Source organism: Leuciscus leuciscus (assembly GCF_965113295.1).
Source record: "Leuciscus leuciscus genome assembly, chromosome: 17".
Lineage (NCBI taxonomy): Eukaryota > Metazoa > Chordata > Actinopteri > Cypriniformes > Leuciscidae > Leuciscus > Leuciscus leuciscus.
The window spans coordinates 15,155,850-15,227,938 of record NC_138741.1 but is presented as its reverse complement, the minus strand read 5'-3'; the positions used below and the strand labels follow the sequence as shown (position 1 = coordinate 15,227,938).

The window sequence follows — 72,089 nt, the reverse complement described above, 5'->3', positions numbered from 1 at the left end:
CAATTCCCCATCGTCCAAATTAAACAATTCCCCATCGTAAGTACACATTGATGGCCCAAGACACGAAACGAGCGGTTTGTGTGAGAAAACAAACAGTATTTATATCGTTTTTACCTCTTGTACACAGCCACGTCCAAGTGATCTGAGAGTGCGGGCGGGTATAGATATATACACTAGATGTCGCATTGGCTACGGTTTCGTTCCAATGAACTGCAGTAGCCAAGGCGACTTCTAGTGTATATATCTATACCCGCCCGCGCTCTCAGATCACTTGGACGTGGCTGTGTACAAGAGGTAAAAACGATATAAATACTGTTCGTTTTCTCACACAAACCGCTCGTTTCGTGTCTTGTAGGGATGGGCATGATTAATCGACGATCGATAATTGATCGTTAAGAATTTCGTCGATCACGTTAATTTGTTATCGATTAATCTAATGCATTTTTTTAAATCTAATGCAGGTTGCGTTGCGTAGTGTGAGTCTTGAAGCAATTAAATGAATTTCACTGTGTGGCAGCAATTAAACATTTTACCACCCGGGGGCAATATTTGACACCATACTCGGTTATCTGTGATCTTCCGTTTTGATTTCAAAATAATCATGAAGAGGTCACGGCGAAGTGTGGCGTGGGACCATTTTGATTTAAAAGGCGAAATAGTTCACTGCAAACATTGCGATGCAATGTATAAGTACAACACGGCCACGACTCAGATGACGTACCACTTAAATAAAGAGCATCCGTCCCTGGTCGGTGGCGGTGCATCCTGCTCTCAGTCTCACTCTCAACCTAGCATCAAGTCGGCGTTTGCACGGACTCGGAGCTGTGATGCACAACGAGCAGAGAAAATTACCCAAGGGATCTGCAAGTTCATTGAGATGGATATTCTGCCCTTAAGTATTGTTGAGGGCAATGGTATTCGAGAACTGATACATTTATTGGAACCAGCATATCAAATTCCATCACGACGTACCATCACTAGACTGGTAGAAACTCACTACGAAGAACGAAAGCAGCAGCTGTTAAAAGAATTGAGCAAAGCTGAGAGAGTTGCTCTAACTACAGACTGCTGGACCGCTTTAACAGCTGAGAGCTACATCACCATAACCTGCCACTACATCAGTGATGACTGGCAAATGAACTCAGCGGTCCTGCTCACAGAAAGCCTGCCAGGCCGGCATACAGCTGACCACCTCGCTGAGAAAATGAATGGAGCTGTAGAGCAGTGGGGACTTGAAGGCCGAGTTATTGCATGCGTTCATGACAACGCGGCCAATATTGTAGCTGCCAACAGTCCCACCAGAGTGCCCTGGATTTCCTTTGCCTGCTTTGCACACACCCTCCAGTTGGCCATAAATGACGGATTTGCACTGTATCTTTATCGGGTAATATCAGCGGCTAGTAAACTCGTTAGCCACTTTAATCACAGCACTACAGCAACCAAAGCGCTGCAAAAGAAACAGGAGCAAATGGGCCTCGCAACTCACCGGCTTACCCAGTTGTGTAAAACACGGTGGAACTCCGTGTGCGAGATGTTTGATCGGCTGGTGGAGCAGCGGTGGGCTGTTGTTGCTGTGCTGTCGGACCGAACCATGACCAAGCTTCAAGATGCCAGGATCCTGGAGTTGAAGGATGAGTACTGACAGCTGATGGAGGACACACAGCCCGTGTGCCACCACGGTTATGTCTGCAGAGAAAGACGTCTCCATCTCGAACACTTATCCCGTCACCTTCGGCCTCATCAATATCCACCTCATGCGCAGTGAAGGAGACGGGCCCAGACTCATCGAATTCAAGACAAAAGTGCGTTCCTCTCTCATCCAACGAATGAATGTAAGCTAAACTTTTTATCTTAGTTTACATATACATAATTACATGAATACTTACCTGTTATCTGCGTGTTACCTTTTTAGATTTAAGCAATAAGCCCCTCGAAGAATAAAACTGTTACTCCATAAAAATATTTATTTTAATATTTATTTTATTCATAAAATAAATAATAAAAATATAACGTTATTGTACATTTATTCGTTAGTTCGTTACCTATTTAGATTTAAGCAATAAGCCCCGCGAAGAATAAAACTGTTACTCCATAAAAATATTCATTTTAATATTTATTTTATTCATAAAATAAATAATAAAAATATAACGTTATTGTACATTTATTCGTTAGTTCGTTACCTATTTAGATTTAAGCAATAAGCCCCGCGAAGAATAAAACTGTTACTCTTACTCCATAAAAATATTAATTTTAATATTTATTTTATGAATAAAATAAAATAAACAACAAAAAAATACAACGTTTTCTGATTATTGATTCCCCATCATGTATTTATACAGATTGAGGCTGGTGAGTTTGTGTCATTCGCCCCCATGATCTCATCAATGCTGGACCCTCGTCACAAACACCTGGGCTTTCTTACACCAACACAGAGACTGGCTGCTAATGCGAAACTGGTTGAACTGGGAGAGGCGGTGGGGACCGATAGGGCGGCTATCCAACAGGCTGGGGGAGTCGAGGCTGCGTTGTCTGACACGGGCGAGGGGAGCGCAAACACTGAAGTCGCGACCTCCCAGTCATCTGCTATGGCACAACTCCTTGGGGATCACTATACCACTCAATGTGAGGCTGGTATTGAAGCAGAACTTCAGAACTTTCTGAGGGAGACTCCCCCACCCCTGAATTGCACACCTACAGACTGGTGGAAAGTGAACGGAATAAGGTTCCCCGCGCTGGCCCAGTTAGCGCGGAGGTACCTGTGTATCCCGGCAACGTTGGGTCGCGTCTGACCCCAGATCATGTCAACATGCTCTTGTTTCTCAACAAAAATCAGTAGACTGATGCAGAAGTTGTATGCGATTGCGAGTTACTAAAGTTAGTTATTTTTCACTAGCCTAACGTTAATTTGTTAAGTTAGCCTAATTGTTCTCTCACCCTCTTTCTTCTGGCGTGGATAGTTTTTAGTTACATTTTGACAAAATCTGTCAAGTATTATTATGTTTTTTTGTTTAAGTTATTGTTTAACATGATTCTTTTTTTATTATTATTATTTTGGAACAAATTAGGTCTCTGTTTAAGAACGCCGGCTCGCAGCTCCAGGTTCCGCTGCTTTAGAGCACCGCATATATGTTCGGTTTGCCTAACTGAACGTAGTTTAACTGTCTGCCACAAGTTAATCTTGTAATAAAGGTCTCTGAGGAAAAACACGCTGTATTTTTGTATTCATTGCATTTTTGAATTATAGAAGTTAAATAATTAATTTTATTATAAAAAATATTAATGATTAATCGATAGTCGATCGTTAATTCTCCCGACGATCGACTAAGAAAATTTAATCGAATGCCCATCCCTAGTGTCTTGGGCCATCAATGTGTACTTACGATGGGGAATTGTTTCATTTGGACGATGGGGAATTGTTTTAATTTGGACTCTGTGCAAGCTCTTTGAGACAGTGACCATCGACCTGCATTATATGACTGACAGACAAGAACGGTTTGACCTAAAATATCAAAATTGAAACTACTGCGGAAAAAAAGACACCTATATCTTGGATGCCCTTGAGGTAAGCTAAAACATACCAAAATTTAATTTCAAAGTGAACTATCCCTTTAACAAACAAGATGTGAATGATTCAGCAGATGCAACCCCACTCTTCATGATGCATCAACGCAAAACATGTTAGTTCTGTTAAAGTCCCCCTGCAGTGAAAATCAAGTTTTTAATGTTGTTTTGTCTATGTGTTCTATGTTTATATATAAAGTAAACAAAGAGACAGTATCAAAAAAGCATTTTGTAATCGTTGGCATTTCTGACGTCACAAACTACCTTGTAACCAATCAAGTCAATGTGCGGGCCGGCTTTAGCATTTCATTAACAGTGAACTAGCAGGGGAATCAGGAGAGATGCCAGGTTATCCCGGTATATTTTTCTGTTGATATGAAAAATCGGGTAGATTTAGCATATAGCGGGTGTATGATGTATATTTCGATGTTATGATGACTATATGTCTTTCTCCACTGGTGTTATGAGTTGTTCAAAGCGTTTCTGATGATTGTTAGAAGGCAGACTGAGATGGTGAACAGTAACATAGTTTGTGTAATATTAGCAACACATTATTAGCTGTTTGATAGTCAAGCAAAAGGCTAATCATATTAATTACCTTTGTGTGTCCGACCGACATTGTAAAGTGTGATACAATTGTGCAGTGTTTACCTTTGTAAGTTGGCTGAGTGAATCTGTGAGCTGGCGTAAATGAGTGGAGGCGAGGCTAATTAGCATATTCTTGGATCCTCGTATACTAAATTAAGCAAGGGTTGTAGAGTTACTTTCAAGCTATTTTAAGGCATTAAGATTTTTTTCCTCAGAAAAAAATGTTTAAATATGTCATTTTAGTGATCAAAGATGAGTTTTAAGGGATAAAATGATTGACTACAGGGGGACTTTAAGTGCAGATTTGCTCTGTTCCCATAAATGGCTATAATAAAGCGGATTTGAAGTATCATAGGCACACTCCTGACATGAAGGCTGATCCAAAAGTACTTTTAGATCATGCCGACATCCTGCTGAACAAAAATGTTTTATCAAATCTCCGATCCATTCTTTTTACCAGAAGCATCTCATGCTTCCTTTCAAGAGAAGGCAATCCCATAATGCACTGGAAGGAGGTAGATAAATGTACCACCAATATATAAATATATATATATATATATATATATATATATATATATATATATATATATATATATATATTAAACTAACCTTTTCTCCTTTAAACTGTGTGTGCTATGTTGAAATATGACATTGTTCCTCTCACCTGTATTGAATTCAGCTGTGAGCTGAGTCTCTCCTTCACTTCCTGTGAGGAGCGTGTTTTTTGTATTTACATTTACATTTATGCATTTGGCAGACACTTTTATCCAAAGCAACTTACATTGCATTATCCTATACATTTATACATAGGTATGTGCAATCCCCTGGGATCAAACCCACAACCTTGCATTGTTAACACAATGCTCTTACCACTGAGCTACAGGAAAGCCAATGTAAGCCAGTGTATTGCGCACTGAGTTCATGATTATGTAGAGCGTTTCAAATCAACTAATGGGATCCATTTCAGTTAAGATTGTTTCATAGAAGACAGCTGCCTATGTAGGCAGTGAAGCAGCTTTTGAAACAGAGCTAATCTTTCAGTAAATTCATTAGTGAGATTTATTTTTATAGTTATGAACTCAATGTACCCCAAAATAATCCATATGTATAAAAAAGAAAACAACTTTACATTGAGGTTTAGTTCAAGATTATTCAGAAACTTGTTCACAGTCTGCAATGCATTGTTTGTTCAATAGCTTTTTATTGAGTACTGACAAATAAAAGAAAAACATGAATTTATTCACACTGTTTACGCAGTCACACGGTTGATGCTTAAAATCACAGGCCCTGGGGCTCACAGCAAACATGTGAAATGTGAGAAAAAATGCATTTGTGCTCTTTTTCAGTTAGTAGTATTACATTTGGGTAGCCTGCTTATCAATTTAGTTGTCTCAGGTAAGCATTACAAATGAATAAAAACATGCACAAAGACATGAATGTGAGCTATAGATACAGAAATCAAATGCTTAATGTGGAAAAGTATATTTCTGCTTTCTTGGTGTCATGGCAATAGAAGCATAATGGTTATTATTATGCAGTTCAGGTGAGTTATGTTGATTCAGTAGCTGCTATGATGATGGATTTGGCGAGTTTATTTATTGGAGGATTTGTGATGAACTTGTTCAAACTGGTAAATCCTTTTGAACGATGTCTTGTTAGCCTTTTTTTGGCCTATGCAGGTCGCTCTGTTTAGGTTTGTTTTTGTGTTCAGCTCATGAGTGGCTCTGGTGCTGGAAATATGTAAGTAATTCCCACCTAAAATTTGTTAAGAAATTAAGCATAGCGTCAGTTCTGGCAGGTCACGTTAGTCAAGCTCGCATCAGCTTACTCTCAGCTGATCCACGTCTACCTATAGGAATACGACGCCTATCACTGTATGCATATATAAGCTCCTTCAGTATTATCAGCAGCTATCTCCCTGGTCCCTATATTGCTGCCCTCCCTGGTCTTATCCATGCTAGGCTGCATGGATGCGCAGGGAGTTCTTTCCCAGAACAGAACCATACTGCCAATCCTAACTGTATGCTAATTGTCAATTGTATTTGACGAAAGTGGTCCTGACAGAACTTATACTTCTTAATGTTTCTGACATGAACCTGGACTCGCCACCATTACAGATACAATTCCCAGTTGCTCCCCATGGTGAATGAGTCATGTCATTATATGTATGACTTGTCACAGTTTGGCATTTCGACAAAGATTTATCATGATATGAAAGAACATTGAGTTCAAGTGCAGCTTCAGAGAGGATTTAGCTTTTGTCTGAAGTAATATGGACAAAAAGGAGCACATATATCTCCAATCAGCCCAACATCAAGCCAAGTTTGACAACAGATGGCTGCAATTTGTTTATTATAGAGACTGGGTTTTGACAAAGGTCGTAACAGACATTGCCTTATCCCTCCACTTGTTTTATATAATACAGAGCAGACCTCATCTCAGATGGATGGCAGGCCAATACAAAAACATTCATATGTAATACGAATGCTCCCTAGACTATCATCCATTTCCAAACTGAGTTCAGATGAATTAACCTAAGCTCTGGGCCATTTGTTTCACATCAAGGTCTATTATACAGTTATCACTTTTTGTATTCTCTCTCTCTCTCTCTCTCTCTCTCTCTCTCTCTCTCTCTAGCTGTCTCTGTCTATCTTGCTCTTCAATTCTCCATCTCCATTCAGTTGCTGAATAATTTATTTTTTCTTCATTATAACTATGTTCCTGCAGGGTTAAGCATTAAATCAGTTTTGCAAGCGAAAGAGAGATTGTGAACAATACGTGTGGTCTCAGCCCAATTGCTAATCAAACCTGTACCAATCACGTCCCAGTAAAAAAACGTGTTTGGAGGGAAGAAACAGCAACAGTGTAAAAGTAGCCCAATCCCACAAGAAAACCGTGGACTTGGCAAAACTGGAGACTGCAAATGCATTTCTTTTTTCTTCAAATAAATAACTATTTAAATATTATGAAATACTTGCTGTTTATACTGTATTTATATATCTGACAGGCATCGGACAGATAGATAGAGAAACAGACAAAAGCTTTGACCATCTGTTTAATCAAATTCAGACCCTTGGCTTGACCATCACTGATTGGTCAGTGTTAGCAACTCTGTGTGGCTTGTGCAAAGCTCTTTGGCTGGAGGACTTGGAATGGAAAAGAGAACTTAGACTATGGAATCAATATAGCATAAAGCCTGTAATTACAAATGTGAGCTCAGTAATGCCTGCGGTCTCCCACACTCTGTTTCTCTCCTAATTCTCTTTCGTCTACGCCTCACGTCTTTCCGCACAGCAGATAAGAGCAGAACGACTCTCCACTGCTCTCCATGCATACCAATGTTTAAACCTACCCACAGGCAGAGAGTGAGACACACACACACAGACACACAGAGAGAGAGATGATCACTGACATGCTAGAGAAAACTGGGAATTTTACAGCCTGACAGCCGCCTAATGATGGAACCTCTTTTCAAGTGATTAATGAGTTTCATGTGCAGAGATGCACTGTATAACAGCCAATACAATAATCTTGCCTGAGATTTCTATGCTGAAGTGGGAAAAACTCAAAATTGATGATCCTGTTATTTTGCAGTGTGTGTGTTTGTTTGCTCTGTGCTTCATTAATTGTTTCAAGTGTGTATTTTCCACTGTGTGTGGCGGTAAGATTCATTGTTATTTATTTTTTACATTCTGGTATGACTGAAGAAGAGAATTTATTCTAATAGCCCCATTTAGAATAATAATCATTTGTGTCAAAACATAGTTAACCATGAATTCTTGTGGCTTTAGATCCTTGTAATCACCCATTTGTAATCACCTTACAATAAATTTAAGGCTTTGTACTTTTCCTTTTGACTTGAATTAATTCTGACTTTTACTGATTACACTAGGTTTGTCTCTAATGGTGCCACTGAAATACCATCTAGGCTCCAATAACTTTAAAAAAATATTGTATACTATACATTTACATTTTTGACTTTGGCAGATCAGTTCATGCATTCCCTAGGAATCGAACCCATGACCTTATCATATATGTAATAACATATATACTAGTGCTTGGGGAATTGTGCAGATGCCTGTGTGCAGTCTGTGCAAGCATGTGAAAAACAGTATTAAAATACCAATACAACTTGAATGTACAACAAGACAATTCAAATACAAACTCAATTTGCACTTGAGTTTGTGCATGACTATATCTCCGCAAGACTCTCTCACACCACATACTGTTGTTTTGCATTACATATGAAATTGGATCATTTTATGTGCTCACTGTTTTTTCTCCATGACAATGACTCTAATATTGGATGTCAAAGTAATGGGTTCAGCTTACCTCTTAAACATTTCTGGTAATTTTTCTTCCATTTGAACTGTGAAAATGGCATTTTGTGGTATTTTTTGGTTGAACATTTTCAGTGGCAGAGATTTTGCATTTAAGTGATCAAATTAAATGACTAAACCTGAGCTTTGTAGTCCTTCAAAATCTTATTCATCAACCTTTAACTTTCATTTACTTCAAAATATGTTTTGTTACAAGCATTAATAAGGAGACAATGTTCTTATCTATATTCTCTTCAGTTTTGACAGCAGAGGAAATACAGCACTGATGTTATAATATGCTCAACAAAAGCTCTTCTTTTGCTTAAAAAACATTGCACTTTTAGCTCCTCCTGCTTTCATGAGCTTAAATCAATACGGCACACTATTTTTCCATTTCACTCGCTGTTGCGGTTTAATATAAGCTACTTCAAACACAATGGAATTCACACACCATCAAAACCAGTGCAGCAGGAGTCCTCGAGCATGCATTCAACTTGTTTGTGTTTCAAATCAGCATTTTAGGCAGTGTGGTGTGCCCTGGGATATATACTAAAACATGACCATGATATGGGGGTGTTGCACCACAGTGCAGAAATACCCAGGATGATTAATTCATGAGAGGCTGAATCTAAAGTGATTTGGTACAGGTGTGTCTGTTATGAAAAATTACACATTCTGTAAAGGTCTAAGCACATCATGGTTTATTTATGAACAGTTGGATCTAAAGCCATTTGGATTCTAGTTTTTAGGAAACTTAACATCATGCAGGAGACCATTTTAAAATGTGAATATGTTTAAATGGCACTTAACAGAATTGAATACAGTTATTGGGGGGTCTCGCAAAGGTTTCTGCAATCTGCAAAGTTGTCACCCATCTTCGTCACAAGAGAGACGAAGAATTTAAGTGTTCAGTTCAGGAGAGGCTCTGCTAAATGGAAAGGTGTTGAGTCCAGGTGAGACAGCGGTCAGGGTTCAGGAGAGAAATGTGTGCCGCTGTGGGTTTTTGAGCACCTTTTATGGCTGTTGTGGTCCTCTCCTGCAAACTGAAAGCATCAGAATTATAGAACTGCATATTGCATGACCTACTTTATTTTACATATTCTTATGTATGTTATTTTCTACTTGTTGTGAGGTGTATATGCATGTACAAATCTTTGTATAAGGTTTTAGTGAAGTGCTGCAGAGCTTCTGGCCCGACAGTGGAAACGCAGCAGATTTTGGACTCGGTGCTACAGGCCCGAGGCTTTTAGCCCGGCACTGCCCGTTTAAAGCCCTGGCTCGCACTGGCCTGACAGTGGAAACGTGGCTATTGTCTTCATGATAAATTTGAATACATCCATTGCCTGCACATTTATTATGTATCTCAGAGAGTGTGTGTGGGAGAGTGAATGTATGCGTATTATATTTTCAATAAGAATATTTCCCTCTGTTCTTTCCTGTCAGGATTATCACACACACACTCTGCGATATATGCATAACAGTGAGATTTCAGCTAAATGTCAAGTTAATTCAAGTTGTTGTTAAGCCCTCTTCAAAGTGACTGTGATGTCAAGTGACGCTGGACATTTGCTGTGGTATTCAAATGTGGCAAATTACTTTCTGTGCTTCCATTGGTGGACATCAACATTTAAAGTCTTGTCGCATTAAGTCAATATCGGCTTGACAAGAAAAAGAGGGGACAGTTAGATTATTATTTATTTATTTTTATAAATTAAGATCTAGTTCATTCATGAAACTCCAGGGTGCAGGCTGATAGGTCCTTTACATGCAATCTGCAAGCAATCACATAATTATTGCCTGGCACAAGCTGATTGGCCTCTGCCGATCCTGCAGTCAATTATATTGCTTGCTCAACATTTAAATAATCTGGTTCATTGTTTCCCCATCTCCACCTGCCTAGATCTGATATGGGATTTATGTATGTCTATTTTGCAGCAGCATATCTTACATGCTCACAGCAGTATATCTATTAGTCTGTATATCTATTAGCAGTAGAAAGTCCTAAAGAGCAACTGCAGCAGCGTCGCAGATCTAGTCCACCAAGACCAAATACATTAACATTGAAGTTTTAGCATGTTATTGAATATGGCAGAGTTTATTGAATGATTGAAATACTTTCAGCAAGGACACATAAATTAGGGTGTCCATTTCCATAACACCAAAAAGGAGGACACTTTGCGGCATTTAGTGAGGCAAGAATAATTGCATAGGACTCTGGTGTAATCGCAACTACAATACAATTTTGTCCATCATATTGATGGTATCATGATACAGTGATTCTGAAATAGTCTATTCATTGCCAGACAATTTGATCTATGATATATTTTGATGTAGACCTATGTGTAACAGAAGAGGCAAAAAAGTGTTTGTTCACAATATTTGTATTTATTCAAGACATTGTGATGTCTGTTTCAAAAACTGACCATTGAGATGAACCTGTGCACAGTGCCAGAAAACATAACATTTCTGGACTTCTGGAAATAACAGAAATACATAAATAAACAAATAATGAATGCGAAAAATAAATAAATACACATTTCAGTTCTTAACAAAGAAGTTCACCCTCTGCAGCAGTTCAGGCGACAACAGCACCTCTAGAGTCATCATGGCCAAATTCGTGCTCTTTTGTCCATTCTGGATTAAATTAAGTCTGATGTTTTGGCATGTTAACGTTATGATATGACGTAGCCAGCACGTGGACTCTACGACGTGGAGGCTTGTTTACGTTTTTAACCAATGATATATCAGATATTTATTCGACACCGCTTTCAGCCAATCATTTGTTTGACCAGAGATCTTACAGCATTAGACGCTTTGCTGTTGCGTCCCAATAAAGATTCTAGAGTGGTTTTTTTTAGGCCGATTCAGCACAACTCCAAAAAGGAGGACAAATGAGTGTCAGGCTTGAGGCTGCGCCGAACACCGGACAGGGGAGTTCAAATCCGGACTGTCCGGCCAAAATCCGGACGTATGGCCACCCTACATTAAATTGGTCATCAAAAAAAATAAAAAAGCCTGAAAATGAATAATATTACAGTTTTTCTCGATTGCTTAAACACATTTCTTGAAACTATGCCTCGTATTCTCAAAACTGTAAACACAAATCCATAACGTCTCACCCAGTTCCCCAAACATCCTATTTTCAGGTCAAAATGAAGCTCTACACTCAATACCATTCACTCTTGCTGAAAAAACAAACTTTGCCCTCAGACTGGACACACAAGCCCTCAAAATCACACACACTACAACATAGTCTAACACACTGGTGCAATAAATTCAAAACAACATTTCCAAAACTGGTAAGTTATGTTGCTTGTGCCCCCCACCCCACACACACAAACCTTTTCACATGATGAACACAAAAGACACAACCAATGGATACATTGGCACATTTTTATTCATTCCACACCAGCAGCCATATCACCCTGTAGCCCAAGACTGGTTGCCCACTGAAGCTAAGCAGGGCTGAGCCTGGTTAGTACCTGGATGGGAGACCTCCTGGGAAAAAACAGGTTGCTGCTGGAAGAGGTGTTAGTGAGGCCAGCAGGGGGTGCTCACCCTGTGGTCTGTGTGGGTCCTAACACCCCAGTGTAGTGATGGGGACACTATCCTGCCAAAAAGAGCACCGTCCTTCGGATGAGACGTTAAACCGAGGTCCTGACTCTCTGTGGTCATTAAAAATCCCAGGATGTCCTTCGAAAAAGAGTAGGGGTGTAACCCCGGCATCCTGGCCAAATTTGCCCCTTGGCCTCAGTCGATCATGGCCTCCTAATCATCCCTATATAATGATTGGCTTCATCACTGTCTCCTCTCCACCAGTAAGCTGGTGTGTGGTGAGCGTTCTGGCGCAATATGGCTGCCGTCGCATCATCCAAGTGGATGCTGCACATTGGTGGTGGTTGAGGAGATTCCCCACTTCTATGTAAAGCGCTTTGAGGTCTCAGAAAAAGCGCTATATAAATGTAACAAATTATTATTATTATTATTCATGTACTACACATTACAACACACACACGTTTTTTTTTTTCCTGTTTTAATTTTTTTTTTTTACTCTCTCCTCTATTTAAAAAAAAATATATTTATAGTACTTACAGTAAGATGTGTGTGACCATCATATGACAGTAAAAGAGCACACCCAAACCTTATTCTAATATGGAATTGTATTGGAATGGTAAAGAATGTTGGTACGTGACAGGTGCTCGAGCACCTGCCCTTTTGCCCCTTGGTGCTCAAAGTGCCCTTTTGTCAAGGCAAAATTTCCTCTCCTTTTTTTAAAATTAAAGGCCCTTTTGTGGATGCCTGCCCAATCTAACTATTAGTAAAATTAATGAATAATAATTTAGCCGTAAATAAAATGACCCACATGATGACCTTTCACCTGACGAACTCATACGGGACGATTCCTCACGCTGCACGCGCATTTTTTAATTTCGCGCGGCTACGCGCACTACCAGAGGATATCTTCAACTCTGCGGCTGCTGGTAAGTGGTGTTTCATTCTCAGCGAAGTGCTTTTGATGTTTGTTTACTTATTATTATTATTATTTTACAAGAACGACGTGAAGAGAGCATGCAGACAGAGATGTTGTTTATTGCTATGTGTAGGCTGTAGAAGTAACGTTAGCTTGCTGTTTGAGAGAGACAAGTTTCAGAGGGTCTGGTCTTTTTATGTTATTTGACTAAAAACTATTATTTATACTTTAAACTATTGTTATTATTTCTACAGTATTAATAAAAAAAACAAAAAAAACGTAGAGTGCCTTAAAAATTATTATCACAACACTGGTAAGGCTTACCAGTATCTTATGTTTTGTGTGCAGCAGCCTCTGTGAACATCTCCCCTAGCAGCCTGGGCAGAATCTGCAGCTTTACAGCAGGTCAGTGAGCTAGTGAGCCAGTTCTATACACTGTCAGTAATCTTTACATCTTGTCATGGTCACATAAAAATAGTTTAATCAGCTAATATATCTCCTATATGTTTGTTTTAATGTCTACAGTCTCAGATCAACTCAAGCAGTATCATCATCATCATCATCATCAGCAGCAGCAGTAACAACAACAACAGCAAAGGCAGCAAACTCACGTAAGGACTTTAGTAAGAATTTACCAGAACAGGTATCACGTTAATGTTAAAAATCTTGTAAAGTATTAATTGCTGTATTTTTTCTGTTTGCTTTGTTTTTATTTTCATTGTATAAATGTAACTCTTGTATTTTTGTAAATCAGTTTATGCCATGAAAGTAGCCACAGATGCTGACATGGCATTAAATAAAACTATACTGTACATGGGCCACATTGATTTTGTCCTACACAGTTTACTATAACAGCTGTTCTTTATTATTCTGTTTAACAGAGAAGAAAAATCCATCAGGTTGGGACAACTTAAGATACTTCAGTTTCTAATCCCAGAGTTATTAATAGGTGCACATATTTTTAAATTTTTAAAAAATTTTTTTTTACTTAAAATTAGTCTTTTCTGTTCTGTTTCTTTTTCAAAACTGCATAAATGCATTTGCTGCCGTATCGATACAGAATCATCCATATTGATATATTGCTGTATTGATATTTTGAGCACAGCCCTATTTAAAGCCTTGTTCCATGTGCCCCCTTTTATAATTTGAGCACCTGCCCCTCCAGAGGTCTCTGCACGGCCCTGCTGACTTGAGTGAACAATATTGAATACTAGAGCTTTCTAAACGACAACATAGTGTAGGCAATGAGAAATGAAGGGATTTGTGTGTAGAGTTTTGCAGTGACAGTTCAACAAATCTGACTCATGTGTCAAAACAGGGAATAGTGTTTATAGTTTAGGGAAATGGGTGTGCTTTTTGATAAATGGCATTATGGTTTTGAAATTTTAGTTCAAAAGCCTGGTTATAGTGTTTAAGCAATCGAGAAAAACTGTAATAATAAGAAGAAATGTTTCTTGAGCACCAAATCCACGTATTAGATTGATTTCTGAAGGATCATGTGACACTGAAGACTGCAGTAATGGCTACTTAAAATGCAACATTGCCATCTTATTAGGGGCCAAGCCCCGAAGGGGATAGCCCCTATTGTATCTGTTAGTTTTCTTAATATTATTTTTCCTGAATGGGAGTCAATGGCAGCCCTATCAACGGAACATAGGAAAATGATGGAATTTGGCACACTTGTAGGGATGGTAATGAACAGTAATTGGACCAAATTTTGAGTCTCTAGGACCAACTCTATAGCGCCACCACCAGTTAAAAAATTCAACATTGAAATGGTTATAACTTTTGAACAATTTGATCTATAAAAATGAAACTTAGTACACCTGATTCCACTCATTATGGTGATCATAGTCAATGTCTTATATTAAGACTCCCCCCATTACAGTAGTGGCCATTTTGAAAAGTACAGTTTTTTTTATTCATCTTTGTTCAAAAGTTGTGTTGCAAACAAGGTCGACCCAAAATTGGTTCAGAGGCTGTATCTCGGCCAAAGTTTGATCAATCGAAACAAAAATTGGTACGCTTTATCGGAACCATGATCTGAGTGGCCATGACAAATTTGGGAACAGCGCCACCTACAGGTCATGAGATCTGGAAAATGGCTATTTTGGCCAATAACTTTTGAACAGTTTGTCAGAAAATTATAAATGTGGTATCTATTCCTTGTGTCATGCCGAAAATGTACATATTCAGCTACATCCCAAAGATGCAAAAGATGTAAAAAAAAAACCCTGATGAAATGCACAGAATTTATGGTCATATTTGCATTATACTGCTGGAATAGCCATTAGTGGATATAAAGGGATTCAAATGGTCAGCATTCCAGCAGGCAGTGGTTTTTAAATACTGCTCAATAGCTATTAAGGAGCCTAACATATGCCAAAAAATGATTTACGCCGCTGCCAGACTGAGCTACTGACAGTGCAGACTTCATGCTTTATGTCAAGCAGTATTAAGACCAGTTTGGTTGGGTTTCTAACCTCTATAGCCTCAGGTGGTTTTCTGCTGCAGTAGCTCATACACATTAAGGCTTGATGTGTTCAGAGATGTTCATCTACATAGCTATGTTGTAACGTGCAGTTAACCGAGTCGTCTTCTGGTTAGCTTGAACCAGTTTGCCATTTTCTATGTATTTGTATATGTTCATCTGTATAAAGACCACCAGCAATGTGTTCAGCTCCCAGCCTGTTTGGGTCAAGCCCCCTTGATCCTGCCCAGTGGCAGTGACGCCAATGTGCATCACTATCACACCAGCAGCCTCTGAAAATGTCAGAATTTCCACACTTTACCTGCTAATCCAGCACCCATAGCCTTCTCTCACAGGGTGCCTTTGATTTAAAGGGTATATTTCTCCACAGAATTACATTATTTTAGAATGTGCAGTAAAATTCATTGCAGGTTACTATATAACTCACCAATGCAACTTTTTATATATATATTTAGGACACAGTACAGCTGATCAGCTAAGCCTGTTGAAACACATCAACCTCCCAAAGGACCATAATGAAACACCAATTCAGATCAAAATTAACGAAGGCTTTGTTGAGTTTTCTTGCAGTACATGGCCACTCTGATGTGGCAATGCCCAGTGATTATTTCTCTATGTGGATTTGGCCATTATTGTGTAAGAGTTGTTTAATTATCTGTTCTGCAAACATTTAACATTCACTTGACTTTAACCATGTTACTAAATAAAATAGGTGTCGTGTCGAATATTTCAGCTGAAGTAAATGTTGGGTGTCAGTGAGTATGCATGTACGAAGTAGGCTATTTTGATTTACAGCAAACGCTTGCTGTGACAAATGGTGGTTTCACTTTATTTTAATGGTTGCTTTAACACATTCTGTTGACTATAATTAACGTTGCACCTATACTAACATTAGAGTGTTAGTAGAGTATTAGTAGACTGGTAGGTTTAGGGTTAGAATAAGTTAAAGTTGCAAAGTTTCTTATAGTCAGTGGAGTGTCTGTCGGAGGACCATCACAATAAAGAGTTAGCAGATATTAAGCAGACAGTGTACTAATGCTCTAATGAAAGTTAGTTGACATTGAGTTGTAAAGTTAATTATAGTCAACAGAATGTTCAAAAGGGACCATCAAAATAAAGTGTTACCCAAATGGCTTGTTTTATATTGTACTGGCAAACTTACTCAAGGTTTCGAGTATAGGGCTGGGTAATGATTCAGATGTCCCGATTCGATTACGATTCACAAGATTTCGATTCGATTCTCGATATTTGATTCGATTCAATTAATTAAATGATAAAATTTTCACTGGTCTTACTACAAAACACAAACAAATAATAATAAATGAATAAAATAGTTCTTGTTTTTGTTGCTTTTGACCCAAATATCCTCGTATTGTAATAAATTATGACACCCAAAATTGTAGATACCAGCTAAATTGGTTAACCACAAATTTTCCGCTAATTTCTAAACCACAGCTAAAACTACTAACTAATATAAACTTCAAAGATTATTAGTAAATAGTCATCAATAAAAAAGAACAAATAATAAAACTACAAGCAATAGCACACATAAATAAATACAAAAGAACAAAGATACAAAGGAAATAATCAGTGCCTTTAAGGTTTTTCAGGTAGGTCTAACAGTAGTTTTCAGGTACAGACACTGAATAAAGTAATCAAATGTAAAATAACTGCATTTAATCTTCACTCTACAAATTCAATTAAATAACGTTATTCGGTGAAGAGAAGGGAGTGATTGTCTTTTGTAGTTTGATTAACATTAAAATACAGACAGCATAGGAATGTTAGGCTGCTGTCACTTTAAGACTAATGCACAGACCCAATAAAATGATGCACATGAGTTCTTTCTCTACTGTTCACTTAAGCCATAACCGACTATGTTTACTTGGATACTCGCCAAGGTGGGAATCTTGAGATAAATCTGTGTGAATTTGTCCGTTTAAGTCAGTGGTTCTCAACCTCTCCTGCAGGGACCCCCTGACAGGCCATGTTTCTGTTTTAACCCTGAAATGGCACACCTGATTCAAATAATTAAAGGCTTAATGAGTAGTTGACTAATTGATTAATTGACTAATTCCTACTCTTCCTACTCTAATAACTACTCATTAATTGAATCAGGTGTGCCATTTCAGGGTTAAAACAGAAACATGGCCTGTCAGGGGGTCCCTGCAGGAGAGGTTGAGAACCACTGGTTTAAGTGCAAGGAGATGTGAAAGAGAAGTAATTGTATTATTTGCACGTAGGTGCTTCGGGTGTGTGCACACACAAAACTTCTCTCATAGCGCGTGCGTTCTCTTTCAGTATAGCACTGAATGAACGACAGGATCCCCGCTGTCGCGCTCGCACAAGGCAAATAAGAGGATGACATCTAGTGGAAAAGACTAGTGATAAGATTTACGTCAATCAGATATTATTGAATGTACATGAAAAAATAAATTCGCGACTTTTGAGAATCGATATCGAATCGACCACATTTTAAAAATGCCCAGCCCTAGTTTCGAGAACTGAGTTGATAAAATTCTGCAGTTGTTTCAGTAAAAAAACTACTGTATGGAGCTATTATGAGTTTTAAGATGGCAAATAAAAACTGTGTGAGAGGTTTGCCATCTGCTATAAGCTTGCTTGATGCAGATGTTCATGAGCTCTGGAACTGCAGGGCTGAATTTTCAGTTAAAGGGATAGTTCACTTTGAAATTAATTTTTGGTATGTTTTAGCTTACCTCAAGGGCATCCAAGATGTAGGTGTCTTTTTTTCCGCAGTAGTTTCAATTTTGATATTTTTAGGTCAAACCGTTCTTGTCTGTCAGTCATATAATGCAGGTCTATGGTCATTATCTCAAAGAGCATGCACAGAGTCCAAATTAAAACAATTCCCCGTCGTCCAAATGAAACAATTCCCCATCGTAAGTACACATTGATGGCCTAAGACACGAAACGAGCGGTTTGTGTGAGAAAACGAACAGTATTTATATCGTTTTTACCACTTATACACAGCCACGTCCAAGTGATCTGATCTGACGTGTACGCAGACTGGTGCATAGATATATACACTAGATGTCGCCTTAAAGACATTCGTTCCAATGAACTGCCGTAGACAAGGCGACATCTAGTGTGTATATATCTATGCACCAGTCTGCGCACACGTCAGATCAGATCACTCGGACATGGCTGTGTATAAGAGGTAAAAACGATATAAATACTGTTCGTTTTCTCACACAAACCGCTCGTTTCGTGTCTTAGGCCATCAATGTGTACTTACGATGGGGAATTGTTTAATTTGGACGACGGGGAATTGTTTTAATTTGGACTCTGTGCATGCTCTTTGAGACAGTGACCATCGACCTGCATTATATGACTGACAGACAAGAACGGTTTGACCTAAAAATATCAAAATTGAAACTACTGCGGAAAAAAAGACACCAACATCTTGGATGCCCTTGAGGTAAGCTAAAACATACCAAAAATGTATTTCAAAGTGAACTATCCCTTTAATGATGTGATTGTGTGCAAGCGCAATAGAATAGTAATCACTAAAAGACTGGGCCCAGATATCAATGAAGAAATCAATGAAGAACATCTGGGGAATTAAAAGTGCAAGAAAAGGGAATGTGACGTTTGCATTGACTAAGTATAAATCAAGACATTGCAGTAATCTCAATGTCCAACATCTTACACTATAGCCTGATAATCCCAGTGATCCTCTCAAACCCATCCAGTGTGCAAAATAAGGATATTATTCAATGGTCAACTGGTATTGTGAGAAGGTATGCAAGAAGTAAAAAAAAAGTGAATGTAGTTTTCGTACAACAGCACATGTTCAACTTCCGAACATCTGATGCAATTTCTTGAATATGGTAACTACAAAATGTTCATTTGACTCCTAAATGTTTCCTTCTAGGAGTCACTAACTCTCATTTTATCAATTTTGTTTTATTGGTTTATTCGTACATTGTGTCCCAATATCAATATTTCTACTACATGCTAAAAAAATGTTAAGTATGTTTAATTAAGTTTAGTATGTATAGGTTAAAACTTAGGATAAAGGTCTAAATTCACATCTTGTCTATTTCAGTTATTTCTTCTGACAGTAATTTAATGGTGTTGGTGCCAATAGCCTCTTGGGCAGCACGCCAAGTCCCGAGTTCGAATTCCAGCTCATGGACCTTTCCCGATCCCATTCCCCCTCTCTCTCCAACTTTGCTTCCAACTAAGTGTCCTGTCATAATAAAGGCAAAAAAAACGGCAAAAAAAAATCCCCTTAAAAATAACGCCAATTGTGGACTTTTCACAAATAATGAAATATGCTAAGTGTGATTTAATTAATCAATATATGCTTAATTCAAAGTTTGACAGCCCATATTTATTTGTTGTTATATAAAGGGTTCATGTAAACTCAATCTGAGGTGTCTCAGTACTTCAGTCATTTTCAGTGATTCATTCACATGAATGCAGGTCTGACAGTAAGTGTCAATATATCAATATTTGATTGACCCACTGAGGCAGGTCATGGCAGAAAGGAAAATCCTGTTATCTCAGAATGACTGTATGGATTACAGGTCTAATGTTATAAAAGAGGTCAGCAAAAGTTTACAGCAAAGATCATTTAACTCAAATAAAATATCACTTATACCTTAGAGACAGCATAGATCTGGGTGAATGGTGGGCTGGCTTCCCAGACGGCATGTTCCTGTATAGAAAGTGTTGTCATGGCAACCCAGATGACATTTCGTTTCCATCATTTTACAAACTCGCATCACTCATCACTTCATAACATTGTTTTCGCAGTTTTAACACGCTGTACATGCCCCAGAGATCATTCACTTGGGCATTTTGTTCTACACAAGCAAATTAAGTAAAGCAGTTATGTAATTAATCTTTACATTCAGAATCAGCAGGAAAGCTGCTTGTTGTACTTCTATGAAAAGGAACATCAAACACTCTCTGAACCTTAACATTCCTTAACAGGCCTATGTTTTATTTGTGTGTTCTATTTTGAGTGAACTATCCTTTTAAGACTTGTAAGGTCACCCAAAAATTTATCCAACCTCATTTTGTTTGAAACCTGTCTGACTTTGTTTTTCTGTTAGTCACAGACTTTCAGTCTTAAAAAGGACCATAAAACTAATTTATGGTGCAGAATGCTATTGGTTCTCATGTGTCACATGACCAATCATGACACCGGTAATTAGAATATGTGGAAATGCAAAAGTGAATATACATTTCAGTGAATAATGGCTTAAATCTAAGCCTTTTTTTATCACACAAAGTATTCTTCAGAGGTCATATGGGTCAATTTTATGGTGCCTTTTGAGCTTGACAACCCATAGCTTTTATTGCATGGAAAAGAGCAGCTGCATTTTTTTTCCCTCTACACTTTTATGGAAAAAAAGTCATACAGGTTTGAAAAGCCATGGGTGAATTATTCATTTAAAGAACGACAATTCTCACAATAGATGTTCTTAGTAAAAGCAAAGCTAATGAAGAATATTGCACACCTCTCTAAGATAAGCACCAGCTGAAACCATTAGCATGGATCATGTCAAACTTTTTTTTTTCCTCATGGTAATAACTAATAACCTCCTCTTCCCAAGAGTGAAATACCCTTTTCATGATGCAACAATGTGATAGTGAATGACAGAAGCTCTTTTTAATGTCAGACCCCTTTGTTCTATAATTATCATTATCTCTGAATTGGTGGCTACTGATCTTTCAATTCTGTGTTCTCGTGCAATATTTCTGCTTTCTTTCGAAACTCCCCTTTCATCTGTTGCAGATTTGCTTTCTAGTCAAGTCATTTGTCAAGACAACGCCACCAGGCTCATGTGGTGTCCCTTGATTGTTTGTAATAACTGGGAATGAGAGGGAGTCTTATTAGAAGCAGCCACAACTGAGCACATCCCGTCTGTTAGCAAACCTTCCTCAGCCAGATCAATCTGTGCTGATGGATCTCAGACAATACCATCAACACTGATCATCACTGCTGTCATGCTTCATAATTAGCTGTTGTTTTTTAGAGATGCTTCATGGAAAATGCTTCTCTTGTCACTCAAAATCTTTTCCCACTTTGAGTCACGTTACGTTAATAAAAGAACGATGAAACATCATTACTCCAGTCTTCAGTGTCACATGATCCTTCAGAAATCATGATGATTTAGCTCAAATCATCATGTTTTCAAAACAACGTTGAAAACTAATATTTTTGTGTAACTGTGATACTGTAACGGTATGGTGGTAGTTAAAGGCACAAGACAAAGATCTGGGTTAAACACAAATTTTACTTGATGAGTTTAGGCAGGACATACACAACCACATTTAACATAAACGAGAACCGATAAGGGACTGAACAGAACAGGGAGTATAAATACACAGGATGAAATGAGGGAACTAACTAGACACAGGTGGAGGAAGATAACTAATCAGGGACTAACGAGAACGGGTGCAGACAGGACAGAACATAATTGTGACAGATACACTACCAATCAAATGTTTGAGATAATTAAGATTAAGAAAAAACAAAACAATGACATTAATATTTTATTTAGCAAGGATGCATTAAGTTGACCAAAAGTGACAGTAAAGACATTTATAATGTGATTTCTATTTTAATCAAATGCTGTTCTTTTCAACTTTCTATTCATCAAAGATTGTTTTAAAGAAAAATATCACGGTTTCAATAAGGAGCAGAAACTGTTTTCAATATTGATAATAATAATAACTATTATTAATAATCAAAATTAGCATATTAGATTGATTTCTGACACCGAAGACTGGATTAATGATGCTGAAAATTCAGCTTTGCATCACAGAAATAAATAACCCTTTAAATATATAAAAAGAGGAAACTGTTATTTTAAAGTGTAATAATATTTCACAATATTAATATTTTTACTGTATAAAATAAATGAATATTTATCAAAAACGTGAATATTTTATTGAATTTTTAAAATGCGTTTTTGCCAGGATAAACCTGACTCCAAGCAGAAGCAACTTCAGTCTGTTAAATGGGAAACTTTTTAAAATAATTTGAAGGGTAAATAAAAGGATTATTGTTATGGAATTCATTGGGGTATTGGACCCCAAACAAAAACAATAAAGTCAGTCTGACCAGGTAATGAGGGTTCTCTTCTTGATTCATGTTCACGTGGTTCTTCAGCTTTAGTGTTTGTGACTCTCCCAGCAGCAGACTGCAGTTCTTGAGGCTGTAGTTATGTCTCTCAGAGGGAGATGTCTCATCGATGTGCACTCAAAGGGCAAACTCAGATTGTTTTCTTGGCTGTCCTTTTCCCTCCTGTCTGTGTTTTTTGCTGCTCTCTATGGATGCGAGTGTTTGTTAATATTCAGGGTTGTCCTCATTTAAACCCTGCATCTCTTCTCTGTGGGAGTGTGCGTTTCGTTTGTCCCTTGTCTCCTTCTTTCTCCATATCTCTGTTTCACCTAAGTGCGAACAGACAGACACCACCCAGCAAGGTTAAATGCATGCTGACCCTCTCCGTCCTGTTTCACTGCAAACTTAACGTTATCTGAAGCTCCTTGCTTATTTTCCTGTAAAGTGAGGTCACAGGCCATCTCTCCTCCCGAACCCCCTCAATTGTAATGCCTGTTTGCATTTCACATTTCCATTTGTTTTAAATTGATTCAGCGATGCTGTCGATTTAAACACTTCCTGAGGCTGAAATCAGGAGATATCTAGCTAATTGCGTCTCTGTGTCACCTGTGATTACCTTTCCCTCATCGAGTGCTCTCTCACGACACCCTGCTTCAGCTGAAAGAGAAAAGAGAGACCTGTTGAAAGCGTGAAATGAATAAAAACAGGAGCCTTACACGTGGTTTTTCATCTGTTCACACTACTAAATATCTTTTTGCAAATCAATAAACTCATTTTGTTGCTGTGTTTACTTAGACTGTTTTAAAACGCATGTGTCTTAATTTATGAGACTTAATTAATTAGCAAATTTGTCTTGTGAGCAACGAATCGAATATGAATAATGCATCGAGTGAAACTTCAAACATGAGAACATTAGGGAGCAAGAACGGATGAATATCTGGGAGGAAATACTAGTTAGAAAGCTGGGGGTAACAGAAATGTGTGTGCGGATTGTACAGAACTGAATAGAGAATACCAGTTCAATTAAATTCAGAAACATCTTATTGCAAATCAAATTTGAAATTATGGAATTAGGATTAAAAAAAGAAATGTAAAGAAATCCATATAATAGAAAAGATATTCACAAGACACACTTAGTAAATATTGGGTTTATCAAACTATCTCAGATAGATTTACACATTTGTGACAATGGACCACAAAACCAGTTACATGGGTCCATTTTTTGAAATTGAGATGTATACATCATCTGAAGGCTGAATAAATACGCTTTCCAGTGATGTATGGTTTGTTAGGATAGGACAATATTTGGCCGAGAAACAACTGTTTGAAAATCTGGAATCTGGGTGCAAAAAAATCGAAACTTTGAGAAAATCACCTTCTGCAGATCTTTTGCTTTGAAACTGCCTCTGGTGTCTCCTAAACAACCATGACACCCTTGACATGTATAAAATTTGAAATCTAGTCAAGTATTAAACAAAACAATATTGAGAACTTTATTGAAGTTATTGAAGTTTATTGAGTTCCCACAAAAATGTAAATTCTGTCATAACACACTCATGCTGCTCTAAACCTGTGTGATGTTGTTTCTTATGCAAAACACAAAAGAAGATATTATGTGAAAAATAATGTCTCTGTTTACACAATAAAAAATAGGTCATACCCCATGAAATAGATCTTTAGGCTCACATTCACAACCCAAACATATTCTGCCGTGAGTTTTGTACATGAAGGCTGGTGTGATGTTTATATCAGCATTTTCATTTTGGGTGAAGTAACCTTTTAAGAGGTTGTGTAGGTTTAGGGAATATAAAATGGCATAAATACAATAGATGTCAATGGAAAGTCCCCGTCGTGTTCATGTTTTACCTCCTCTACATCACAAATGTATCCATTTGATCTTCTAATCTAGTCCATCTCAAGACGGCCACACACTGATATACATCACACCAGCCTTCATGTACAAAATTCACGGCAGAACACTGGCGAACGAATATTCCTGTTTGGATTTACTGGTGGTTGTGAATGATAATGAGCCTAAAGATCTATTTTATGGCGTGTGACCTAATCTTTGCTGTGTGGATGAATGAGAGGGAGCTCTATCTCTTGATATACAGACTGTGAATATACAGACAATCTATCTCAACCAAATAGGCCAGCACAGCTTTACCCCGCACTCTCAAATGCTGTTAGAGAGCCTGCAGGCAGCACGTTCCAGGGATATGCCTCATTATTCCTGTCTGACTCAGGTCTAAAGTCTCTTATTGCCATGTTTTCTTATCAAAAAAACCTTTTGAACCAAACATAGCTGACCTTCATCATAAGAAAGAGTGATGGAGGGCAAAGTTTGCCAATTTCCTGGATGCCATTATTCATATATACCACTGCAGTCAGAGGTGCTTCACTTTCCACAAGTTGCATTATTGGGATATTTGACGAGATAAGGACCTTCACACCAAATAAATAAATAAAATAAGTGATGCTGTGATAATGACAGCATGGCGAATTTAGTACGTCCACATTCACATTCATTCTATGGAATATCCTTTTTTTTTAGCGGTCGTGAAGTAATTACTTATTCAAAATAAGTACTTACTCAAGAGAGTATGCGATTTCGGACGCAGCCAAAGACATTGTTCATCCTTTGCTGATGTTGGCAAGGAAGGCCATTATGAACAAATGAGTTGGAGATAGCCCTCCATTATATACGGGATTGGCTAGCTATGAGTATCTTATATCTTTAGAAAAAAATTGGATTCTATTTTATGGGCAAACAATGTAATTTAATAAAATGTGGAAAGAACTATTGAAGTCTCTTGGGATAACTGAAGATTCCAGCACGTACCCATAATGGGACAATTGTAGTATAAATGTATATACCCCTGTTCACTTGGTTATAAATACAGTACATATATGATGTATATTGGATATTTGTGTGTTCCTCATTGTTTTCCTCCATTGTGTTATAATAAACATACTGCACATGTATCTCCTTTTTTATAATCATTATTATCACTATTATTATTTGGGTTGATTTTGTTTTAAGGCTTGTGTTAAACACACTGTTTTTTTTTTATGTGGACATTGTTAAAATATCAATAAAAACTACCTTTAGTGTCACTTTTGCTGCAAAAGTTGCACCTTGTGTCAAAACACATCAGGTATATCCAGAATTTGAACGTTTGATCATTATATGGTTTTCTTCTGCTGCATCATGTCCTGAAATGAGCCATGCAGTCTGAAGCCTGTTTTTCATCTTCATGATCATAAAACCCCTCAAACTCTGACATCAAAATGGAGGGAAGGAGAGAACTGAAAACAAACTTCTTTCAGACAAAAATACAAAACCACAAAATTTAAAGCTTTTTTTTAATCTTATATAATGAACATTTTTATTTAGGGAGTCTATGCTAATGTTCATATACTTCTGCACGGTCCTCAGGGGGCCCATATATGCGTTCCTATGGGAACAGCAACCATCATTTGTTTGTATTCTTTTTAAATAGTCTTTCATATTAATTTCTGTTTCTGTTAAATAAGGCAGTTTATAGACAGTTATTGGTTACAGAGACAGTAGAACGTTGCTCTTTAGCGAAGGATTTGTAATCTTAGCATGCATTCATAAACTACGAGGAAGCATCAACAATATGGCAAGATATTTTACAAGCTGTCTCATGAGAATAGTAATCTACATCGACCAGACACTGTATGCGCGTTTAGGAGCTCACAGAAAAACAAACGGCAGGGTACGTAGGGGTCCTCAACAGCATATGAACAATGAAAGCTCACAGGATTCAGATATTTTCTGCAGAAATCCTCTAATTAAGTCATGAATGTGACAAAACAGGACAGGGGTGTAACATCAATAGCATCTTTTAAACTTAATGAGCTTGTGGAAGGCTTGCTTGAAGTCATCATTGAAGACAGTGTAGATGACTGGATTAATGAGCGAGTTGAGGTACCCTAGCCAGGTGAACACATCAAAGAGCAGAGAATCAAACCAGCAGTCTTTACAGACCCCTATCACCAGCGTAAACACGAAGAACGGGAGCCAGCACACTATAAACGCACCCAGGATAATCCCAAGAGTTTTGGTGGCCTTCTTCTCCCGAGCGGCACAAAGACGCTTTCTTTCCAGTACGCTGTCAGCCAGCTTCACTTTCACACTGTTCGTGAAAAGAGGAGACCCCCCGCCCCCTCCCCCACCTCCTCCACCTCCTCCAGGATGAAGATGTCCCTCCTGATTTGAGGTGGAATTCAGCGAGCAGAGCGAAGAGCCCGCTGAGTTCTGGATGAGCTGAGCAGCGGTGAACCGTTTTCCGCTGGTCGCTGGTGTTTTAAAGATCCTGGAGCGAGCCGCCACATAGATACGCCCATAGAGAATCATCAAGAGGATTGTGGGCACATAAAAGGCGCCAAATGTGGAATAAAGCGTGTAGGAGATCTGGTCAGTGTTGACCATGCACTCTGTCAGCTCCTCGTGTGCCTTAGCCTGCCGCCAGAATAGAGGAGGCAAGGAGATCGAGACGGAGATCACCCACACTACGCCGATCATCAGCGCCGCTCGTCGCATGGTGCGCCGTTTCGAGTATTCCAGGGCGTCAGTGATGGCCCAGTATCGATCCAACGCGATCACACACAGGTGCAAGATGGAAGCCGTGCAGAACGTTATGTCAGATGATAGCCAGATATCGCACACGATCTGACCCAGAGTCCAAGTCTTACTGACCGTGTACAAAATGCTGATCGGCATGACTAAAATGGACACCAGGAGGTCAGTCACTGCGAGAGAGCCGATCAGGAAGTTGGCAGGGGTGTGAAGCTTGCGTGTGAGGAAAATGGTTGCGATCACAAAAGCGTTGGACAGAGCAGTGGCCAAAGTGACGATTGCTAGCATGGCAGAAATGGAGATCTGAAGGCCGAGGAGCGTAGCGCCGTCCCTTGACTCCAGGGTTGTGGGACTGACCGTAGCATTGATGAGGAAGAACTCATCTGAGCTGTTGAACAGATCCATATTGCATGGTTCACCAGCGCTTCATATCATCTATGCATGATTCTTACCATAAATGATCAATTATTCCATGAAAACCTCTTGTGATGAAAGAGTAATTTAGTTTGCTGGTTTGAGATATTGGTGATGCTTTGCCTTTGTGAAGGTCATGGCTGATAAATGTGAGCAGTAATTCATGGTTGAAGGTACTGTGACTGTGTCTGTTTCTTTTTTTGTAGAATATGTTGACACACACAGAAAGTTAAATGCCACAGAACAAACAAGAAACCGGCATTACCCTTTGTGCTCAAACTTGAGTTATAAAAAATATTCCTTTAGCCCTTAAATCACTGCTCATTATTTTCTTTATTGTCCCTTATCCTACCATAAAAACTGGAGATCCCACAATTTTAGCTCTTATGAACTGCTGGAAGACTTTTTTAATTTATTCTCCTGTTGGTCTGCAAAAGCTCTGTTGTTTCAGACATACAGATCAGAATATTCCTTCATTCCCTGTATATCCAGTGATGGCTGCAAATGGTTTAGAGAGAGGTGATTTTGCAGTTTCCCAGAACACCAAAATCTGTAAAAGGTTCTAATTTTAAATATTGGCCACGTGAAGGTGCCAGTCCAGAAGAAAGGACTTAATCCAGGTGAAGATCTGGAATAGAGAAAAAGAAAAGAGAATTAAGAGTGAGAACTTTAGAAAACTGTTCATGATTTTAGTCTCTACACACGCAATAGTTGAATGTTTAAGATGCACCAATGGAAATATACTGAGAAGATTCATTTTAATAATGCAAATTAGGCTCTCATTACTTAAATTAGCAGGTAAAACAAAACTAATGTTTTGTCTTGAACACCAACATTTTCCTGGAAACGTGAATTTATTGTCTTAGAGTTTCATGTATAATTAAAATAACTGTATAATTCCCAGCTATTATTGCAAAAATGTATTTGTAAAACCGTTGTATTTATATGTGTGAAAATGCATAATGAATAATATTTTAAAATAATGTAAAAATATAATGTAATTAAAGCTGCAAGCAGCGATGAAAGGGCCCTCGCACCCGTGCCATCAACACTCGGTGGCTTTAGGAAGACAGAGCATGGTTGGGAAATGTACATTTAAGGAGGTATATATAGTAAGAGTATGTCAAAGTCAGTTACAACATTTTTTGTTTAATGGTGATAATAGCATGCTTCATGACTCAGCTAAGTGTTGCTAGCATGTTTAGTCTGTTTCTAGCATGCTTAGTACACAATAATTATGTGGTTAGTACTGCATTACTGTGTTAACCATGTCAGTTTCTGTTGCCAGTAGGTGGCGTTATGACTATAACTGAATATGAGCATGGATGTGTGTTCAGGACAGAACTCTTATCAAACGTGTGAAGTTTGGTGCAAATTGGACATTGCCTTCTTGAGTAACAACAAAGTCATGTTTCATTGAATTAGCATTCTTTAGCACTTAGCTAAGCATTGTTAGCATGTTTTAACATGTTTCTAGCATGTTTAGAACTCAATGGCATTTTTAACATGTTGCTAGAACGGCATCAACGTGTTAAACATGTCACTTCCTGTTTCCAGTAGGTGGCGCTATTACTATAACTGAACATTCTCATGTAGATGTGTTCAGGCCATGACTCTTATCAAAAGTGTGAAGTTTGGGGCAGATTGGACATTCCATGCCTGAGTTACAGCAAATTCCTATTTAATTGCAATAATAGCATGCTTTAGCACTTAGCTAAGAGTTTGCTAGCATGTTTTAGCATGCTTTTAGTATGTTGTTAGCATGTTTAGCACTTGCTGGCACTTTTTTATATGTTATTAGGAGTCCATAACAGTGTTAAACATGTCACTTCCTGTTGCCAGCAGGTGGCGCTATGACTATAACTGAATATGAGCATGGTCATGTGTTCAGGACAGAACGCTTATCAAACGTGTGAAGTTCGGGGCAGATTGGACATTCCATGCCTGAGTTACAGCAACTTCCTGTTTCATGGCGAAACATCGAAATTTGTCAGGCCGCCGAGGACCCGCCCTTCGACGAAAACTCAAGATCTTCGCAATTTAACGTCGCAAAGGCCTTAAGATTACACTCACCAAATTTGAAGATGATCAGATTAAAACTGTAGGAGGAGTTCGTTAAAGTACGAGGCCTGAAAATGGCAAAAACTGCACAAAAATCTGAGAGGAAGTTCAAAATGGCTGACTTCCTGTTGTGTTTAGGGCTATGCTCCAAGAGACTTTTTTTTAGGTATTAGGTCATTACATGTATGTACCGAATTTCGTGCACGTACGTGGAACGATGCGGGAGGCGCACTCCGTTGAACTTTTATAGGTGGCGCTATCGAGCCATTTTGCCCCGTCCAATTCTGAAACCTATATCAGATGTAAATTTTCGCCAGTTCTGACGCGTGTGCAAAGTTTTGTGAGTTTTCGAGCATGTTTAGGCCCTCAAAAATGCAATTAAATGCGGAGAAGAATAATAATAATAATAATAATAATAATTAAAGCTGCAAGCAGCGATGAAAGGGCCCTCGCACCCGTGCCATCGTCACTCGTTGGCTTTAGGAAGACAGAGCATGGTTGGGCAATGTGCATTTAAGGAGGTATACAGTATATAGTAGTTGCTAGCATGTTTAGTATGTTTTTAGCATGCTTAGTACACAATAGGTATGTGGTTAGTACTGCATTACTGTGTTAACCAGTTCAGTTTCTGTTGGCAGTAGGTGGGGTTATATATCTGAATATTGCTTTGTAGATGTGTTCAGTGCAGGACTTTTATCAAGTATGTGAAGTTTGGGGCAGATTGGATATTGTATGTTTGAGTTACAACAACTTCCTTTAGCATTTCTATTATGTTTTATGATGTTTCTAGCATATTACATATTAATTTTGGGGTAGATTGGACATTGCATGCCTGAGTTACAGCAAATTCCTATTTAATTGCAGTAATAGCATGCTTTAGCACTTAGCTAAGTGTTTGCTAGCATGTTTTAGCATGTTTCTAGTATGTTGTTAGCATGTTTAGCACTTGCTGGCACTTTTTTATATGTTATCAGGAGTTCACAACAGTGTTAAACATGTCACTTCCTGTTGCCAGTAGGCGGCGCTATGACTGTAACTGAATATGAGCATGGTCATGTGTTCAGGACAGAACGCTTATCAAACGTGTGAAGTTTGGGGTAGATTGGACATTGTATGCTTAAGTTACAACAACTTCCTTTAGCATTTCTAACATGCTTTAGAACTTAGCTATGTGTTGCTAGCATGTTTCTTGCATGTTACATATTAAGTTTGGGGCAGATTGGACATTCCATGCCTGTGTTACAGCAAATTCCTATTTAATTGCAGCAATAGCATGCTTTAGCACTTAGCTAAGTGTTTGCAAGCATGTTTTAGCATTTTTCTAGAATGTTGTTAGCATGTTTAACACTTGCTGGCACTTTTTTATATGTTATCAGGAGTCCACAACAGTGTTTAACATGTCACTTCCTGTTGCCAGCAGGTGGCGCTTTGATTGTAACTGAATATGAGCATTGTCATGTGTTCAAGACAGAACGCTTATCAAAAGTGTGAAGTTTGGCGCAGATTGGACATTGCCTTCTTGAGTAACAACAACATCCTGTTTCATTATATTAGCATGCTTTAACACTTAGCTTAGTATTGCTAGCATGTTTTAACATGTTTCTAGCATGTTTAGAAGTCAATGGTATATTTTTAACATGTTGCTAGAACGGCATCAACGTGTTAAACATGACACTTCCTGTTACCAGTAGGTGGCGCTATTACTATAACTGAATATTCTCATGTAGATGTGTTCAGGCCATGACTCTTATCAAACGTGTGAAGTTTGGGGCAGACTGGACATTCCGTGCCTGTGTTACAGCAAATTCCTATTTAATTGCAGTATTAGCATGCTTTAGCACTAAGCTAAGTGTTTGCTAGCATGTTTTAACATGTTTCTAGTATGTTGTTAGCATGTTTAGCACATGCTGGAACTTTTTTATATGTTATCAGGAGTCCACAACAGTGTTTAACATGTCACTTCCTGTTGCCAGCAGGTGGCGCTATGACTGTAACTGAATATGAGCATGGTCATGTGTTCAGGAAAGAACGCTTATCAAAAGTGTGAAGTTTGGCGCAGATTGGACATTGCCTTCTTGAGTAACAACAACATCCTGTTTCATTGAATTAACATGCTTTAGCACTTAGCTAAGTTTTGCTAGCATGTTTTAACATGTTTCTAGCATGTTTAGAAGTCAATGGCATTTTTAACATGTTGCTAGAACGGCATCAACGTGTTAAACATGACACTTCCTATCACCAGTAGGTGGCGCTATTACTATAACTGAATATTCTCATGTAGATGTGTTCAGGCCATGACTCTTATCAAACGTATGACGTTTGGGGCAGACTGGACATTCCGTGCCTGTGTTACAGCAAATTCCTATTAATTGCAGTATTAGCATGCTTTAGCACTAAGCTAAGTGTTTGCTAGCATGTTTTAACATGTTTCTAGTATGTTGTTAGCATGTTTAGCACATGCTGGAACTTTTTTATATGTTATTAGGAGTCCACAACAGTGTTTAACATGTCACTTCCTGTTGCCAGCAGGTGGCGCTATGACTGTAACTGAATATGAGCATGGTCATGTGTTCAGGACAGAACGCTTATCAAACGTGTGAAGTTTGGGGCAGATTGGACATTCCATGCCTGAGTTTCAGCATCTTCCTGTTTCATGGCGAAACATCGAAATTTGTCAGGCCGCCGAGGACCCGCCCTTCGACGAAAACTCAAGATCTTCGCAATTTAACGTCGCAAAGGCCTTAAGATTACACTCACCAAATTTGAAGATGATCAGATTAAAACTGTAGGAGGAGTTCGTTAAAGTACGAGGCATGAAAATGGCAAAAACTGCACAAAAATCTGAGAGGAAGTTGAAAATGGCTGACTTCCTGTTGTGTTTAGGGCTACGCTCCAAGAGACTTTTTTGTAGGTATTAGGTCCTTACATGTATGTACCGAATTTCATAAACGTACGTGGAACATAGCGGGAGGCGCACTCCGTTGAACTTTTATAGGTGGCGCTATCGAGCCATTTTGCCCCGCCCAATTCTGAAACCTATATCAGATGTAAATTTTCGCCAGTTCTGACGCGTGTGCAAAGTTTCGTGAGTTTTCGAGCATGTTTAGGCCCTCAAAAATGCGATTAAATGCGGAGAAGAATAATAATAATAATAATAATAAACAGAGCAATTCCAAGAGGGTCCTCACACCATCGGTGCTCGGGCCCTAATAAACAGAGCAATTCCAAGAGGGTCCTCACACCATCGGTGCTCGGGCCCTAAATATAATTGATTTAAAATTTGAAAATGCTCGAACTGAGAAAGCAGAAAGAGCTCTTGTAGATTAGAGCTGTCGCACATTCATGAATCAGAAGATCAATGTTCTATTTACTGTAGTTTTTATTTATTTATTTATTTAAATTAGTGCAGAGTAGTTAGCTAGCATCTGGAAAGAGCTATTTCGATTTCTAGAGCTCTTAATCTTCCTACACACTATTTTGCAGGATTACAGGATAAAGCTTAAAGTGCTTGAACATATTAAAACGTTAGATTCAGATTTTTATTCTTGCAAAGCCAAACTCGCATAATAAAATAAATTGTCCATGCTCCAATCAAGATACGTGCTCTCCTGCTTAAGATGCAAATGAAAATCATTATTTTTCTGATATCATCAATAAAAAACTTTATTTAAATTTTTTATGTAGTGCGTTTTTTCTCCATTAACATATTTCTTTACCCTGGGCTCTGCTTTTCAGACTCAAGCTTTGATTGATGAGTATCTAGAGTATTGTGCCTCGAGGGGAAACCTGCTGCCACCATAGAGCTTCCAGAGTTCCTGTGTCTGACTAACAATGTGTCGTGACACCTGGAAGCATTCTGGTTCTGGTGAAAAAAAAAATAAAAAAATGCAGAGCTCACACATCAGTCACATCACCTGCCAGCATCTTCACTTAAACATTAACGGTCCCTGATCGGCTGCAGAGCATGCTCACATTTCCTGTTCTTCATAGTTAGATGCACGCATGTACAGATTTACATAGCTGAATATTTATAGAAAACCCTATTGCAAATCATTGCAAAACATGCCATGGCTCCGTACATGTCAAACTAGGTGGAAAAGATAATTGTGGTGCAATTTATATTCTATGTAACGCTGTTTAGGGCCAAGCACTCAGAATTGAAATTGAAATTATGCAAAGAAAACATGTCCACTGCCCCTTATGTATAAAACATGCCATTTCCACACTTTTTATTGAAGGCATAAAGGTCATACATCCCAATAGGACCCGACACTTTTTCTGGTAAAGGTGTTGGTGTACCTATAGCCAGGATGAATGCAAAGCATCTCAGCGATGATGCTGCAGGCTGACCCAATAAATAGCACATGCATGAATACTGGGATCAGTACAAGCTCAGTCAACAGCATTTGTGGCCAACCCAATACTCATCGTTTCAAAATTATATACACCACTGTTCAAAAGTTTGGGGTTGGTGTAGTTTTTGTTGTTGAAAGAAGTCGCTTAGGCTCACCAGGGCTGCATTTATTTGATCAAGCATACAGAAAAAAGCAGTAATATTGTGAAATACTATTCATAAATAAATAAAAACTATGATATGTACTACGATGCGTATTCAGTGTCACAAGTCAACAAAGTCATCACTGTTGAAAACATAGTTAATATTTTTGTGGAAATGCATTTTTTCAGGATACTTTGATGACTAGAAAGGTCGAAAGAACAGAGTTTTTGTGGAATAGAAATCTTTTGTAATTTTATAAATGTATTTACTGTCAATGTTGATCAATTGAATGCATCCTTGCTGAATCAAAAGTATTACGGTAACACTTTAGAATACCGTTCCGTCATTAATCAATAACCCAGGAACAAATGAGAACAAACTACTATTAACTAACAAAAAATTCTGATTAAAGGTGCAGTGTGTAATTTTTAGCGGCATCTAGTGGTGAGGTTTGCGAATTGCAAACAGCTAGTCACTCACGGCCTATCCCTCCGTTTGCAAACTCTAAGGAGAAGCTACGGTGGCCGACATAGGATCGGAAGATGTCGTCGTCTGAGTCAGCAGAGAGTAGCAAGGCAAGCAATGAGGTTTCTTTATATTATATTTTATATAAAATTATATTTACTTAATTGTTCAGTAAAACCACATGTTATTGCGATTGTTATTTTTACTTGTTCATCATTGTGTTAGTCTTTTATTCACTGACTTTACCATAGCTTGTTTCCATGCTAGTTAGTATAAGATAAGAGCTATGGATAAGAGCATCAAAGCAGCTAGGTAAGGGGAAATAGCTAACGTTATGATGTCCGAGGCGTCGTTCAGACAGCATGTTTTTCTCCACGTTTGCAGAGTCAGGGACAACCTGAGTATTCTGCTGCGTCTTTTTCTCTGTAGCGCTGTTTGTTCGCTGTCGGCTACGGTAGAAACATGACGTCACAATATGTCGACCTTCATAGAAGGGGGGTGCCCGCGGTTATGTAGATATAAATGACTCATTCTAAGGTAATAAAAGCATAACGGTTCATTAAGTAAGGTCTTTATACACCACTGAAAACATAGTAATGGATCTTATATTGCATTTCTGTCAATAGATCCTCAGAAATATTACACATTGCACCTTTAACAAATTAGTAAGTAATAGTGCTTAATTGAACAAGGTAGTTCACTATTAGCTAATCAATAACTATTAGCTAATAGGACTACTAACTCTTTCCCTGCCAGCGCTTTTGAAAAAAGTTGCCAGCCAGTGCCAGCATCATTGTAACCTCAAAAGTTTACAATGACTTCAGTCATTACTAGGTAGTTATCATGCTTTTCACTTTAGATTACTGATACAAATAATTAGTAATTCCTTTTGAAGGAAAGAGTAACACTTCTGTCATTACAAGTGGGTAAAACGATCTTCTCTTTATAATTAATTATAGTAGTTCGGTCACACTTTATAGTTTAGGGTCCAATACTCACACTATTAACTCTGACTTTTGCCTCAATAAGCTTTTAATTTCTGCTTATTAATAGTTAGCAAGGTAGTAGTTAACTTTAGGTGATGGGTAGGATTAAGGGATGTAGAATATGGTCATGCAGAATAAGGCATTGCTTATAAGTACTAATAAACAGCAAATATCCTAGTAATATGCATGATAATAAGCAACCAGTTAATAGTGAGAATTAAACCCTAAACTAAAGGGTTACAAGTGTAACAAAAATAGCAGTTACTGATTAGCTAATAGTGAACCACCTCATTCAACTAAGCACTATTACTTACTAATTCGTTAATCAGAATTGCTTGTTAGTTAATAGCAGTTCCTAGAATATTAATATTGGGTTACTCATTTGTTCCTGTATAGTTATTCAATAATGATGGAACAGTATTCTAAAGTGTTGCCTTAATTTCTTTAAAAATAAAATCTTACTGACCCCAAGCTTTTGAAATCTGAAACACGTTGTGAGAACATATTGAAACATATTGTGAGAATTGTGCAAAGCCTAATAAATGTGAGTTTCAGATGTTAAAGGGGATTTAATATCTACAAACTAAAGAACAGAATGTAGTGCTTTTGTTGTGGCTTGTATCTCTGTAAAACAGTGTCATCATTAGCATATACTTCATGTGAGACGGCAGAAAACAACAGCGGATTATCTCCACACCAGCAGATCCAACGGCCTGCAAGCTAATGAGGCCAACCCTAGGGTATTACTATGCTCCAAATGTTGGCCCAACATTTTCTCTACTTTTGCTTGGTTCTGTGTAATTGGTGAAAGTCAGAATAACAAAATGATTTGGGTCCCAGGTAAATACATTTTAGGAAGGGGACTTTGAGACCGTCAGGTTAATTGAAAAAATGCTCAGACAACACAAAATGTGTTGCCACCTATTACCAGTACTGACCGAATGCTCACACAAAATCAAACGCACACAACAGTATAAAATGCCTTTGACAAATACAAGTTGACAATAACAAAATACAATTTGGACTTGATGGCAGAGAAAGGAAGTACAATGAATTACTTGAGGTCTACCTTGGACAAACTTGATAATTCAATCTTACAGTATAACATAGAAATAAAACAATATATTGACTTATTGTCAATTCTTTCTATTGTCAATTGTGTCTTATCACACAATTTGTGAAGTTTTTCTTTCCATAAATTACAATGGAAGTCAATGGGGTCCAATGCTGTTTTGAACCGCTTGCACTGTATGAACAAATACAGTTAAAAACATTGTTCAAAATATCTTTTGTTTTTGTTCTGCAGAAGACTGTCTGCTTAAAGGTATAGTTCACACAAAAATGAAAATTGTCATAATTTACTCACCCTCAAGTTGTTCCAAACCTATATAAATTTGTTTGTTCTGCTGAACACAAAGGAAGATATTCTGGAGAATGTTTGTAACCAAACAGTTGATAAACCCCTTATTTTTCCCCATACTATTGAAGTCAATGGTACCCCACAACTGTTTAGTTACCGACATACTTCAAAATATCGTCCTTTGTGTTCAGCAGAACAAACCAATTTATACAGGTTTGGAACAACTTGAGGGTGAGTAAATGATGACAGAATTTTCATTTGTGGGTCAATTATTCCTTTAATATCTCCTAACACTTTATTTTATGTTCCCTAACAGTCAGTAACTTTGCAAAGTGTCAACTTATTCTACTAACTGAATCCTAACACCTAACCTGGCCTAACCGAACAGTCCACTAACAGTCTACTAATACTCTAATGAGAGTTAGTTGACATGTAGTTGCAAAGTTACTTGTCTAAAGTGGACCACCAAAATAAAGTGTAACCAAGTTAAGTATTAAAGTATAAAGCCGCATTTCCACCACAGGATCTTTCCCCAGGAACTATAGGGACTTTGGGGTGGTGCTCAGTGTGTTTCCACCGCAGGAACCAGGGTCTAAATGAAGTTCCGGGTAAATATTTCCCCCTCAGAAAGTCCCTGCTGGCGAGGTAGTACTTTTTTCAGAGATGGGCATCTGTTGCGGTGCGTGCATTAAAGGACAAGTTCGGTATTTTACACTTAAAGCCCTGTTTACAGATCGTATCTGATGAAATAGAACGGTTAAGATTAAAATTTGGACACATGCTCCTGTCCCGAGAATTTTAGGTTTATTTCGCTTTTGTGGACCTATTTTGCCAAACGCGTCACACCCGTGATTCTTCCGTTGAGAGCTTGAATAATAGACACTCCAGCCCAGTTGGTGGCGATAATGCACCTTTGCCAATTGCAAGCAAACCACGGGCATTTCATTGAATACGCAGAAGAAGAAGCGGCGGAGTAATATCGTAAAGGTGCTGCGGTCTCACAGCACGTCCTATTAAGTCAATGGAGTTGGACAAAAACTACGATAAAACCTGTTGGAATGCATCTTTTTCAGCGATTTTTGAGTGAACATATCAGTGAACACCCCCTGACCACTAGGTGAGTTTCACGTCTTTGTAAACGAAAGTTTAATGTGTTTTTAGGACGGAATCTTCCAGTGCATATAGACAACCATTGTGGGGGTGGTGGGGGGAAGCGAAATAAACCTAAAATTCTCGGGACAGCAGCATGTGTCCAAATTTTAATCTTAACCGTTCTATTTCATCAGATACGATCTGTAAACAGGGCTTTAAGTGTAAAATACCGAACTTGTCCTTTAATAGTTGTTTGCTATTTGAATCAACAATGGAGTTAAGAAAAACAACAGATGGACCAATGATGGATCAGGATTTATTAAGCTTAAATGAATGAATGAAATCCAGCGGAAACTGTAAAGTAGCGTCCAGTCCTACGTCACCGGATTAATTTGCCTAATCTTCACGGTACTTTAGACCGTGGTGGAAACGCAGACAGCAACTGGTCTGGGGGGAAAAATTTTCCTGGGACAAATTGTTCCAGGTAATTAAACCATATGATGCTAATAAAAAGCTCAGAACAAATACAGTTATAGTGCTAGTTAATGGAATAAGATAATTGTTTATTCTGTGAGTGGAAAATGTTTCAGGGATATGGGTATATTTGAATTTCTTTTTTTACACTCAATTTGTCTGCCATAGGTTATAAAACGAAACAGACTGTCATGGTAACAGAGCAGATCTTGATATTATTGAATGACATAAGTGTGTGTGTGTGTGTGTGTGTGTGTGTGTGTGTGTGTGTGTGTGTGTGTGTGTGTGTGTGTGTGTGTGTGTGTGTGTGTGTGTGTGGGGACAATCTCTCACTTAAAGTTTTCAAGTCCGGAGTTTGGCTGGTCTTGCTTTCAGCTCCATTTGTAATATGTCAAGTCTTCCAAAAAAGTTTTTTTGTGTGTTTTTGTTGTGACAGGCTGATGGACTGGGGACCATTTAGTCAATGTGACATATTACTTCTAACGACTTTTTATTTTGAAGGTTTAGAAGTAAAGCCCCTTTTCCACCCTTTTCAATTACAGCTGCAGATAGCAAACCAACATGACTCAAATAACTGATTGTTTCTTGAAAAAAAGAGGCAATCCATTCCACAATCTTAAAAAAAAAAAACGAGACAAGTTGGAAATTCAATTGATAAAATATTTGTAAAAAAAACTTTAGCAGCAATCTGCAATTTGCAGCAGAAAACCATATATTTATATTAAAATAATATATGTTAATTTGAACCTTTACATTTTCTTTAATCAATAACAATATATTAAAATAATAATAAAAAAATTGAACTTCATAACAGATCATGGCTCCAATTTGAATGACTTAAAAAGACGGATGACCTCAATATCAGATTTCATAAGTGAGCAGAGCTGAGGTCTTGAAATCTCTTCAACATGCATTTATTCGGGACATGTTTCAGTGGACGCAATGCGACACTAATGCATATACTATAAATGTTTTCTGTCTTCTAGATGTGTAGGAGGAACACTGGAGTTAACAAAAACCATTGTGCCTCTATCACCACTCTGGATGATTCATCAGGTAAGTACCATAAGTTCACACTTCTATTAAGAAGCACCTTTTGTGAGCATGTGATAACCGTAGGAGGTTGTGATGTACTTCTGGAAGGTACATTAAAAGTTGCTCTAAAACTTTTGAATTTGGGGACTTTTTCTGTACACATCTGAGGCAGATATGATCTGATGAGATTTAGGATGTACCTTAGTTAAAATACTAAGGGCCAGATTAACTAACAGCTTGCGCCAACGCAAGGCATTAAAAAACTACTGTCAGGATTTACTAAAGAGTAAATATTCAGTGCAATATTAGCGCTAAAAAGGCGTGGACATGCAAGGGTTATTTTATCGGCTGACCTTATTGCATGTGCAGTTGTAGGACTTTCCTTTTCAGACACAAAATTTATAGTAGGAGAGTATTTAAATTAATCATACAAGGTGATTTACTAAGGTTTGTGCAAGTCAATTTACTGGTATTTGTGACATTATTTAATGGAGAAAGAAAAGCATTTCTTAAACCAGACGCTAATTTGCGCTGCTCTTGGTAGATTGCGTTGGTCATTATGGAAATATCCGGCTGTGTCTGTGTTCTTTTAATTGGCACGTCGACTGTAGATCACACGCAGAACTTGCCACTCACATCTGCGCTTTTATGGGATTGCAGTCTCATGCTTATTTGCCCTGTTTAGTAAATCTGGCCCTAAGACACTTCCTAAACTTCAAAAACACAGTGTGTGTTTTTTGTAAATCAAGCTGTTGTGGGCACCACTGTGGCCTGAGGGCAGAGGGACTGCCATTGTCAGTTCAATGAGGTGAGTTGGGTTGGCAAGTAGTGCAAAGACTGCGTTAAAGGGTAACATCTCATCAGAACCACATCTGTATGACTTAATTGCAAATGAACTGAGAAAACATTAAGAAAAAAATAACATTCTTTAAAGGCAGAAGTCAGGCAGAGTCTGTAAGATTTTTTTGTTTTTGAAAGATGTCTCTTATGCTCACCAAGGCTGCATTTGTTTGTTCAAAAATACAGTAAAAACTGTAATATTGTTGAATATTATTAAATTTTAAAAGAATTGTTTTCTTTTTTAATATCTAAAAATGCAATTTATTCCTGTGATGGCAAAACATGATCCTTCAGAAATCATTCTAATGCTGATTTGGTGCCCAATAAATATTTCTTATTATTTCAATGTTGAAATTCTTTCTTATTATTTCAGTGTTTTTATATCAATGTTGAAAAAAAGTCATACTGCTTCATATTTTTGTGGAATCCTTGAATACTTTTTCAGGATTATTTGATGAATAGAAAGTTCAAAAGAACAGCATTTATTTGAAATTGAATTCATTTCTTCAGTCAATTTTTACTGGCCCCAAACTTTTGAAGTGTAAATGTTTTGTCACACAGATGTTCAAGGGTGTCTATATAGACATTAAATGCAAAAGCAAGCGTGAGGACTAAATGTGGCTCATGGGTAAATTGCTGCCCAAGGTGACTTTGTCCTGCATCCCCAAGGTGACTGTATGTCCCAAACTCGTCAGTAAGTATTTTTGTGCAATACTTTTTCGTTTCTTACAAGAAGTTATATTCAGGTCAAATGTTCACACTTCTGCAAGGACACGTCTTTTCTTTCTTCCTTTTTTTGTGAAAGAATCTATTTTAATAGTAGTTGCTTAAGTAGGTCAAAAATTGTAATACAAATCTACCCCAACTGAGAGCTTCTCTGACCTTTCTCTTCTCCTGTCAGGTCTGATAAGTGTTACATTTGTACCAAAAAAACACTGAAAAAAAAATTGGTGAGAAGTATGCCGGCAGGCTTTACATGTCTCTTTGATACCATTTGACCTCCTGCATTGCTGCCTTTCATCATCTCCTCCCACTCTTGCCCTTGCTGTTGTGTTTGGCTTTGACTACAAGAAGTTTTGAACAGTGATGAGTGGACAAGTGGTATTATTTAGGACTTTGATGTGGGTAAAAGCCTACTGATGTAGAAAAAAGTACAACTGGAGACTTGAATTAAACAGCCGGGCTACAACTACTATTATCCTTAGAGCTGCAAGGGCAATAAAGGCCACGATACACTCACAGTGAAGTTCTTTTTTGTTTATCTTTTTTTGCTTAGGAGTAAATAGAAGTTTGAAATATCTAAGCAGCGGTATATTGCTAGTAAACATCTCGAGACCACCCACGCTGAGAGCGGTTAGAAAACAACAGTTAAGAAAGCATCTGATCATAGCGATGTGGATATGTTTGCACAAACTCTGCAATTCAGCACTCCAGTCACATCATGTGTATTTATACAATAGATTGCTTTGAAGCAAGCAGCTTTACGGTAATAAAGATAAAAAACAGTGTCACTTTCAATTAGAATTACAACTTCATTTTTACTATAAAGCAGCTCTCCAATGTGCTCATGTTGTTACTCGCTTCTGAGAAAATGAACCAGAGAAGATTTCCACATCAAAGAAGGCGGAGCCTCAGAGCACACCTATTATGTAATCACCATGGACCAATGGTAGTTTGGCTTTTACCAGCTGGAGCAAGCTTTTCCAGAAAGTTTGCTTTGGCAAGCTATTTCGAATTTCCAAAATAAACTCCAAATGAACGTAATTTTGGACTGATTTAGGTCGATGCTTTGTCAAACCAGTTCGTTCTTTGGTTTCGCTTGAAGTATATCAGGTATAGGGGTGTGACGAGATCTCGCAATATTAAACTGTGACGAGATTTCTCATCGAAGTGAAAAGCTGTCCCGCCATGATGGAGCGTGAGGGTGAAATTAGCATAGAATATGCCACCGCTACGTTTACTTTACAATCACCACTGTCGATTTTGTTTTTATATATGGAAATAAAAAACATTTAATTCAGTTAGATAACGGTCCCTTCAATTGTAAACTATTGTAAACATCTGCTCATTCAGCACGTGCTGCAGAGTCGCACACAGTGCAGCAGAAATCACAGTTCACTGATCATGAACTGACAAGACCATGGCGAAGGAATCATTGCTTAACAGAGCCTAAGCGTCTGATAATTGTCTTATATTGTAGAATGGGTGCTCGGCACTGTCGCCCCCTAGACACAGATTACATGCGATCGAGAAAACTAAAGTAAAACGCGAGCTCGCAATATCAGACCTATAGAGACAGAGCGCAACGCGTCATAATCTGAAGACCACGCCCACCAAGGGGGAAAACAAACCAACTGTCTCCATTGACTTTGCATTGCGAGAGGCTGCCTCCTTGTCATTTCTTGCTTCTAAGAAAAGACAGAATAATGCCTAAAAGCTGCTATGTGACAAGGTGTACAGCAAACAAGCTAAGAAACCCAGAAATAAGTTTTCATAAGCTGTCGACCCCAAAAAACGAGCGTTTGAGGACATAAAAGTGGATACAGGCTGGAACGAATGGGTAAATTGTGGGATCCTGACACTCAGTATGCACTAAAAATACACTACGTGTGCAGGAAGTTAAACATTTGGTCACTGGTGAGCCAAATATCCAAATGTCAGTTTTATATATTATATTTCTGTAAGATAAACTATCCTGTGTTGCCGATTACGGTCTCCTTCAGCGGACGTACGTTAGTTCTCAGAGTAATGAGACACGTGACGCTCTGTCTCAACTGCCTGTATCCACTTTGATGTCCTTAAACACTCGTTTTTTGGGGCCGAGAGCTAACAAAAACTTATTTCTGGTTTTTTTTAGCTTCTTTGCTGTACACCTTGTCACACAGCAGCTTTTAGGCATTTCACTGTCTTTTGTTAGAAGCAAGGAATGACAAGGAGGCAGCCTCTCGCAATGCAAAGTCAATGGGGACGGTTGGTTTGTTTTCCCCCTGGGTGTGGGCGTGGCTTAAATACGCTCTGTCTCTATCTTAGGCTGGGCTGTGTAGTTGTAACCAACTCTTAGCTCTGGTCTCTGTTTTGGTCTCTGTTTGCTCTTACTTTGACCATGGTTGCACTTATTGTTTGCACTTAATACGATTAAGAAAAAAACTGTTACTTATTTTTGTTATTTATACTGTTTCAATTAGGAGGTCACACACAGCCTCAATCTGAAGTTCTGGAAGCTCACAATTCATGTACAGTAAGGTCTCAAGAGACTCATGTGAAATCATACAGGAGAGAAGCTAGTCAGTTGAGTTTGTGGTAAAACATTTTACAGTGCTTGTATATTGTTGTCTTTCAATGCATATGATAATTCATACTCAGAAAGTAGAACTGAAATGACATTCATTACAAGATGATGTCAAAATATTTCAAAATGCACTTGCAGACTATTTTCCAGTCATGAATTTTGTCGAAAATACTGTGGAAAAATCTTGTCTCGTCTCGTTCTTGTGAACTCAATCTCATGTCTCGTCAAGTGATCTAAGTGTCTTGTCACACCCCTAATCAGGTCCTTAAGGTGATCCAGGACAGTGTGAGAGAATTCAGGCCAGTTGACGGAATCACAACTTATTGGTTCAGTGCTGCGGTGACGTTATATCTAGATTTTAATTGTTTGTAGAAAGGTACTCTTAATATTTGATTTAAAAAATAAATAAAAATGTTAATCATTTACTCATCCTCATGTCTTTCCAAACCTGCATGACTTTCTTCTGTATCACACAAATGAAAATATTTTGAAAAATGCTGGGGTAAATACAACTTTGACCCAAAAAATAAAGACAATTTTCTAAATATTTTCTTTTGTGTAAACGTAGGGCTAAGTAAATGATGACAGATTTTCTCTCTTTAAATAAAAATCACATAAATTACATAATTATATATTTTTTGCACATAATTTTTTGCTGGAAATAATTTTTACATAAAAAAAACAACAACAAAAAAACATTGGCAGGCAAGTGCAAAACTAAACTACCAGCAGAAAAAAGGCAGTACTGTTGATCCCTGTAAGATAATGAATATGGTGAAAACAAATCAAAAACAGACAGCAGCAATCAACTTGCGGTCTTGGTAGTGTAATTGACACGCAAGCACAGAAACTACACTGTCAATCTGCTCAATGCATCTGTGTATGGAGCCATTCAAATGGATTTTTCAGTTCTAGTTGTCTTCGATTCTAGCAAGCAAAAAGCTCCAAGGACCAGTTCAATATCGACGGACAAGCGATGACCTTAATTTGTAGAGCACTTTGCAGTCCTACTGAGTTCTTAATGTGCTCTGGTCCAGGGTAAATTGTTTATTCCTTTGTAAGATGCTTTTATCTTATATGGTCAATTATATGGCAATAAATGCATGATATAATATAAGTAGTAATTGGATATGTTTCTCTACTCTTTTACATAGTGCGGTAGTTTAGTTTTTTGCCTGGTAATGCAGGTCGCGAACCCCAGATTGCTCCAGAGGACTGTCGCTGTAATTACTGCACTATAGGTCACTTTGGGATGAAAAGCATCTCATAGTTAACAACCGTACTGATAGAACACCACACTTCGACTCTTACTGCAGTGTTATCACGTCCCTATAGTCTCTCCAATTAAAAAAAGCTCAGGCCTGCAAATATATTTTAATGCCCCTTTGACCTTTTCACTCTTGATGTGAATGTCCTGTAGATGCAATTCTTTAGATCTTTATTAACCTAACCATTAACGGAGGCCAAGAATGATAAGTGTGAAGATGTTTTGTTGAGGCATGACGGCTGTTTGCTTTTGTGAATTAAATATTGAAGACCAGCTGAAGTGTGTGGCTTGAGTTTGAAAACTGGGCTTCGGACGAAACGGCACAGACTCCAGGCAACGTGCAATGCATTTGAATTATGGATTCCAGAGGCTTTATGAACACGGGTCAAATATCATCAGAGTGACATGCAGAGATCTGTGACAGAAAAGTCTAAACACACTTGTTCATTTGTGCTAATCAATGTATCTGGGAACAATCAATATAATTGTAAACTAAGGCTGATTTAACTGTTTAATCTTCTTCATTGAGTGGTTGTGATTAAATGTGATCCAAAGAATTACTGTACCTTTAGAAAAAGCTAATTTGATTATGAAAACAGAATGATTGTGCTCAGTACTTCAATACAGAGTCTGCATTGTGTTGCTAAAGAAGGAGCATTTAATAAAAGACATTTTCTTTCATAGTTAGAATGAATGTGTCAGATACAACATATTAACTCTGCTTTGATCTGTTCATGGGAACGTCCTCAATCACCTCAAATCTGGAACCTTGCTGTGCAAAACAGAAGATTCCTGTCGACTCTCATCGACTGCTCAATCAGTGTCTCTACAACTCTATTGAATCCAACCGTAGAATGAAGATCCACAAGCATCCAAGGGAAAACACACAGATTTTAGTGCTGCAATGTTTTAAAATGTAGTCTGCGTCTCATCAGTGATAAACCAGATAAGCCGCAAAAGATCCTAAGCCTCGCAGTGTTCCTGTGATTTTCATCTGTTGCCTTCTTAAACCTTCACTAATCATGTAAACCTCTGACTAAATTACATTGCAGAGCTCGGAATCCTAGGCTAAACATTTAGCACTCCTAAAATAGCTCTAATAGGGAACATTTCAATCATAAAATGTCTTTAGTTGTTTGAGGGTATAGCTGTGAAGTGAAGAAGTTATAGAGTAAAGTTAAAGAACTCAGAGAGGCTTAAAGAAAGTTCAAGTTCTGTCATCTTTTACTCACCTTTATGTTTTTCCAAACCTGTATGATTTACTTTCTTTTATGGAACACACCAATGGACTTATATACCTGAAAATATTATAGATGCAGCCCATATATATCTAAAATGTCTTCTTTAGCTATGCCATATCGCAATTAACTGCGCTAACAAACTTTCATATTCTGTAAAACAGGTCGCATCGCTTCTCAAGTCGTGATTTGTACGTGATCCGTTAAATACGGAGCTGTTTTACTCAAGATGCCCTAGGAGCTACCAAGGATGAGCATAACCGATGTCCATCACATTTGCAGGTTGACAAATGGTTAATACTGTTATTATTTATCAGTGTTTTTAAAGACAAACTTTGAGCATTAGTCTATGGCAAAGGTAATCTGAATAAAAAAAATCGGGGGAAATGAGCATGAACAATTAATCATCCAACGTCTATATTTTTTTTTAAATGGGCCAATTACATATTTGGTACAGATATATTGTGCATCAGCACAGAGAAACAGCCCCCCGGTACATTCTTCAACAGTTTGAGTACAAAGAAAAGAAAACAAATGATAGTCAGTCTTGAAATGATATAAGGGTGAGTAAATGATGATAAAAAAATAAATAAAAAAATATCATATTTGCTATCTGCACTGTTCTTCACCCAAGCACCAAACTCTGGGTGAAATAAAACTACGGACCAGTCTAAACACATAAGGCTGAATTCTGACTTGAAGATGCAGCCTGAATCATAATCACACTGTGTTCGTTCATTGGCCAGAGGAGAACTGGCCTCCCGACTGAGCCCCGTTTCTCCCAAGGTTTTTTTCTCTATTCTAACACTGTATATTGGCTTGCTTATTTGGCCTCTGGCTTGCTTAGTTTGGGACACTTAATATTCAACAATATTATTAATTAAACTGTACTGACGCTGTTGTATGAGAACTGAACAGAGCTGGACGATGACATCATTTTTTGCAGAACTGCTTTATAGATGACAAACTAATTTAATAATTGATGATCTTTACAACAGAACTAAATCAACAAAGAACTTATCCTGTTCTCACTGTAATGCTGCTTTGAAACAATCTGTATTGTATAAAGCGCTATATAAATAAAGGTGACTTGACTTGATAAGGGGAAAAGAAAATCTGTGCCGTCTGCAGTAGGAAATTCAGAACAGAGATCCTAACAAGGTAAGGCTGACTGATTGCATCTGAGTGAACTCGTAACATTTGTTTCTTTGAAGCATGTTTCAAAGCCACGTTCCAATCTTTAAAGTACACGTGTAAAAAACCAACCTCTGACTTATCTGAGACAACATTTCAAAAGTAATGACATTATAATAATGGATACACAATGGTGTTACACAGAGACACCTCTGGAAGCATGATGAACATGTAGAGTTCCTCCATCACGTCAAGCTTCACAGACCTGTGAAGCTTCACAGACCTTTGTCACGCAAAGACTGCAGTGACATGGTGGAACCTGAGAAGTGATGAATTTTTAATAGTTCAGAAGAACAGCGTTCAATCATCTTTTCTGAGAGATTGGCCGGCACTGAACCTGAACCTGCTGAATCATAATAAGATCAATTCAGCTGGACTTGGGCTGAGTTTAAATGAAGCCACTTCTGAAGGTCAAGAGATGTTCTTAAAATTTCCAAGCCTGAACAGAATCAGGGTGGTGTAGATACAGTGTTTGTGGGATTTTCTCCTTAAAACTAAAGGCCCGATCACACCAAAAATGATAACTATAACGATAACTATATTAGCGTCCACACCAGCGGATGATATCATTCTGTTTATTATAAGCGTGTGCGATGCAGTTATGTCGTCTGATGCTTTAAATGCTCAAAATCTTTAAAGCGGGATGGATTCTGATTGGCTGTCAATGTTTTTATTGTTCATCAGCTGGAAAAAAATATTTTTGAATGTGATTCCAACCTTATCATTCCTCTGCTTCGTTATCAATATAGTTGTGGAATGGACTCAGCTATTCTTTTATATTTGGAATGATTTTTAAATCTATATCTTTATCACTTTCATTATAGCTATTCTTGGTGTGAACGAGCCTTAACTCTTACTGTAAATAACAATCTGGCCCTGAGGGAGAAAAAACTTGTAGCTGTTACTCTAAAAAAGATCCTATTATACCCTGCAAGGGATTGATCGACAGAACCTTTAATTATTTTTTGCCAAACTTTTTCACACACATTTTAAGAAACTTGAAAAAAAATCCCCAAAGATATCCAACTTATGCAAAGCATCTTCAAGTTGCATCAGATGTTGAAAGAGGGCTAGAATTGAGAATTGTTTTAATATTTAATTCATGGGAGTGAACAGTAAAGTGGCACAATCCTTGATTCTTAACACTACAGACGATCCATTATGTGTGTGAGCGAGCATGCCTGTGTGCGAGTGTGTAGTTCCGAGTGCTGGCTTGCACGAGTTAAAGAAAATGCAGAGATTGTTTGTAATTCCTCGAAGGGAATGACTGTGTTGAAAGCACAATGGAAGACTGAGATAAACCCTCAGAAGCCACTCAGCACTCCGCACGGCACACATTATTCACAGAATATTCTTGGTGAAGGGGTTGATCTGATATTGAATTAACTTTGTTTTATTTCACCTTGATTTCTGGCTCAAAAAAGACGGAATCACATTAATGCATGACTAAATCATTTCTATACCTGCAACATTTGTTGGAGCATCATCTAAAAAATGAATAGTGTAGTCACTCATGTCTTTTAAAAAAAAGTTTTTTTTCTCTGAAATACCTAGGAGAAAAAAAGTATGTTGTTCTTACAGAAAAAGGAACTTATGTCTGTCATGAGGATGAGTAAATGATGACAGTTTTTTTTTTTTTGTGAACTACCTCTTTTTAGAGTAGCAAAAAAAAAAAAAAAAATTTGTAGTGATTTTTTATTTGTATTGATTGTTCAGTGTTATGCTCTTTTAATTTTCATTTTCTGTTCAACAAAATTAACTATTCATGAACTAAAAATAACCTCATTATCAAATACATTTACTACCAGTCAAAAGTCTGGACAAACCTACTCATGATAATAAAGCCATCAAATCTATAACACAAATGATAACGCAAATAGAACAGCTCTGTACACTTGGCATTCTCTCAGGTAAATTCACGAGGTGGCACCTGGGCATTTGTTAGCTGCTTCTACTTCACTTTCTGATCCAACTCATCCATTAAAAAAAAAGAAGATAATTTAGTTTAGGGTCCAATTCTCACTATTACCTAACTATTAACTATGACTTTTGCCTCAATAAACTCCTATTTACTGCTTATTAATAGTTACTAAGGTAGTTGTTAAGTTTAGGTGTTGGGTAGGATTAAGGGATGTAGAATATGTTCATGCAGAATAAGGCATTAATATGTGCTTTATAAGCACTAATAAACAGCCAATATAATTGTAATATGCATGCTAATAAGCAGTGGTGGAAAGAGTACTAAAATGTTTTACTTAAGTAAAAGTATTGCTACTTAAGAAATAATTGGCTTGAGTACAATAGAATTAATGAAAAATAATGACTCAAGAGTAAGTGCTGAAAAACTACTCAAGTTACTACATTACAAAGTACTTTAGTATGTTTTTCTATTTTTATCCAAAATGAGGCAATGTTAGCAATTTGGTAAATTCTGTTTCATTCATACAGGAAGCCAGAGGGCGCCCTTATAGGAAATCCCTATGGACATCAGATCCATAGTCTTATGGGCTACAGCTGAATAACATGAAGATAGAGACGTTTTGACTAATGAAACATGAAGGCAATAAACACAATTGCAATGATCTGTGTTTATCTGTTGTTTTCAAGCCATCTCAAGTATTTTCGTAAGAATGATTTATATCTACAATGCAACGCTAATCGACATAGCCTGTATCAGAGTATAGATTTAAAAAAAAAAATATTCTTTCTGTCTCACTCTGTGTTAAGTAGCAACATGGACCACAGAAGCAAGTTATTTCAAACACGACTGACGTGTATAGTGATTTTGGAGAAAAACATGATATTAATCTCATAAATTGTCATGTTTGTCACTATGCTAAGCAAACATATTTGCTATCCCTGTTGCCAAGAGCAATTGTTTTTTTGCTAAATTTAAAAAGTCCACGTAAGATCATTTGAATGTTTTTTAAGAAGGGCAAAAGCAAAGAACAGTAAGTGAGAGGACTAAACAAAGAAATGTAGGATTCAAATGTATGGATGAAAAAGTGCCAGTAAAGCAATAAAATAGGGTGCTACACTTTTACGTGCATCTGATTGACCGATAAATCATGTGATCTTATTTCACTGTTGTTGCTACATATTTTGAGGTTATTTCAGCTTTTACAATTTTTTGTACTTTTTTTTTTATTTGTACTTTTGGTGGAAAATAAGGGCCCGTCCACACGGATACGCATTTCGCTGTATACGTATACATTTTTTATCGTATTGGCGTTTCGTCCACACGGATCCGGCGTTTTCGGAGACTGAAACCGCTATTTTTTTAAACCGGGTCCCAAGGTGGATAAATCTGAAAACGCCGCCCTTGCGTTTTCGTGTGTACGGCCAATCTGTACATTTTGTGAAACGATGATGTCATGAATGAATGATCACACCAAGTGTCAACTAGTCAGACACCGTTAAGTCACAGCAACTACATTTATGGTTTTTCATATTGTTCAACAAAGTTCTTGTTTAAAAAAGAAAAAAGAAAAGAAAAAAAGAAGCTACTGTGCCTAATATTATTGTTGTATACAGCCATAGTATACAGCGCGCAAGGTTTATGCTCATGCTTTAAGTCTTCTTCTCCGTTTTTAGTGTATGTCTGTGGCAGAATTACAGCGCCACATACTGGTCTGGCATGTATACTACATCGTTTTGAGTCGGTTTCAGTGGTTTCGTGTGTACGCAGATATTTCTTGAGACGACGCCGTGTTTACGGAATTTTTTTTTTGAACGGGGAAAAAAAATATCGGATAGGGAAAGCTCTGGCTTCGTGTGGATGTGGCCTAAATGTAGCGAAGTTGAATACTTTTTTTTTTTATTCAACTCAAGTAAAAGTAAAAGTACCACAATTTAATTATACTCCAGAAAGTAGAATAAAAAAATTAAAAATCTACTCAAGTACTGTAACGAAAGTATTTGTAATTAGTTACTTTCCACCTCTGCAATAAGCAACAAGTTAATAGTAAGAATTGGACCCTAAACTAAAGTGTTACTTTTTTTTTTTTTTGGTAAAGCAGTGCATATGTCGACACTATGGAAGCTGGTTTCAAATTTTGCAAAGGTAATTGCAAATTTTTATCTCACAATTCTGACTTTTTTTTTACAATTGCGAGTTTACATCTCACTTTTTATCTCAGAATTGCGTGATATAAAGTCACAATTGTGTGTTATAAAGTCACAATTGCGTGATATAAAGTCACAATTGCATGTTATAAAGTCAGAATTGTGAGATATAAACTCGCAATTGCGAGAAAAAAAGTCAGAATTGCGAAGTCAGAAATCTTGCAATTCTGACTTTATAACATAATTCTGAGAAATAAAGTCAGAATTGCGAGATGTAAACTCGCAATTGTGAGATAAAAAGAAGCAATTATATTTTAAAATGTTTTATTCTGTGGCGGAAACAAGCTTCCAGGACACAGATTTAATGTGTCTGCAATAAGGATTTATAATTAATAACATTGATTCAGAATGCACTCAAAACTTATATCAAGTATTTCCATAACCCTTTAGAAAAAAATTAGATTAAAAAATATTTTTTAGATTAGAAAAAGTTTTTTTTTTTATTGTCATTAACATAAATTTAGTTAAGCATGTTCAAACTTGGTAGTATACATCATATAGCACGATGTACTGCAGAATGATAACTAACACATTAGCAGAATTGTGAAGGCAGACTTTAAAAAAAATGTTTTATGCCTTGTCTGGTAGAAATTGACTGTAATGGTTGACCAGAAATAGAACAGAGAGGCAGTAAATGCTAATGATCTGGAGGTACTTATATATATATTATGTAATCATCCATTACAGAGTAATGAACTCACACATTGGGGAAAAACAATTATATAATATGGTTCACAGAGAAAACGAATCATATCTGCAAATATTAGTGAGTTCTAAATAGTGAAAGAATCTAGAGTACAAGAACTAGAGTAATCTAAATGTTATATTTTACATAATAATTACAGTAGTGAGGCAAATGAGAAACAAAAACTTTCAGAGGATTTGGGTAAATATATCCCAAGAGAAAGACTAACGAATAACATGAGGGGAATATTGCGTATGCCTCGTCAGTACGTTTTTCCTCTAGAAAATCCCAGATTAAGATTCTCTCAATAGGATTATGGAAACAGTTTCTTTCTTCTTCTATTTGGTACTGTGTTTAATATGTAGGGCACCAGAATTACCTGAGCTAAGACAAAGACTTTGACTTAAACTGTTGATGAATTACAAAAATATAATAAATAAATAAAAAGAATAAAAAAAAAAAGATTAGTTTGATTTTTTCTTTAAATACAAAAAAATACAGATGCATAAATTAGTCTGGTTGTGCCCTGCATACATATGTCTACTATATCTAGTCTATTACAGTGTATATATTTGATATGGATATATGCAAATATAATTCACCCAACACACAGCCAATTTATTCAGAGCAAATGTGCAATCTCAAAAGCAAATATATAATTTTATTTGCATGTAAGATGTATACATTTGCAACTAAATTTCACTAAACTGGCCATCTCTAAACTGACCAAATCAGTTTAACTGCAGCTAAATACATATACAGTAATGTCATACAATGTCATCCTCTGAATCTGTCTTGCTAACAAAGTATTTTGTTCATTTACAGGATGAACACAAGCTCAACCCATCTTTAATATATCCAGAATGAAATTGGTTCCTTCTGTGCAGGACTGAAAAGCAAATATCTGAATAACTTCTTCATGCCCAAGGCAATTTCACAGGCATACATACTGTATGCCTGCATATGCATATGGTTTCATACGGTCCATACATAAATATGGTTTGAGAGAAAATGACACAGTGTAACACACTGACACCTAACAGTCCTATTCTGAAGTCCATTTAGCACATTCCTTTATTCATAATGCATTAATACATCCACTCAGACATTCTTATCTTAGCAAAAGAACGGTGTATAGTCAGAACAAAATCACTAGAATTGATTTAACAGTAGTTTTATGATTCCCCAAAGCAAATTATAAAACATATGATCACTTAAAATGTACAGAAATTGTGCTTTCTAACGCCTAAAAAGAAACGCTAACTATAAACCATAACGATTATGAAATAAACCCTTGTATATAAAATCCCCATCTACCTGCCATGACTCTTTATCTGCTAAAGTGAAGACCTGAATTGATTTGATTCTCCAGAGATGTTGCTACGGTTACACAAATGCAACATTCCACCGCTTGTGAGCAGATACAGAGAGACACATACCAGTGTGAGCAAAAAACGGCCATGTGCTCCCTTCCCCAATCCTCTGCTTTCTACCTTCAATCTCAGTATAATTTCTCTCTTTCATTGATTTCATTTAGCTGGAGATTGACAGCTCTCTATAGAGAATACCTATATGGAACATGTGTGTGGAAGGGTCAGGTTTTACCTACATTGTCACTATATGGATAGTAAAACCTGAAATCATAAACTATGAAGAGCACCCTCAGGTAAATGCTATTTAATATCATATTGGAGAAACTTATTTACAAATGCTCCAGTGCGTATTTGTATTTGCACTCTGGAGAGCGTCAAAGGGTTTCTGTTTGCAATGTGTTTTTGCATCTTTGAGCAAAGAAGCCAATCACAAACATGTCTGTTGATGTCTCAAACGCGATGGCCAATCAGAGGTGTTAGTGGTGTAAGAGGTTAGTCAGAATCCACTCACCTCAGAACGGCAGAGATTTTGTTCAATGCTGCGTTCTGCGGGCTCGCGAATCCTCTCATTATAACGTCACTATGTAAATAAGAAATTAATTATACTGAGATAAGTGCTTTTAGTAATTTTAAGTGGAGCACACTTTGCACGTGTTTATAACATTATTTTAGCCTACTTCAGATTACAAAATGTTTACGATAACAAAGTTGACATCAACGGAAAATGTAATAATTGTAATAGACAACATGTTATGCTGGACTAATTTATACACTGCCAGCATCATGAAGTGATTATAATTCAGTACATCACCATAACGTGTTATTTATGCATGACAACGCAGTTACCATAGGTACAATCTTTTCCATTAGCATTACAACGTATATGCTTTGGAAAAAAAATTGTGAAATCATAAGTTAACGACTCTGAATGGCAGACATTGATGTTTGTGTATAATTCTGAAATAGCTTTTTTACAACCTCTTTACTGGCAACACTTTACACTGTAAGCCGTTTTTACTTGTTTTTAGCTGCAAGTAAAGTGCTTTTACTTGTCCTAAGTGTCATCTTTTAAAAGAAACCATGGCTAGGACTGGAGTTTAAAGCATTCATGAATTGCAATCATTTAAATTTAAATATTTAATTTTCAGTGTATGCTTAAAAATAGGAATGACAGGTAAGAGTCTACTTTATTGCTCCTTTTTTTGTTGATTTGTAGTTTGATTAATTCTTGTGTGATTCTTTTATCCAGATTTGTTAGCTGTTATTTATTATCATCATTTATTGACTTCATATTTAACGTTGAGCACTATTCATGTTTTATGACAGCATTAGCAGTTTGGTGGGGGCGGTTGTTGGCTTGTGAGGGACGCTTTCTAAAATCTCGCCTAGGGCCATAGCAAAGCCTGGGCCGGCCCGAATGTAACTATATGTGAAATGTTTAGACAATGCTTTAATCCAAAAACAATTTCTAAATTAAAGCTGTGAGTTCAAATTAGTTGAAATTGATTTCAGAAACAAACAAACTTCATGGTAAATCTTAAAAGAATAGAGGACAATATACTCCTCCCACATACAACACATTTGTGACCTATATTGATCTTGACTCAATTAAAAAGGTAAAAAAAAAAAAAATTAAATGAGTCATCACTTCAAAAGAATGTGTCTGTGTATTTCCCACTGGATCAGGCTAACAAAGAATCATGTTTCAGAATGCCTATATGCAAATGTTCATTTTATACATCAGGTCAACCAAATGCTTGTTATTTGGGCAGAGGATTTACTCGGGAAGGTCACAACAATCTGCTGACGATTCACGCTGAGCATCCAAAGAGCCAGCACATATGCTTCCCTTTCACACCAGCTATCTGTCCATCTCACACACTGCAGTTGTGTTGTGTGTTCGCAAGAGAGACAGATGAGGGAGGGTGACAACGCAGGTATAAGGAAGAGAAAGGCAAGAAAAGAGAGAGGAGAAAAGAGCAATTATGCAAATGTGATTGAAGGAGTTACAGTGACCTGTAGTGCTCTGCCCTTCATTCATTATCACACCACACCACATGTGAGAGTTTATACATCTTGACTGTAAAACTCAAACACACATTCACACTGATCATGGCCATGACCTTTAACAATCTGATGTTCTGAAATTTTCTGATGTTTCCTATGCCTACTGTCTCAGGTTTGTATTAACTTAGAGTATAAATCACTCTACTGACTGGTACATGTTCTGGTACCGGAGCTTTCTGTTGGACATTCAAGCTTAAGCTTCTACCTGTGTTTTGGAACATGGTTCCCGTTTCTACCCGGTCCTAAGTGCAAGCTGACACTCTTGGACCAGCAACAAACCAGTGGTCATTTTACACCAGCTAGAAACCAGCTAACATGTTCCAAATCACAGCTATTTTTCAACAAGGCAAGGAAGGAGAGGAAGACATCACCTATACTGTTTCAACATTCAGCTACCCCAAAACAAGATTTATATCATGTGATAGTTTTTGTTAACCAAAGTTGATAAACACGAACGTTTTAATTGATCTACTGACACGCGTAAATGTTGACAGATTCATTTTCTGGACGTTAAAATCTCAAGAGTAGGCTACATATACATTGCATCTGATGCAGACTGAGCAGGATAGCGTCAGGTGTTTTAAAAACTTACCAAGCTGAAGTTTTTCATCATTTCATCAGGCGCGAGACTTCAAATTAAATCACCTGTCCGTTTCAAGTCGAGTATCCAACAGAACGTGACGGTCACTTACGCTTTCATAATGTGCGTTGCGCCTTATCCAGCACAGTGGTTAAAGATCATGCATAGTTACTATGAGACTCCAAAGCCAGATGAGAAGACATATATCGTATCAATTCGAAAAGCGCAAAAGCTTTGAATAAAGTGCTCAACACATAAGAATAAAATATCTAGGCTATTTTTTGTAGTTTGTGCAAAGCGACGAGTGCGCAAGAGTACATTGTCCCGTTTCATGCTGCTGTCTTCTCTGCTCTCTCTTTCATCCTCTCTCTCTCTCTCTCTCTCTCTCTCTCTCTCTCTCTCTCTCTCTCTCTCTGAAGTCCTGCCGCAGCGCTGCTTCTACGTTCTCTGAGGTGAGGTTCGTCAGTAAATGTCAACAATAGACTATTTTTGAATTTCCTTGAAAGCGATTCTTTCTATCTATCTAATTGACTAATAGAATATTAAACGTTACTTTCGCGCTCTTTTCTTGGAGCCAGCGGAGCGATCCCTCAGTGTTCACTTCTCCCTACACACTGAGCAGGGGACATCTTAATTAGTTTACTTGATTTAAATGCTTTCATTTAAAATGCATCGTCATGAAAATTTCCGCGGGGTCCCTCTAAAGGGCGGATCTTTGTGGATCTATTATGTCTTCACGTAGCCTATAAAAATTAATGAAAGAAATAATATATTATGTAGCCTATATAACGCTCAGTATGATATCAATATTATATAGACCTTATTCAGAGCAGCGCCATGACAGGTATAAAAGCGAGGCTGTGATACTTTTCAATGGTATCCGCTGTAAAAAGCTAACTTAGAATTTTTCACAGCTCGTTTTCTTTTCTTTTTTTTTTTGTCTTCTGAAATTTCTTGGAGAGATATTCTTGCAGTTTTCTGTCTGCAGAACAATCCAAAAACACATAAATTGTACAACCCACTGAAGAGATGCGTCTGTCTATCCCTCACAGCCTTATTTTCAAAGATGAAAACTTCTGCTGCAGCCCGTATCAATGGCTGTGCCCATGGCACGGGATTGTTGTAATTTATTTATGTAAAATTCAGCACAGATAGTTCTAAAGCACCAACCTCAGTTTACAATCATTGAGTATTGTGAAACAGAAAAAAAGGTGTCATAATATTTTGAGCAGATATGTTTATTGATTTAAAGGCCTACTGAAGAGCCTTGAAACCCAAAGCATTATTCAATATGTTGATGTAATTTCCACTTGAAACAGGAAGACATATCGGCTGGATATATTGATCAGCTTACCAACTATTTTAAAATAGCCAATAGAGAATGAGAATGTGACGTCATGCGTTTCACTCCGCTTTGCATTCCGGGAAGGCGCCGCCATATTAGGTGGTTACGCTATCCGTAGCTATGGTTATTTTGACAGTGAGACTGAGAGAAATAGCGTCAGAGAGAGAAAGAACAGCTTGATATTTTGTTTGCATTTTTGCAATACGGTTGAATAAATGGAGAATTAGGAAGCGAAAGGAAAGGGGCTCTATCGGGAGAGACAAAATAACAACGCCAGGCAGCGTTTTTTTAGAGAAACTTCTTAGCATCAACAACATGGACCCAAACGACCTGCAGCTACAGAATGGATGAAAGACCTAGAAGCACTACCAACTTTCACACACGCTGACATAGTCAATTACCTGGTTTATGGTATCAGTGCCTACACAATGCAAGGGTTTAGAAGCTTTAAGTCATTATAAGCTTATGAGCATTTCTGATGCGGCTGGGTGCAAATTACAAACCCACAAACCTGTTAACTGCGAGAGCTCAGTCATACTTGAGGTTTCAGGCGTCATTTATATGTGGAAATAAATCTGATATGAATCGGATGTGCATTTGGACCTGCCGTGTAAGCGGACAGATCGGACATTCCCCTGTCAATGCGAGTCGTAAGTCATTGAAAAAAAGTTTCTTTTTGAAACAGTTCTCGGTACAGATATATCTATAACAAATTAAACAACTCTAGTTGACTAACCGAGTATTATTCATTTTGTTCGATCATCTGGCGCTGAAATACGTTGCTTCCTCCTTCTCCATATCTTCCCAAGAATCTGCGGCGTATCGTATTGCTAAAATGTGAACAAATACTAAGCTGGGCTCTCTCTCTTTCGCTATTTCTCTCGGTCTCACTGTTGAAGTAACCATGGCAACGGATAGCGTTACCACCTAATATGGCGGCGCCTTCCCGGAATGCAACGCTTCGTGAAAAGATTGTGATGTAACTCCTCATTCTCTTTACAATGTTTCGTTTATTTCACAGCTCGGCTTGAGCCGTTGAGCTCGGTAAAGCCAGCCTCCTCCTAATGTCCTCCATATCGCTTTAAAATATAGCATTTGGTGCAAAATTTAAATGGATCCACTATTTTTTTCTGGTAGGCTATGTGATCTGCTTACTTTTCCAACAGAGTAATATGTCCGAATACATAGTAGGCCTATTTGAAAAGTAAGCGGATCACATACCAGAAAAAAAATATCAACTGTATTGGCGTATTGTTGTTCGCATTCTATATAGTAGTGAAGTATTCAATTTCGGACACAGCGATTGTATTCGAAATACAGTGGGCGAAAAGTACCCGGATGACCTACTATTGTCAGCGAGATTCTGAAGTGCGCATTCCATGGACACTTTTTCCCATGAGGCCACGGAAGAGGATTTATGAATGAAGGTGAAGTGACACAACTGACGCTGGTAGGTCATATGATAATGACAACATGGCGAATGTAATATGTCCAGATTACATTCTTACTACACACATTCATATAGAACATACTTTTTTAACCCACTTATAAAGTATGCGATTTCTGTAGGAGGCTTCACTACAGTAAATAAACAGCTTTTGTGAGGAAATAGCGTATCATTTAATGAATCGACAGGCTGTTCACTAATCTTCAACATGTTTTTCACTAAACAAACAATACATTCGTTGGAATATGTAGATTTCACTATGCTAAAAGTTTTTTTTTTTTAAGAGAAAGTAGAGTAGCCTAGGGAAAGTCGAGATAGGTTGGCCTCATTACCAGCAAATGTGTAGTAGTATTTAATAATAGGCGGCGTTGTGTAATATTGAGTGATATTATTGTCTGAAGAAAATAAACAATATCGATGTTTTCTTTCTTGCTTTCAGGTTTTACCAAATATAATAAGACTTGAATGACTGCCATGCACTATGATGCTGATGTAATGCATTTTAATGAATGAATGAAGAGAAAATGAATAATTTTATTATAAATATTGCATTATGCCTCATGTGATCCAAGTTAGCCGTTACCCTTTTTCCAATGGTAAAAAGCCACAGACCCTCTCATCTCTCAATAATAATAAGACAATCTCTGTAAAAAAAAAAAAAAAAAAGTAAGATGGCCTGAATACCCTGCAAACTTTGCACAATACTATCAGGCGATTAGACCATACCTTCTGTCGCACTGAAATGCCGTTGACTATGTTGTTGGAGGCCTATAATAACTTAAGATGAAGTCACAGATTAAAGCGCACAGTAATTCTTAGGTGATCATGCACGCACGGCTTACATCATTTGAAGATGATCTCAAAGTAAAGTATAAGGCATTCAAACCATGAGCAGTTTAATTAAGATCTCTTATGCAGTCATCAGTCAGTTCTAGCTATGAATCAGAATTTGATCAACTCAGCGGAAAAAAAGAGACTGAACTCTGACAGGCCCTTTTGCTAAAGAATGATGAGCCACCTAAGAGTGGAAACCCACAAATTGTTTTGGGAAAGTGTCATGTTGCCAGGAATAATTATCATTCCAACGATAACATTAAAAACCCTGCGTGATCTTATTTTCATTGTGAGGAAAAGAAAGCTCTATGTGGTTGAACGTGTAACACCGGTCTATAAATCAAACAGAAATGTGTGACAAAAACCCAGAACCGCTGTGTATAATGCCCAGCCTTGAGCAATTTAACACAAGTCATTCTGAGGATAAATTGCCATTTAGGGTTGTTCATGTGCAGAATACTGCATAGCAAAAATCTGCTGAACATCAACAGAGTTCATTTGCGATAGCTGAAGAGGAAAAGAGTAATGTAGCCTATACTCTTCCTGTTGCACATCATAATAATCATAGACAGATCCCATTCTGACTTTAATCACATTATGCTTTGTGTGCATGTAAAAATGTGAATAGGTGCTTGTATTAAGCTGTTTTGAATGAATTGGACAGAAGATTTGGAACCGTTCCACTCAATCTTTGCTGGCTGTCAGCATCAGATAGATATTTTATGGTGCACAATTTTACACTGACCACAATTTTATGGTGGGCCATGGTTTATTAATCTATGGGGTGTATGGAAGTCTACCTGAGTTAAAAGGCTACTGAATAATACCTACCAATAATTCTACAGTACTCAGAGTGATTAAAGGGATGGTTCAGATTAAAATCAACCTAGGGTCCTTCGCACCATGAACTCGAGCCAAACACCGTATTTTACGCGCTTTTCCCAAATCACGGGAGTGACGTCGACGTCCGGGTTAGCAGTAGCATGAGCCGTCAGGCAAGTGTTATTTAAATAAACTCCTGATGTACTTATAAACTTTCCAATGCCTTGTTTTATGAGTACAGAACCTATTTGTACTACTGTATAAGTTTACCATTCTGGGCATTATTTGTGGGGTAATTTACGAGATACATCCTTGGATCCGTTACCGCCTGCATATTTCTAAATAAGCTCTAACTTTAATAATGTTCGACCAAGGGAAAAAAGGCTTCTGGGGGGTGTTTGCCTCAGGGTCATGGTGCAAAGAACCCTAGGTTGATTTTACTCCGAACCATCCCTTTAATTGTAAAATAAGTGCTGAATGATGCTGTGCATTGTTTCATTTGCATTTAATTTCCCTTTATACAAACACTTATCCAGACTCAAGGCGCAAGTAAACTGATAGTGGGTTGTGCAGTTAGGTAACGCAGTCCCACTCACACCATGTTGCAGGTCTTTTGTGTTGTTTCAAAACAATACTTTATATAAGTGAGGAATGGTTGCTGCAAGCACTGTTTTAAAATTGAGATTGTTCATATTCTGGCAGGAGTGGTCTGATGTGACAGCAATTAACAAGAAAAACTAAAAAGTGGTTAAGTTAGATTAATCAATCTAAACACAATAAGTTGTTAGTGAATGTAAATGGTCATAGCAAAAAATATTCTTTTGACAATGCGTACATGCAGCCTAAAATATCTGTATTAATATTAATAAAATATCTGCTAATTAATTGTTTTGGGGATATTTATAGTGTGTAATGAGAAAATGCTGTTGGAGTTCTCTCATTGTTTTTCATTGTTGTCTGTCTCATGACACTAAGAAGAAAGCAAGATCATAACAGCTTTTTTGATTTATGTGTATGCGTATATGTTATCAGTGTATCTATAGTTTGGTTGATTTTAAAATGTCCCTACCAATTTTAATAGGGATGCAGTGATACCAATAAGTTGATGTTATGGAAGATAACCTGAGTGACGGCTTGTGGTACCATCACAGAGAGGCACAAAATCACTCTCCAGAACATTTTCATTCACGGTTCCTTGCTGATGGAATGATCTCCCCACCTTCAGCCGGAATACAGAATCCCTGACCACATTCAAAAGACAGTTGAAAACCCATCTCTTCCGTGAGCACTTAACCTCTTAAAAAAAAAAAAAAAAAAAAAAATTCCCTTTAATCCTCCCTTGTCTGGCTTATGCTACTGTAAGCAATGCCTGAACTTTGTATTTGAGCACTTCTTGCGTTGTTTTTGCCTCTTCATGATGACTCGCTTGCTGTATTCCTCATTTGTAAGTCGCTTTGGACAAAGGTGTCTGCTAAATGACTAAATGTAAATGTAACCAATGAATTAATGATACATTTCTAAATAATTCAATATAAAATTATATATATTTACAAATATGCTCTGAAGCACAGGTTGAACATTCACATGAAGCTTTTATTTAGGGTAATTCACAGTCGCAATCCATAAACAAGCACAGGGTCAAAAACAAGGGCAAACAATCCAATTAAACAAGGTCCAAAAAACACAGGTAAACAGGACAATCAAAAGAACAGGCAAAAGATCAAAACCATGAACCCAGGAACTAGGAATGAACGCCCAGAATTGTAGTTGTAAAACAAAATAAGACTTTGCAGCGAATGAGTGGAAACACAGGTCCTACAAAATACGTTCCTACAACAGACACTAGAATCCGTGAAGGAGGTGGAGCTGAGGAGGAACGGGGAGGGACGGAGGCCCAGTCCCGTGTGGTGGAAGAAGGACTGGAGACTGAGGCAGATCAGGGAGCCAGGGCGGAGCCATCGGAACATGTGGCCACGTTGGAGCAGGCAGGGCAGTTGGTCAGGGTGGAGCTGATGGAACTGTGAACCATCTCAGCAAAGCTGGAGAAAACCAAGGAGCCGATGGCCACCACAGCCGAGCAGATGGGACTGAAGACCCCTACAGTGGAGCAGAAGAAAACCATGGCAGATCTGACAGTGCTGAAGATCCCCACGGCAGAGCAGAAGACCACCACAACAGATCAGACGAATATCCCCCACAGCAGTGCAGACAGGACTGAAGATTCTCTGGCGTGGTGGCCACTCAACAGTGTTGAGTATAATGGATAGTTGAGTCCATAGCCAAAGATATCAGTAAGAGCAAAGTCTGGTAGATCAGTGAAATTAGCAATGTCCAGAAAGTCCTTGCTGTGGTCCTTGAGTGAGCGAGTTCCTTGGCGAAGGCGGGCTAGGGTGACTGCTGAGTCCATATTGGCGAAGTCTTCTGTTACAAAACTGCTCTGAAGCACAGGCTGAAGATCCAAATGCAGCTTTTATTTAGGTAATCCACAGTCATAATCCATAAACAGGCACAGGGTCAAAAACAGGCAAACAATCAAAACATAAAACAAGGTCCAAGGTACACAGGCAAACATGGTCATCCAAAGAACAGGCAAAATATCAAAACCACGAAACCAGGAAAGAACGCTCAGCTGCAAGTTGAATTGCAGTTGTAAGACAAACAAAACTTTGCAATAATTGAGTGGAAACCCAGTGAGTCATAGTTAGTGTAGGGTTTAGGGGTGGGGTTGGGTGAAGGGCATAATTTTCATTGAATGATTTATAAACACCCATCATTTTGAAAACACCCACAAATTTAGAAACGCCCGCTTTTGTTCGCAGAGACCCCATACTCGGAAATGTAGATTATGATGATGTTGCACAGGAGACGGAAAGAGTGCCCTCTGGTGGTGATCATAGGCACTCCAGCTGGCAGATATATATATATATATTACAATTATTTTAACTTAGAAAGCTTGTAACTAAAATGTTACAAGTGAATTTGGGCATCACAACAATAATGTATTCAATGTGAAATAATAAATATTGATTTTAAGATTTGTTAAAAATTACTTAAAATGACCTAAAACATATTTATGTTATTACATTCTTAGTGCTTTTAAAGCTTAACTTTCAGGGAGTATTAGTTTATGGCAAACGTGAAAATAGGGGAAATGGGCAGGCACAATTAAGTTTGCGACCGATAAACATTATAATATACTGAACTTGAATCCTTGGTCTAATCAAATAAGTCACCAATTTGATGATTTCTGACTCGTAGATAATTGTAGTCTGAACTATTGATTGGATTGGATGTTGAAATAGAATTACTTCTGTTGCAGCATGCAGTCCTCCCACCCCCCCCCACCCCCCCCCCCCCCACACACACACACACACACACACACTAAAGCAGGTTAACAGGACAAGGCTGGACTTGCCTTGAACATTCCTGAATTAATGTATAAGCATGTCCATGTAGTGTTCCTGGTGATGTCCCAAAGGCACTGAAGGAAATATCCTCTGTTTATGCTCTAGATGAGTATATCAGCAAAAACACCACATAGCTCAGCTCGCCCTGTCTCATATCCTCTAGCATCTCACACACGCACGTGCACACACACACACACACACACACACACACACACACACACACACACACACACACACACACACACGCACACACACACACACACACACACACACACACACACACACACACACACACACACACACACACACACACACACACGCACACACACAACAACAACAACAACAACAACAACACACACACACATCTTCATGCCATGAGTGTATCTCTCAGGAGTTTCAGTATACTCAAAGAAAACAAGTCTCAAAGAGGATTCTCACCAGCAGGACTGCAGTGCTGTTTGAAACAGTGTATGCATGGAGGTGGGTGGCTGGGTATTGTGAGGTTGCTATAGTGCTACATAATTATTTTGGTCTCAAGTTTGTCTTTCCTGTCCAATATTGCTCGGTTCTACACCCAAAAATTTTCTCGAAAGGTGGAACAGAAAATTATCTCATCAAAGTTATTGAGATGACAAGCCATGTTGCTCTTGTCTTTTTAATTACAGCTGTTTTACTGCCAAACAAAAGCCAAATCAACACCTTCTTAAAGCTGAGTGGCCGTTTATCAAGGCATCATTCGGAATGATCCACAAAGGAGAATGTGCTTGCAAGTTAATTATATATCCACCAAGGAACCATCCCAAATCATATGTCAGCTTTAATCCAAGGTGTCAGATTTTCTCCAAAAAACCCAACTGGTACAGAAATGAATGGAAATCTCAAAGGTTTTCTAAATGTCTTTGTACAGTGAATCTTATTTAACTCGCTAAATCTCACGAGGCGCAGATACAAGGCATCAACCGCATCAGATTGTATCCGATTTCAATACCATGGAGTGTTTAACATTCATTTAACGTTAGGCAGTCACTGAGTCACTTACTCTATTTTTGCTCTTTCAAAGGAACCGAAGAACACTGAGAGATTAATGATAGCATCTAAAAGGACAATGGACATCAAGCCTAAACATGACAGGCAGTCCACAGGGTAATCGGACCATCTCTGAGAATATGAAGCCTCATTGATTTCCGTGTGATGTCTGGCTGCTTTATCCACTCATTCATTTCTCTTTCTATTCTCCCATGAGGCACTATTGTGTGGATCTCGCTGACAGAGCTGAAGTATAAGCTCAGAGTCCCTGCAGTTCACCGCCTTAAGGAACAGCAGCAGAGGTCCACAGGGGTTTGTGTTTACAGTTGTTTCTTGTTGTTTTGTGCACCACATCACTGAGATAATCATCAGTGGTTTATTTCATTTTGACCTTTAAAGGGCATCTATGAAAATGAGTCAGTTAAAACACAAGCAGGAAGGAAAAAGTCTGAATTCCTCAGCATACAAAGTGTCATGTACTGCTGAAAGTGAAAGTGAAGGACTAAAGCCAGGGTTATTTCAGTTTAGAATTTCTAATTTAGTTTAAATGAGAGCTGTGGAGAGCATATAAGAGCATATTTTCAATAGCTCTACCTAATACCTTCATGTGGTTTGCCGTGTCCTTGGGTAATCAACATGTCATCAGTTGTTTTATTGTCCTTTAGTGTGGTTCATAAAATGAAATTGAGTCAATCAATTCAAGTTCAATCAACTGTTGTTTACCGTAGATTAAGTCTTCAGCAGGTGCTAAATTAGAGGTTCTCTTGCATATATGAATTTGAACTTGAAAAATAAATGAATCTGACTTGTCATCTCGAACCTTGTTGCATTTAAAATGTCCACAAAACAAAAAACAAACAGAACTGCCACATCTGTTTATCATCATTTAACTCATAGGGCCCTATCATACAAGCGCAGCGCAAGTGTTTTTTGCTAGTTTCAGTCCGATGCAGTTCTCATTTTCACATCCTGTGCCACGTTGTTTAAATAGCAAATGCATTTGCGCCCATGGGCGTGCTGGTCTAAAAACAAGGTGTGTTCAGGCGCATTGTTGGCGTGTTGCTATTTTGATGCAACCAGGACCAGACTCTCGTACATTTAATTTGTACAGAGAGTCTGGCCACTCTCCATTGACAAGCATTAACTTCCTTGAAGACGGGTACTCTGTTGAAGTTTAAAACTATTGGATCTGCCCAGAGCCACTCTGGATCTGCCATAACCAATCGCTAACGTTTGGTCGTGACGCAAACCTACAACTCAAACTAGCGCACGACCTCAACGCCATCGTTCTCTGCCACTCCCTCTGTTCGCTGATTGGACCGGTAAAAATTTGGCCGGAGAAAACCCACGAATATACCGCATTTGAGCGGAAGTACGTAGGAGGGCGGAGCCAGGCAGACTGCGCCATTGACCGACAAAAACCTGGTCTTAAGTCAATGGCGCAGTATTTTTTTTGTTATTTAAACAGCGCGATAGTAATGTACGCCTATAGGCGGGTCCACAACGCACATCCACTCTGCTTATTACACACACACAGATGCGCAGCAGCACACAAACATGCCAAATATTAAATATAAAAGGATTACATTGTAAAATATTAATATTGTGTACATAAAGATATGGTGGAATCCGGCTTGTTCCATAGATGGTCTGCTTGCGGGCTTTAACCTCGCGCACAAGCAGATCTGTTTGCGCTCTGGAGGCGCATTCAGTTACTCCGCTTGCAAATTCCGTCATGTAAATAGGGAGTACACCATGGCGTGAGCGCACCTGGCTTTTAAAGGGAATGGGAGATGAGACTCTGGTTGGTTTATTTCACATTACGCCCTAAACGTCTCATATTGACGCTAAAGGGTGCCATGTGCGTTCGATGTAGACGAAATGTCAAAAGCGTCAGTATATGACGACTTGGGATGAGAATGTGTTGCCATTACTCATTAAGAGAATAGAGACAACCCTTTCAGACCAGGCGCCCCGACCATTTCCCCCGTCGTTAAACTAGCAAAAGTGGATTCGTACTAAGTGCACTTGCGCCGTACGCTTTAGACCTTGCGCTTAGATCATTAAAATAGTCCCCACAGGCTTAAAATATAAAAATATATGCTGTAAGATGCCTTATTTTCTTGTAAGATTGCCTTTCGGCTGACACCTTTGGCTACAATGGCTGGCATTTACATCTGGGAAACAAATAGTACCAGTTTATTTTACGAAAGCTTTTATAGATTTTACATTCATAATGGTGCTAGTGGAACATGTTCACGTCTCAGATGAAATTGCCTCTGACCGATACAGATGAATTGTGGCTCTGATGCCGTAGATAAGTAAATACTTAGCAAAAAACGAAAATGGAAAGAAATGGGTGCAACTCTGACAGTTCATAACCAGTTGCCATGGTTATGCTTGTGGTAATCAGCTGCTTAAATGAAGGGCTCACAAAGCCTGAAATGTTACAATGGCACGTTATACGAGGACAAAACAAGTACACTCGCATAAACAAGTACACTTGCATAAACACTTATACAGAGAGAAATGTACTCTCATAGTTTATTTTACTAATCTGTATTCGGCCTGGTTTGCTTTCATCTGGTTCTGCTTTTTCTAATAATAAGCCCCTTATGATCTGAACGTAAGTACACTGCTGCAGAATCTGATACGAGTAAGATGCCACTCACCAAGCTTTTATGCCAAGAACGAGAGCACAAGTGTGTTGTTGATTTGTTAACACCTGTGAGGGGCAATTTTCTGAAAATGCCCTCACAAATATTATAAAACCTCTTAAATTTACTTGCGAGCATGGTACCTGGTAAGAAAAAGCTTTATTACAGTTTTTTTCGATTGCTAAACGACAGTGGGCACAACTGGAGTCACATGTGCAAAACTCTAACTACAGTCTGCACAGCAGCAGTTCATGTGGACCAAACTCTAGTTTGTTTTTCATTGCCTGAACACAGTTTTCAAAACTCTACACACTTATCCCATGACTTTAACCACAACCTGCACAACACTGTGGATTTACAGCACTTTGTTCAAATGCTAACACACTGCTGTCAAAACTGTGAACCACACATTCAAAACAGAATAGATTTCAGCCTTGTGCCTTTCAAACACTGCTGAGTGCAATTTCAGCTGAAAGGCTAAGCAGGGGTCTTGTTTAGACTTGTTACAGTAGTGAACACACACACATACACACACACACACACACACACACACACACACACACACACATATATATATATATATATATATATATATAGGTAGAGCTCAGAAAGACTAATTTTGGAAATGCAACAAGGAAGACGGGTTGGTGGAGGGAGAAGAGTGGCAGGGAGAGGGCGGATGCGTGCTGGATGTGAGGACACGAGTCCAGAGGACTGCCAGGGATGGATAAGGCACTCCAGAAGGTTCTTCCCCAGGTGCATGGCAAGAGAGAACATTAGATGTGATGTTGATGAAAACCTGTGGCCTGACGCTAGAGAGAGGCAGGATTAGCCCCTCAATTATTTGTTCGAATTACAGTATGTACTTTTAGTTTCTACCTTTTTTTTCCAACCCGATCTCACGGGAAAACGTACAAATTCTACGAGGTGGCTTATTCGTACGAATTCATACGACCTGACTCGTACGAATTAGTACGATTTTTGCAAAATCGTACATATTTTACGAATTTGCCAATTCGTATGAATTCATACGAATGACCTACCCCTGACCCCACCCCTAAACCTACCCATCACGTGGGTTTAGACAAATCGTACAAATTCGTACGAGTGAGGTCGTACGAATTAGTACGAATTAGCCAACTTTTTATCATTCGTACGAATTCGTACGAATTGGTCGTGAGATAGCGTTGTTTTTTTCTCATTACTGTAATTCCGTAAATTACTACAGACTATTGAAGCAAACTGCTAATTTTCATTTACCTTAAAGAATTGTTATGTTCTAAAAAATTTAATAAATCATGTGAAAGAATGTCACTCTTAAGAAAATATTACTTTGTATGAAGTCACTGGAATTGAAACTGTAAAGATGAAAAGTTTGTATTTTCTGTATTGGTGTTTGATGCTCGTGTTTTTCCTCTCAGTGTGTTCTGAGTGACAGTGTGTGTTATCTCAGTGAGGGTTGTGTATAGTGTTTGCTGCACTGAGCCTGTTTTGAGCCATGTGTTAAGAGTTGTGTTGCTTGGAGTGAGTTTTGCAGGTGATGTGAACTGTTTAGCTCAGGTGACTGTTGGTAGTGCAGACTGTAGTTAGAGTTTTGCACATGTAGCTCCAGTTGTGCTCACTGTCGTTTAGCAATCGAAAAAAACTGTAAGTAACAGAATAACGTATATATATATATATTTATTTATTTATATCAAAGGTTTACAATAGGGCAAGGACATCATGCACATATTCTGTATATGAATGTATTTATTTAATTTATTTTAAAGAGTGACAGTCCTGACTAACTTGTCCTGGGCAAGAAAAGACATGACCAACGGAGAAAAAACAACAACTTATTATATTAGTTATTAAAAATGTGTTGGTATGGTTTCTGTTTAATGTGCATCTTTGTTCAAATCTTAGACTAATAAATATAATAAAACTGAACAGTAATCATCATATTTTTTGTTGTATGTAAAAAAGAGAGCAGCTTTGGCAGTTTTAAAACTCTGAAAAAAAAATCATATTTGAGCATTTTGAAAACAACTTGTACATGTGAGGATGGGACAATAATCTTTCCTCTTCAGCAATCTGTCTCTCATGTGATATTGCTTTAGCAAACGACAACCATCCAACGATCCAATCAATTCCCGATGAACAAAATCAAGTGCCACCCAACATTTTTTCCCGTTCAAGAAGCCGTTTCACTCAGATATATGTCACAAGAAGAAAGAAAAGACGATCACAATTTCTTTCTTTTTTTGCCTAATTTTACTTGACCATGTCGCTTCAAACATCAACATAAACTGATCAGTTTTCTGCTCAGTTCTCTAACAATAAGCCTCACATGATCTGAACATAAGTACATTTCTGCAGAATCTGATAAGGTCAGAAAGTCATCACTCAGAGCTTTTGAGCCAAGAATGGGAGCACAAGCGTGTACTTGATTTGCAACCTTTGTTAGGGCCAATTTCCTGAAAATCTTGTGTGTACGGACTAAAAAACGTGAAACAAAAGTATTTTTTCAGATAGTTTAGGGAGGGGTCGGGTCTGAAGCAATTACGCCTGTAAGCCTATATGTTTTGTCTGGTGTGTGTGCTGAAGTTTTAAAGGACACACTTTCACTCTCCCCATGGAGTCTTTAAACAGATTCAAACTGTCATCCCAGAAATCACTGCTGACTACAGGTCCTTAGACAAGCTGGTGAACAGACTCTGCCTGTCAAAACACCCAGTGATACACACAAATATACGCTTATTGTATACAGGCAAAGCAACCCCTTTGAAAAGGCTCTGTCAACCAATACTTTGTCCATGAAATATTTGTTAATTCAAACCACTTTGCAACTCCTAATGTAGAGCTAATCAGTCAGGAGGGTCTTTTTAAGGCAAAGCGCTCAAATTACAACTCTGAATGAAATGGAAATGATGGTGGGCTTGTGAAAGCTTCTAGGGCAGCTCTTATGATAGATACAGCGCTGATGACAGAAGCAGCCTGAGAGTTATCTGGAGAATACTAATGACAAGGGCCTGTGGCGGCAGGCATCTCAACAGAGCTCATTTTCACAGGGAATAAGAGGAAGGTTACAGATTAATGTTTATTTGGTGAATAGAGATGAAGGGATTTATGTGTAAAGGAAATAAGACATGTCAGGTTCACTGATCTATTCATGTTTTTATCCTAATAGGCTACTTGTAAAGTTACAGAACAATTCCAAATTCGATCTTATCGGTTTTTGGGATCATATATAGAAGCCAACTGCCTATTCGTTCAAATTAAGAAAGTTATTTCCCATCAGGTTATAAAGCAATCAGGGAAGAATCTCCCAAAAGCTTCAGCTTCATTAGATATAATCACATTTCTCTGGAGGAAAGAGCATATTATAGAACTGATTCCAGCCTGCCATTAAATAGTCATTGTCAGAAATCAATGTGGAAAATCAGTACATTGTGATAGGGAAGTGACATTGTGCAGTAAATAAGGCCTGATGAAATATTCAATCTGGCTATAATTCATAAGTGAAATTTCTTGCAAAGGGTATAATTGAACTTACCATTCAATTGTACCATTCATATTGAAACTGTGATTTGAATTTAAATGTGCTGAAGCTAATGAATCTTGTGCGGGACTCGAGGGAAAGACACTTCATTATGCATTTTTTGACATGGAATCAGTGACCAAACTTCAAGACTTTATGGACATTTGATTGGCAGTTTTCAGGTTTATGTGCTTCAATTAATTCACTCAATAGTTCCTTCAGTTTTTGCACTCATGGGACCTACTCTTCTGATGTGCAAACTTTGATTAACTTTATGTGATTTGAAATTAATTAAAATCTGTGATAAAGAAATCTAAGCTAAATTACTCCCTTATAATAACATCAAGTCACCAAAGAACGTGTCACATCAAACTCTTCGAATTTGTGTAACTCCATTTGTTCTCATTAAATTGCAGTTTGCTGTCTGGTCTTTCTCCAAGAGCTTGATATAATATTCTCAGTGATTTTTAGTGCGTCTTGCGCATTCATAATCTCGTTCCAGTTCTCTCCACTGCAGGAATCTTTCCAGCTAGCTTTCTGGCATTAATTCACGTTCAAGTTCCAAATATTTAATATCTTATAAACTTGATTTGAACACCTAAACTAAATAACCACAGTCACACATTTTAGGTTTATAAAGGTTTAGCCTTTATACACAATAATGTTCAAAAAGGTTTGGGTCAAAGTTTTTTATTTATTTTATTTTTAAGAAATTAAATCTTTCCAACCAGGATGCATTTAACTGATCAAAAATGTTTGATCAAAATATTTCTATTTCAAATAAATGGTATTCTTTTAAACTTTCTATTTATAAAAATGTAATATATATATATATATATATACACTC

The 72,089-nt window shown here is 37.9% G+C and overlaps 1 protein-coding gene across 1 annotated transcript; it reads right to left on the bottom strand.

Annotated features, from left to right (window-relative positions):
• Positions 1-24,071: 24,071 nt before the first annotated feature.
• On the bottom strand, positions 24,072-56,612 carry htr1d (5-hydroxytryptamine (serotonin) receptor 1D, G protein-coupled). Its single transcript, XM_082142537.1, has 2 exons — positions 56,197-56,612; positions 24,072-28,183 (listed from the first exon to the last, which is right to left on the bottom strand). The coding sequence occupies exon 2, from the start codon at positions 27,544-27,546 to the stop codon at positions 26,395-26,397; it is 1,152 nt and encodes a 383-aa protein (XP_081998663.1). The 5' UTR covers positions 27,547-28,183; positions 56,197-56,612; the 3' UTR covers positions 24,072-26,394.
• Between the last annotated feature and the right edge of the window lie 15,477 nt (positions 56,613-72,089).

Coding starts and splice junctions, on each gene's coding strand:
- htr1d (XM_082142537.1), bottom strand. CDS start 27,546: ATGGATCTGTTCAACAGCTCAGATGAGTTCTTCCTCATCAATGCTACG.